The sequence below is a fragment of the Panicum virgatum genome, chromosome 8K (assembly GCF_016808335.1).
Source record: "Panicum virgatum strain AP13 chromosome 8K, P.virgatum_v5, whole genome shotgun sequence".
Taxonomy (NCBI): Eukaryota; Viridiplantae; Streptophyta; class Magnoliopsida; order Poales; family Poaceae; genus Panicum; species Panicum virgatum.
In genome coordinates, this window is record NC_053143.1 from 1,809,348 (window position 1) to 1,878,139 (window position 68,792).

The 68,792-nt window shown below is 46.0% G+C and overlaps 8 protein-coding genes, 2 non-coding genes and 2 pseudogenes across 14 annotated transcripts; 4 read left to right on the forward strand and 8 right to left on the reverse strand.

Moving 5' to 3' along the window:
- Positions 1–369: 369 nt before the first annotated feature.
- On the reverse strand, positions 370–5,460 carry LOC120646046. 3 transcript variants are annotated; one of them, XM_039922753.1, is made up of 4 exons: positions 4,757–5,460; positions 3,807–4,618; positions 1,641–3,303; positions 370–1,552 (listed from the first exon to the last, which is right to left on the reverse strand). In XM_039922753.1, exons 3-4 carry the CDS (start codon positions 3,259–3,261, stop codon positions 846–848), a joined length of 2,328 nt encoding a protein of 775 aa, XP_039778687.1. In that variant the 5' UTR covers positions 3,262–3,303; positions 3,807–4,618; positions 4,757–5,460; the 3' UTR covers positions 370–845. The 3 variants fall into 3 exon arrangements, with proteins under 3 accessions (XP_039778687.1, XP_039778686.1, XP_039778688.1); XM_039922752.1 differs by having other exon boundaries at positions 372–1,552; positions 4,708–5,392; XM_039922754.1 differs by having other exon boundaries at positions 372–1,552; positions 3,807–3,862; positions 4,005–5,392.
- Positions 5,167–8,552, forward strand: LOC120646048 (annotated as a pseudogene).
- Positions 8,553–8,709: 157 nt separating this feature from the next.
- LOC120646047 (UV radiation resistance-associated protein-like) lies at positions 8,710–14,135 on the reverse strand. The gene is made up of 6 exons (XM_039922755.1): positions 13,684–14,135; positions 13,130–13,336; positions 12,667–12,847; positions 10,187–10,341; positions 9,731–9,961; positions 8,710–9,093 (listed from the first exon to the last, which is right to left on the reverse strand). Exons 1-6 carry the CDS (start codon positions 13,924–13,926, stop codon positions 8,974–8,976), a joined length of 1,137 nt encoding a protein of 378 aa, XP_039778689.1. The 5' UTR covers positions 13,927–14,135; the 3' UTR covers positions 8,710–8,973.
- A 2,250-nt stretch (positions 14,136–16,385) lies between these two features.
- On the forward strand, positions 16,386–17,416 carry LOC120646049 (calmodulin-binding protein 25-like). The gene has a single exon (XM_039922756.1). It carries the CDS (start codon positions 16,509–16,511, stop codon positions 17,157–17,159), a length of 651 nt encoding a protein of 216 aa, XP_039778690.1. The 5' UTR covers positions 16,386–16,508; the 3' UTR covers positions 17,160–17,416.
- A 580-nt stretch (positions 17,417–17,996) lies between these two features.
- Positions 17,997–18,135, forward strand: LOC120646568. Its single transcript, XR_005664472.1, has one exon. It is a non-coding gene; the product is annotated as a small nucleolar RNA Z247 (small nucleolar RNA).
- Positions 18,136–23,573: 5,438 nt separating this feature from the next.
- LOC120646470 (putative wall-associated receptor kinase-like 16) lies at positions 23,574–25,850 on the reverse strand. The gene is made up of 3 exons (XM_039923030.1): positions 25,145–25,850; positions 24,904–25,053; positions 23,574–24,705 (listed from the first exon to the last, which is right to left on the reverse strand). The coding sequence occupies exons 1-3, from the start codon at positions 25,848–25,850 to the stop codon at positions 23,576–23,578; spliced, it is 1,986 nt and encodes a 661-aa protein (XP_039778964.1). The 3' UTR covers positions 23,574–23,575.
- Positions 25,851–30,789: 4,939 nt separating this feature from the next.
- Positions 30,790–33,471, reverse strand: LOC120646471 (annotated as a pseudogene).
- Positions 33,472–48,328: 14,857 nt separating this feature from the next.
- On the reverse strand, positions 48,329–50,966 carry LOC120646473 (wall-associated receptor kinase 5-like). Its single transcript, XM_039923031.1, has 3 exons — positions 50,663–50,966; positions 50,502–50,525; positions 48,329–49,518 (listed from the first exon to the last, which is right to left on the reverse strand). The coding sequence occupies exons 1-3, from the start codon at positions 50,964–50,966 to the stop codon at positions 48,329–48,331; spliced, it is 1,518 nt and encodes a 505-aa protein (XP_039778965.1).
- A 1,088-nt stretch (positions 50,967–52,054) lies between these two features.
- Positions 52,055–52,711, reverse strand: LOC120646474. Its single transcript, XM_039923032.1, has one exon. It carries the CDS (start codon positions 52,709–52,711, stop codon positions 52,055–52,057), a length of 657 nt encoding a protein of 218 aa, XP_039778966.1.
- Positions 52,712–52,918: 207 nt separating this feature from the next.
- Positions 52,919–52,992, forward strand: TRNAV-CAC. Its single transcript has one exon. It is a non-coding gene; the product is annotated as a tRNA-Val (tRNA).
- Positions 52,993–53,082: 90 nt separating this feature from the next.
- LOC120646050 (histone-lysine N-methyltransferase, H3 lysine-9 specific SUVH3-like) lies at positions 53,083–58,225 on the reverse strand. Of its 3 annotated transcripts, XM_039922758.1 has the most exons (3): positions 57,924–58,225; positions 55,462–57,223; positions 53,083–53,444 (listed from the first exon to the last, which is right to left on the reverse strand). In XM_039922758.1, the coding sequence occupies exons 2-3, from the start codon at positions 56,414–56,416 to the stop codon at positions 53,398–53,400; spliced, it is 1,002 nt and encodes a 333-aa protein (XP_039778692.1). In that variant the 5' UTR covers positions 56,417–57,223; positions 57,924–58,225; the 3' UTR covers positions 53,083–53,397. The 3 variants fall into 3 exon arrangements, 2 of the variants coding, with proteins under 2 accessions (XP_039778692.1, XP_039778691.1); XR_005664261.1 differs by lacking the exons at positions 55,462–57,223; positions 57,924–58,225 and adding an exon at positions 54,039–54,644; XM_039922757.1 differs by lacking the exon at positions 53,083–53,444 and having other exon boundaries at positions 55,091–57,223.
- Positions 58,226–58,360: 135 nt separating this feature from the next.
- Positions 58,361–60,296, reverse strand: LOC120646052 (mitochondrial import inner membrane translocase subunit TIM8-like). Its single transcript, XM_039922759.1, has 2 exons — positions 60,125–60,296; positions 58,361–58,766 (listed from the first exon to the last, which is right to left on the reverse strand). Exons 1-2 carry the CDS (start codon positions 60,170–60,172, stop codon positions 58,581–58,583), a joined length of 234 nt encoding a protein of 77 aa, XP_039778693.1. The 5' UTR covers positions 60,173–60,296; the 3' UTR covers positions 58,361–58,580.
- Positions 60,297–68,792: the final 8,496 nt, after the last annotated feature.

The window sequence follows — 68,792 nt, forward strand, 5'->3', positions numbered from 1 at the left end:
TTCCCTGTCAAAAGGACACCTGTTGGTTGGAACACACTGGTCCGAGTCCTTTCAGATATTCAGTTGTGTATTCAGTCTGAATGTAGAGGATTCGACAGGTATGCCAGCTTCAGGGCAGATTCGGCATGTGAAATGAAAGAAACAGCAACCATTTTGTTGCAATTCTGTCTGAGGCAGCCTACAACCGTGCGTACAATTCGACGATGTTCAGAAATCCGAAGATCAGAAACCCGACACATCAGAATTCAGAACACTAGGGCAGGTTTGACAAAGCTTGATGTGATGGAGGTAATGCAATTGCTACTTAATATACAGAAAGTTGAACTTTCTTGTCGTTGATGATTTCAATGGTGTTCCAGAGTCAACCGGTGTGGCAACAGTAACTCTTGGATTTTCATAACTAATTAATCCATCGGTAGGATATATGAAACAAACAAACAGCTTTCCATTACAAAATCTCGCACTTTGACAGATAAACTAGTGATTCATGCTACTAGACAACTGCAACTCCGAATATCACCATATTTTGTCAGAAAGGAAAAATAAAACAGTATGAACAGAGTAACCAAGAGAGGGAGGGAATATTATGGACATGTTCATCAATTGTTCTCCAAAGGCCAAAAATATTTCTGAGGAGATGATGTAGCTGCACGCTATGATCAAATATTTACTCCCACGTCTCTTTAGCTGGCTGCCCTTGAGTAACATAACAGAAGATTAAGCACTTTCAACTGATTCTTTGACCTCAATTGCTTTGGTGCTATTGGATACAGATGTTCCATCGCCATTCAGAACACTGGTCTCCATGGCATGAAGTCCTGAGTTTCGCACCACAGAATCCAGGATTACTTCACATCTCCAGGAATTTTATCATCATCGTTCCTTAAATGCACAAAAGCAGAACTAATATCTTCACTAGAATTTGCACCAGGAACTGGAACACCAGAATCAGTCTTCCCATTATGTTCACCAAAAATGAGCTCTGGGCTATGAGGCGTCTGTGCCAGCGCTTCATCTTGCAGTTGCCTGAACAGTGAGTTCATCTCTTCAACCGAGCTTGCTTCTAGAACAGGAAGCTCACCATCTTCGGTTAACAGCTCCTTTGATTTACATTCGACCTTCGCAGCCACCGGATTGTCAAGAGTCGAACATGAATGTACATCTTTAGTTGTTAGTTCTGGAGTATGCCCATTTTCCACAGGCAATGGTTCACTTGATTTGTCTTGGATCAGCTCATTATCATAACTGGAGTAAGAAGCAGCACATTCTAATGCTTCTCCATTGAGCTCTGCAAACTGTGAAGTCAAGTCTTCCACTGATCTTGCTTCAATTACAGGCATTGCAGATTCTGCAGATGAAGTATCATTCAATTCGTGTTCAAGTTTAACTGTCAAGGGTTGATCAATACCGGACTCTGAAACGGACTGCACTAGTACTTCATCCATGCGACACTTAAATAATGAGTTAACTTCGCTGATGGAGTCAGCTTCAATGAGAAGTTTCTCAGTATTATATTCTTCTGATAGAGAACACAATAGCAATTGCTCACAATCTGCACCATATCAGTCATGGTTGAGTAAATATTGTAAATACATTGTTTGAATAGCTCTTTGTAATAATATGAAAATGACCCATATTACCTGCAGAAACTGAACCATTCGCTTCTGACGTGCTGGATATAGATTTTCGGATATAAAATGAATCTGTGCCATTGATGCACGCGGTACTTTCAGTGCCTTCATTAATTCCATGATTTACTTCAAATACGCACACATCTGAAATCGCTGCACTTCGTATTTTAATCTCATCACCAACATGTGGTTCCAGTGAGCCAAATAACTTGCCATTGTTCAATGCTTGCTCAGAATTGCTGTCTGAGTGATTGTCACCTGCATCTTTTTCATTGAATTCAGGCTTCTCTAGCTTTATGCCGTTGTGATGTCGCACATAAGTAGACTGCCTTAAATACAAGTTCTCATGTTTCCTATGCTGTGTTGATGGAAAGCACGAGCGAGGAGTCCATGTTTCCTGCAAACGACTGTCACGGTCCACAATTTGGTCAAATGGAACATCAAATGATTTTCTCCAGGGAAGTAGAACAGATGGTGCTGAATCAGGAATTTGCGGTAACTCTACTATCTCCTCTGAAGGCCTTGGTGTAGAAATGGAGGGAACCTGAACACGGAAGCGTGATGCCTCCTCCATTTTCTGAATTGCATCAGCGGCTTGCATGTCCATTAACTTCCTGTCAAGTTCAAACTTCAGAATATTCTTTGCTTTTCGCCGCTCCATCAAACTCTCCATGTTCCCATTGTTTTCCATGGCTGAAGAGTTTGTATCCATAAAGTCCTTCCAGTTATTTCTGTCATCTTTCTTCTCTTCTTCCCTATCTTCATCTGAGCTAAGCTCACCATCCTCTAATTCATCTTCATCATCATCTGATGAGGAATTCAGGTTGTCTATGAAGGTAGAGGAAGGGTGATCAGTTCCGAAGTTTACAGAAGGGTTTAACTCATCAAGCATTGGAATAATGTCGGTTATTGATGCATCAGAAGAACTCTCGCTAAGATCAGATTCAGAATCAGAACAAGGTTCCTGCCTCATAATAGGTTGCCAACATGAGCTCATGAGTTCACCAAACTGGTACTGATTGTTCACTTCATAATGACACCTTTCAGTATTGGTGCTCTCAAAATGCTGGGGCTCAACTTTCTCACATATTTCCTTGACATGCTCTTTTTCTTCTCTTTTCACAATAACTTCGTTCTTGGTAAGTTCAGAAGTTTCTGCAGAAAGAACAGTATCGGTTGACGCAGATATCACATTCTCCTCATCACGGTGAGTATCATGCACGAAGATGCCAGAAGTTCTTTCCTCAATGCAAACAACTGCACTTTCAAAACTCTTTGCCGCACGGGTGACAGCAACATTCTGAAGCTCCTCAACTGAAGATTCAGTAACAGAGACTTTGACTACAGAGGGCGATTTTTTCAGGTTCTCCAATGTTTCGTCTCCAATCACCGGAGCACTTGATTCCCCATAACTCAATAGCACTCCAAGAAGAAGTGCAGTTAACAGGAACACTGGAGATGAAGACAGAAGGAAAGTAAACAGAGAAGGGCAAAGTTTGTGTAGGAACAGCAACAAAACTCCAATGCCGAGTACTACAGGATAGTCAGAAGCAGATTGATAGCCAAGTTTGACAGAAGGATAGACTATTCTCTTGATGTGCAACATAATATTGTTGGTATCAGATGACATTTTGTTCTCCTTGAATTCAGCCCTGAGGTACAAATATATAACCTGGAAATAGAAAGGCGGAAGCAGATCAGTATGGTAACAGTTGGAAAAATAAATAAAAATGTAGTCGTTTAAGCATCTAAACTTGTGAGGGAAAATCAACCGCATGATTAGATGTGGTGAAGTCAGCACAATTTTTTTGAAGGTCAATTTTTTTGAAGGGTAAGTCAGCACAATTAGAGTTACAGATCAAGAGAAATAGAAGTGGCAGCCGTCTGATCTTTCTAGCCCGAGAACATTTCATCTTTGCAGCTCTGCTGTCTAATAACGTTGAAACTAGGCTGCAAAATACTTGATCTCTACCAGTAAAAGAAGTGAAACTTGAGGAAATTTGCAGATCAAACAAACTCTATGAAAATTATGCGGAACGAAATAAAGAGGTATTAAGACATGAATCATGTGGCTTTTCACTGATGATGAATCCAGCATTGGCTCTCAAGAAAAAAGAGCAGTTTGTATGTACGGACAATAAACAAAATCCATCGCACAAGAAGTGGGAAACTCACCTGCCTCGACGAGACGACGGGCAGCGCCGTGAGCCAAGAATCCCTCACAGAGTTGCCTGGAATGAGAATGCAGCAACAGTTGACGAGGTGGCTGGATGGGGAAAGCAATGGAGGAATGGAGTGACAGGGAAAGGTGCCGTGAGGGAGGGAGGTGGGGAATAAAGCAACCAGAGGCCCTTTTGGTTTGGGATTCCTTGCCTGGAGGCAGGAGAATGGAGAAGCAGCAGCGGCCGCCACCTTAAGCGCTGCACCGGCAAGAATGCTTTGGCCGGCACGAAAAGGCGACCATGCCCCGACGGCAATGTCTGTCCTGCTGCGGGGGAAAGCGAAAGAGAAAGTGCAAGGCCATCATAGCAGCATGAACCCTTGGTCCATAGCTGTCGTGCTCACCTCACCTCATTTCTTCCAAACGAAACAGTATCCTCTGGGAAGAGTTAAGATTAGGACCATCCAACTAGTCTGACCTGGCTGTGGCTGATGCTCGTGCAGCTCTGCACACTTGCATTGCACGGGTAGTTAAGAGTTTGGACCATACCGTACAGCTCTTCACCCTTGTGCAGCATTGCTTGCTTAAATGGCATCAAGCCGGATCATTTCACCAAGAAAAGGAGCCAATCTTGTGCAGCATTGCTTGCTTAAATGGCATCAAGCCGGATCGTTTCACCAAGAAACGGAGCCAATCAACTGTGAGTAAAAGCTGCAGGAGCAAGGTAAGGACAGCTGCGAGTAAAATCTGGCAATTGTTGCGGTTTTTTTTCTTTTGAAAGAAACCGTTGTTGCAGCTTGATCTTGAGCGTTACCATCCACTCCAGCTGTGTGCATGTAGACGCAAAAAAAAAAAAACTTGTTAGTTTCTGTAATTACACACATATACAACTGACAAAAAAGAAGAAAATTTTACCCGACCAGCTCGCAAATGATACAATGATACCGCTGCTGCATGTGCTCACCTTTTTCTTGTGGGTTAGAGTGGTGGTGGGGTGTGCAGCAATCCACGCTTTTCTCAAATCTAAATGATAAACAGTGCCATACAGTGGTAAAGAGAAGAAAGGGAAAGGGGAAAAAACGCTTTTAACATGAGCCTGCTTCGGCTCCATTGCGCCTCTAGCCATTAGATCGAATTTCCTGCAAGAAGAGAAGCAATCCAAAATCGCGCGCTCACATCCAAAGTGGGAGATTTTCTTCTGTTACTATTGCGGTTTTGTTGTTCGGGAAGCCAAGCGGAGAGGCGGATTGGTGAAATTAATCTTCTGCGTCTGCGGCACGGCGGCGGAACCGGCTCGGAGTCGGATCTCTCTCCCAATTGATAAAAGCGGACGAGAGCCAAACCAGAGGAGAGGGAACCTTAACTAAACCTCACCGAGGTCTAACTGGAAAACGAGGGAACGGGATGGAGAGCGGCGACGACGCCGACCGCCGGCGGTCAGACGAGTCGTCGGACGACGATGGCGACGAGTCGGGTGTGCCAGCTTGGAGCTGGGACGGGATAAACTGCGGATTGCTTGACTGCAGCAAGCATGGTGACGGATCCATCTACAGGGGCACCCAATTTTGGCACAGATTCTATCACGTCGCCGATACCAGAGAGAGTACGCCTCCCATCCTCTGCCTCTCTTCCTCTCATACTATCCCGCATCTGTCTATCACCCCATGTACAAGTTTCATCATTTGTCAAATTTAACAATTTTATATCAATTCTTCAACTCTATCCGTAATACATTACCATATTGATACAGAATTCGACTTTTCATATATTATATATCAAGTTGTACTACTCCATGCTTATTACATTGTGATTTTGATATCAAATTCTATTCTTTGGTATCAAACCATTCTACTCTAGGGTAATTGGTCTGTGGGACATCCTCAAATGATGATTTTGTGCCACGCACACTCCATTCTTCGAATATGTGCACAACACACTGTGATTCTATATTTTTGTCTCCAATACACCGCAACACATAAAAAGACTTCTTTGCCCTTGAAAAACCGGGCCCACCCGTCAACTCTCCCCGGCTCGCCCCCGATGCCGCGCGCTCCGCCGCACCACCGCCGCCCAGCCCTGCTCGCCGCGACGCCGCGCCCGCGCCGGCCTTGCTCGCCACGCGCCGTGGCCCGGTGAGGTGAGGAGAGGCAGAGGGCGGCCGAGCCGCCGCGTGGAGGGAGGCCGCGGAGCTGCTCCACTGCCGCGCCGGCTCGATCCGCCGGCGGGCAGCTCCGCGCTGCTCCTCCGCAGACGCGCCGGATCGATCAGCCGGCGGGCACAGAGCTCCCTAGTGCGAGCTCGAAGCGCCACGGTGGGCCGGATCCGGCCGCCGCCGCCGGAGTCCGCGCGCTCAGGCCCAATCCATAGCGGAAAGGGGGGGCCGAGCGCCGTCGTTCGCGCTAGGGAGCTCTGTGCGCCCCGCTCGGGCCGGAGCTCAACCTCGCCGCCGGGGCCGCCGAGCTCGACCTCACCGCCGGTGGGGGTCGCTTCCTCCCACGCACTGCCGGGCCGGAGGGACCTCCGCCCCTCGACGACCTCGAGCTCGGCTCGCTCGCCCGCGCAGGCTCGCCGCACCCGCCGCGCCTGTCGTGCTCCGCCCTCCGCCGCGCGCTCGCCGCCGCCGGAGCTCGGGGTCGGGACACCGCGGAGCTCGGGGTCGAGGAGGCCGCCGCGCTCTCGCCGCTGCTGTAGGGAAGGGAGGAGGGGGCTCGCTCCGCCGCGCCGTCGTGGACGCCGCGAGGAGGGGGCGGAGGCGGCCCTCGCCCGCACGCGTGGGGCGGCGCTTGCCCGCCCGCGCGGGGAAGACGAGGGAGCGCGGCCGTCGGGGAAGACGAGGGGGAGAGATGGAGGATGGAGGAGGGGCGCGCGCCGGCCGGCTCGGCTCGTCCCGCGGCCCCCGCTTGCGGCGGCGCAGCACCCCCGCGGCGGCGCAGCTCGTCGGCGGGGGAGGGAGGCGCCACTGCTGCCCGAGGGCGCAACGCCGGAGGCCGCCTGCCGCGCCGCGACGGAGGGATGGCGCCCCTGCTCCTCTTCCCCCCTCCCGCACATGTACCGCCGCTGTTCCGGCCCGCAAGGACGAGGAAGGCCGGCACGGGGAGGGCTGCCGGTGCGTGCGCGGCGGAGGCAGGCAAAGGGAGGACAGGGAGAGAGAGGCACGGGGAGGGAAAGGAGGAAGGAGAGGGAGAGAGCTGACGGGTGGGCCCGGTTTTTCAAGGGCAAAGAAGTCTTTTTATGTGCTGCGGTGTGTTGGAGACAAAAATATAGAATCACAGTGTGCTGTGCACAAATTCGAAGTATGGAGTGTGCGCGGCACAAAATCACCATTTGAGGATGTCCCACAGACCAATTACCCTCTACTCTATATATGCTTAGTATGGTATGGAACTGATAGCATCTTCATTGTTTTAGAAAAATGCCGGGAATTCATTAATGAAAACACTTTCAAAAGTATAAAATGAGTAGATTTTTTTTGGCCATGGCAGTGCATTGTGTGCTAATTCAAACCATGCTTCTATCTATAATCTACTCTCTTGGATTTTCTTTTATTTCCTTTTGATTCAAAGTTGGGGCTGAAATTTTAATTTTTTTTTCATATCCTTATGCATGATTCTCTATTGCTGCTCAGCCCTTCTGGAGCCAATGATGCTGTCGACTCCAACCGATTGCCGGCCAAACATGTGAGCTTGCAAAGCTCACAGCGGGTGCGCCATGATGCAGATCTTCTCTCTCAAGTTGGCTCATACTAGTGCTGCCATTGATGGCCCAGTTCAGATTTATGGTTTCTTGGCTGTCCGCGATCGCTTGAACCCATTGCGTAACTACATCTTCAACCGCACCAGGGAGGATCCTTTCATTGTGGGGCGACAGGGCGGTGATTCCGATTCGTTTATACAAATGGCTGGCCCCAAGAGAGGCATCGAGATGAGAGCTTCTGTGCTCATTGAGTATGACATGAAGATCAAGAGAGGAGGGAGACAGGAAGACGATTTGCAGCTCATCGACGGAGCTGCGTGTTTCAGCGAATTGGCCTCACTAGACCGTAGAGTTTATACACAACGGATTGAGGGTGATGTTGGCGCGGTGGAGGCAACTATACAAGTTGGGATATCACAAATGCATCATAACAGTGGCTTAGACCTCTCCCTGAGTTGCCATGTTAGTCTAATGCCCCCCAAAATTGAGCTCTTTCAAGGCGTTATTGCTGAGCCATGTGACCTAAACAAGTATGTGGTTGCTGTGGTGAGGGGTTCTGCACTGGTTGTTTACCTCACAGTTGGCCAGATAGGTGGTTCGGATCGTGCCCGTCCGTGCTATGCATTCAGAGCTAAAGCGCACGGACATGACGTGCAAGAGTTCCAACTTGATTTTGCCAATATACTGGTGAAGGTGTCATGGTCAACTTTGGTCCCATTTAGAATAGCCCATGGCCTTTTGTGATCAACTACTCTACCCAGAAAATAGTGATAGATCCCAAGGGCTTTTGTAGCAGGGAGTGGAGGACCACGCCGTTCATCAGCTCCCAAAGCCAAAGGCAGTGCTGTGCTCAACTGGCATCAGGTCCGTCAGACCACTCAACTTGAGCAACAAAACAGAGTCAGTCAGTCACTCAAATGTACTACCATCTTGCCTCATACTCTCAAAGCTATCAGACCGAGCTTAAAACTTCAAAACAATCACACCACCCATTCGAGCTATTCGCATGAAGAGGCGGAAAGCATGCTGATTCCTATAACTTCAACTATACGTACAGTGATCGATCATTTTGTGAGGGTTATGCTTTCCTACGTCAACCACCAGTCGAACCACACTGAATGATACAGGGAGTTCGAGAGAAAATAACATCGCAGCTCCTCACGTTTTTTTTATAAAAAAAATGCTATTGACATGCAGTGCACAACCGCGACGTACAAAACAGGCTAAAACATGAAAAGACACCTCAATTGCACCCCCAGTTATTTCGTTTATATCCACATCTTTTCATGTACACCTGGAAGTTACAACGTTTTCACCAATATGTTGATCTACTCATCTACAATGAACGTATCAGCACAGAAACATTGACAGACTCTTCCGTGTCGAAACTCAAAAGGGGGTTAATATAACAAAGGTGCTTGTTAAAAGTAGCACCAATTTTACCTAGACTAAACTCACTCAGAACTCCAAAACTGTATCTGGGTCAAACTAATCAACACAAATGTATTGTTGCGACTGGATGATCGTTGTCAGCTGCTTCAGGTTAGCTAATACATGTCTCGGCCCAAGGCTTTCAGCACCAATGTAATTCACAAGTTGTTCAACATCCTGCCAGGAGGAAGCATGCAGGAGGTTATTAATGTCCAAAATAAAACAATGCCAAGAACACGTGTATTAGTCCTGATAATCATAAATTACAGGTGGCTACAATAATTATATGAAAATTTTGCCTTCAAAATGTTGAGCAACTCTAGAGTCTAGAGAAATGACAACCAGTTGATCACAATTTCATGAATCACACATCACTAGATTCTTTGTTCGATAATTTTGTTCTTCACAGTTTCATATGTTGTCCAGAAATATGCCAACATCTTCATCAGTTGACACTGTTTCTGTCAAATTCAGTTAAGATTTATATTTTATCCTAAACCGAGCAACTTCTAATCATTCGCCCACTCCAGTACCAAAACACAATTAAACTCTGAAGCTCAATCAGGATTAAAGGGGATAAGCAAACAGACATAGGCAGGCCTTTCTTTCAAAGCATCTTTGATTGCGCTAAAATATTTTCTACCTACCTTTTAGTTACATGGGTTTCCAGATTTGGCAAACAAAGAAAGAAGAGAAAACATGTATATTCTTCCACAGTTCGTTTTACATCATCCTGATTCTATTATCAGCAACAGTGCTAAAAAGTAAGACTCATTGACATTAACTATGCACTTTGAATGAAATAGAGACAAACCTTGTTCAATAAGAATATTGCATAAGCTGATCTTGTTGTCTCCTGACCATCGAAAAATAGAGGGAATTCCATTGTTCTCATGCTTGTGCTCAACAGGACAGAACTCACAACTGAGGTCATAGATGATGGTTCAACTGAGGGCGAAGGATCAAGAATATACGACTGCGAACCTCCAAAGCGCAAAGGATATCGAAGAGGAACATTGAGATATGATGCAATGAGGGAGACTGCCTATGATTCATAACAAACAAACAGTCAGGTTTGTAAAATAGTACCATCTGGAGAGCATTGTTAGTTATATGTCCACCCAATCTGAATATCTTCTTTCTTCTAGAACAGAATGAAGTCATAAACTGATAGTATTTCAAAATGCTCTGGCAAAGAAATTAGAATTGACAAAAGAATGGTGAATTTAATTTCCAGTTTATAATAATTAATCAGACTAGATATACTTACATGTGCAGCATATCCCAGAACAGTAGAAGATTTATGAAAATCAGTCTTGTCACTGAAATAGCCAGTCTTTTTGGCATTTGGCTTCGATAGCTGTAGACCCAATATGGCCAGAGGTCTTCTCTGAGAGCCATTTGGCAACATTGATTCAGCAGCGCCTGAAAAAAATTCGTAGCATTTAAGTTTTGGAAAGACACAATTTCAGAATAAAGAGTCTTACGGCAGAGAACTAGTTCTCTATCCAATAAGTTTGACAAAAGTATTAATGTTTCATATTTAGTATACCTCTTCTTAGAAAATTTCAAGCAACCCAGTGAAATAAAACAATAGTTCTGTCCACAAAAAATAAAATCAATTCATGCAACTAGGAGATCGCTGCCAGACACAAAGGTACACTTCGTACAACACTGTGAATGATCATACTTTTTACAATAAACACTTCATGACTTTCTTTGTTAGCAACTGTAAATCATGTGATGATGCGAAAGGTCCTCTAGCCTAGCGGCTAGAGCTTCCAAGTAGCACCCAGCAGGCCCGGATTTGAATCCTAGTCGGAGCGAATTTACGGGGCTGGTGTTAAAAAAAAAAATCCCCTTGCCGGCAAAAACTGGGGTTTCGGGGATTTTCTTGATCTGTGATCAAGGTTGTTTTCTACCTTAATTACAATGCCTTCGGGGGTTCCCCCAGCGGATCAAGTTTTTTTTGTAAATCATGTGATGATAAGCCCATAACTACAATTTTTTTTTGGGAAAATTCCCTGGAAGGCCCTGGAACAAATCACACTCCCTTCTATGGCCCTGAAGAGTTGAAACTTCCCTCTTTGACCTGGTTTTTATGTTGCATCCCTTGTATGGCCTTGCCGTGACCTCCGTGACTGCTCCGTTAGGCGGCACGCCAACGCCGTCCTTCCAGCGCGGCCACAGGGCTCTCGGCGCCCAACTGACAGGTGGGGCCCGCCCCTTTCCTAACTTCCCGCCAGGGGAGCCCCGGCCCCGTGCCGTGCGCCGGCCCCGGCGAGCTCGCTCCGCTTGGCTCGCGCGCGCCCGGCGGAGCGGCCACGGCGGCGGTGAGCAGCGGACCGAGCGCGCCGCGAGCTGTGGCGGCGGGCGGGCCGAGCGGCCCTGGCACTCGACGACGCGCGGGCCGGCGACGGTGGCGGGCGACCGCGCGCAGGGGAGCCTTGCCGGCGGCGACTCGGCGGGGCAGAGCGGGTACCGCCAGCTCCCCTCCCCTATCTCTCTCCCTTCTTCCCCACGGCCGGCGCTCCTCCTCCCTCCCCCTCCCTCTCCCTCGCCGGCGGTGGAAGATGCGCGGGGCGGCCCCCGGATCCGGCCTGCGCGGCCATGGCGGCGCTTAGATCCAGTGCGGGAGGCCTCCCTCCCCGGCGCTCCGGCACGCGCGAGCGCCGGCGCCGTCCCTCTGCACTCCGTCGGAGGACGGGCTCGAGCTCGAGCACCGCCGCTGCCCCTGCACCCCGGCGTCGGCGCCTCACCGGTGGATCTCGCGGCGGCGCCCTCCGCACCTACTCTCCCTCCTCCCACGGCGGGGCCGCCTCACCTCAGTGGCGCTTCCTCCCTCCACGGCGGTTCGCTTGAGGGGGGGGGGGGGGGTGGCCGGGGGGGGGGGGGGGCTTGGGGGGGGGGGGGGGGGGGGGGGTTGGGGGGGGGGTGGGGGGGGGGGGGGTGGCGTTGTTTGGGGGCTGATGGTCCGGGGCGGGTGCGGGGCCTTCGCTGGCCGGCGCCGTGCCGGGAGGCCGTGCGCGGCGGGGGGCCGGGCTGCTCGGCTATGCTCGAGCGCTCTGCTCTCTCCGGCGCGCCTCCTCGCCGGCTCCGGCGGCGGAGCCTGCGCAGGCCGCCGTCCCTTCTCCTCGTCTTCCTCGACCGGCGCGAGCTCCCTTCCTTCGGCTGTCCGCGGCGGCCACGGTGGAGCAGAGGCCTCGGCTTCCGACGGTAGGTGGTGGAAGCGGTGGAGCCCGGGGCGGCGGCGGCGGACCCGTCCTCTGGCGTGGGCGCGCGCGAGCAAAGCTGGAGCGAGCTCGCCGGGGCCGGCGAGCGGCACGGGGCCGAGGCTCCCCTGGAGGGGAGGTTGGGGAAGGGGCGGGCCCCACCTGTCAGTTGGGCGCCGAGAGCCCTATGGCCGCGCTAGAAGGACGGCGTTAGCATGCCGCCTAACGGAGCAGTCACGGAGGTCACAGCAAGGCCATACAAGGGATGCAACATAAAAACCAGGTCAAAGAGGGAAGTTTCAACTCTTCAGGACCATAGAAGGGAGTGTGATTTGTTCCAGGGCCTTCCAGGGAATTTTCCCTTTTTTTTTGTCTATCACCATTCACCAGGCCATCCCTTATTTTTCAATAAAGGTCTGCCACAGAACACCAGTAATACGGTACAATTTTTTTTTGAAAAAAGAAAAATTATCCCTAAAATTGTGTAGTTTGAACACAGAACTGAAAACCCACGAAAGATGCACAGAAAAAGACATACTTGTTTTGGTGATGCTAGTGGTAATTCCAGGCTTGTGATCTGGAGATTGTTCATCCAAAGGCCTCACAGGATATATTTGGGCAACTTGAGTTACCATATATTGTTGTCTTTTCCGTAACTTCTGTTCCATATTTTTAAGGCGCCCATGACCATTTTCGCCTGACAGCAATTTATTAGCTTCCTATAACCATCAAATAAAATATCCAGTTAAGATTTGTGGAAAGGAACATACTTGTTAAATGCAACAAACAATACATGTAAGGGGCGAATGCATAATACACAAGTTTAGACAAATAATTTATCAAAATGATTATTACTTACACAGTCACTTTTTGTTTGCACTCAAAAGTTTCTCAAGGAAACTACTTGCTACAGTAGACATCCTGTTTCTGTAGCATTTTGGTATTGGCACTGGCAGTGCTCTTCGAGCTCAAGAGGGAAAAGAAATGGAAACATGGAATACCTCGAGCTTATTGCGTGCAGTGCCAAGAGTTTTGTTTGCCACAGACAATGTTCTAATTTTGACGCAAAGCTGTTCCCTTTTACCCTCAACATCATCTGACGATTTCTTTGTGCGCACTTTCAAATCCCCCAGATGATGAGTATGCTCTTGCAGTCTGTGTCTCATTTCAGCCATCTCATTATCCTGCTGGAGAAACGCCCGTCTAGCCTGCCCACAAGCACAATGATGTTACAAATCTGTGTTTTCTTGGGTTCCAAAACCAAACACGGGAATTACAATTACTCCATGGATGTTATTCAATTAGTTTCAGCTTTTCAGGATACGCTGCCCAGTCAAGAACTGGGAATGTGTGTTCCCCTCCTTTTGACACTCGAAGCACAACCGAAGGTATGGAGACGAATCCAACCTTTCCCAGGAATAATTCCGGGCTGAAAAGGAAAGCACCAAGATCCGAGCACCCACCCATTGGTAGAGCGCACAGGATCCGACAGTTCCACTAGGGATCGAGCAAGGAGGGGCGCCAATCGAGTCCCAACCTCAGTGATTATTATTACCTCTAATGCGGACTCGAGTCGCGCGGCGAGCTGCGCCTTGCGGTCCCTGCCGGATTGGAGCGCGGCGGAGAGGCTCCAGAGGCGGGCGAGCTCCTGCTGCAGGTCCTCCCAGTGGATGACCTTGGGATCGTCGATGCCCTCGACCTCTCTGGGCGGCAGGAGCACCCAGCCGTCCCCCTCCTCCGGCGGGGGCGAGGTCGGGGAAGGCTCAGGGGCGGCGGACGACGGGCCCGGATCCTCCATCGCGGGGGGTCATGTCCGCGGGTGGGGGTTCGGGCGGAGGAGCGAGCACGGCATGGGCGGGCGGTGGGGGCTCGTGGTGTTGTGGTAGGGGCTGGTGGGAGGCGTCGGCCGTCGTCGTCGGGTGGGGGGAGCCGGAGATGCTTCGCCGGCGCGCTCCTCCTCCGGCGACTGCTTTGTTGTTTCTGGGAGGAAAAAAAATGTCGTCGATGGTGACGGGAGGATTTGGGTTGCAAATCTCTCATATAGGAAGAAGGCCCACGGCCCATTATCTAGTTTGGGCCGGATTGTTTGCTTACTAGGTTGGGTTGGACAAACAACGTACTAGTATTGAAGAACTAAGCCGGATCACAATTTATATTTTCTACTTATATACTACTGTAAGAGCTCCGGTAGCACTTGAGGTTCTGAGTTCGACTTCTCATGGAAGTGAATATTTTGGAATTTAATGGCGTTATGCATACAGTGGTAGGCGACATTCCCGTCGACAGCGAGACGCATGTGGTGACTCGTCAATCTCGAGGATTTGCCGGCTCAGTCTTCAAAGATGCTCATAAGGGTAGGATTTGTGTACGTATGTTCATAGGGGTACGAGTATGCGTGCGTTGTGAGTGTCTGAGTTTGTACTGTGTAATCTAAAAAGAAAAAAACTTATATACTACTACGAGTCCTATATATGGACTAACGTCAAGTAGTAACTCCTCCCTTCAAAAGATATGATCATCTAACCGGAGCACAGCTAATCAAGAATATATACAACTTTTGAAACAGAAAATGTCCCTGTTGAAAATAAAGAAAAAGCAACACTCAAAAAGCAAGCATGCTTAGTCAATGAAAATTTAAAAAAAAGAGAGAGAAAGGGAAAGGGAAAGAACAAAGCAAGGTGCATTTAAGTCCAAAAAGATTTGATGATGAGTGATCACTGATCAAGCCCCACTTTATTTGTGCTTGCCGATGGCAGATAGTATTAGTAACGACTACTAGTAATAGTCAATGGACAAGTCAACTGCGCCCCAGTGCGTACGTACTCTCTCTGACCCGGTCAATCAGTGAGCCGCAAAAGCTATTGACCCCGGCCTAGAGTGTCAGTTCGGACGAAACCAGTTTCACACACACACTGCAAAGTAATAAGGGGAAACATGCATAAAGCTCAAAGCAAAGGGCGGGATCAATGAATGTACTACTAGTATGTAGCTGACGTTTCAATTTGACCATGATAAAAGTACCATTACATTTCAGACATCTCATGAGCATACTGCAATCAATGTACTACAGAGGCTGGAAACAATTTTCTTTTGTTTTATAAAAAACACCATTACATTTGTTGTGTTCAAGTACTTTTTCACACTAGAGTGATTTGATATTATTTGTTATCACATCGATTTGATGAAGATATATAGTGCAGCTGATTTACGAATAGAGGGGGAGTAGAACACGCGCACTCCGTGCAGATCAATAAAAACTGATCTGCAGGGAGTTCACTTTAGCATTGACAAATTGGTGATGGTTCTTTGTTTGATTTTGTAGAATCAGTGAAAGCGGCGGTTGCATTCTTATACACTATAGGTAGCTGGTATGGGCGCGTGAACTTTGACGGTTATTAGTTTGACTCATGTCAAAGGCTAGGGGCACAAATAAGAAGTATACATATTTTGAAGAAAATATAATGATGCGGTAGATGCGGTGCGGTGGGATCGATATGATGACTAGTATTTCTAATGGCTGAATAGTATATACTCGTATATATGCTTGGATTTCCTATATGTAGTGTACATAATTAACTAAGTGAAGAGGGCTGGTACGGTGAATGGTCTTTGGATCAACTTGGCACACGCAAATACGAAAAATCCTTCACAAGCAGCAAGATCTTATTGTGGCCGACGTCACTTTTCAAAAAAAAAAATGTGGCCGTCGTCAGAATGAATGCATGCATGCGTTCAACCCCGTATACACATGCATGTGACCTATATAATTGGCCTAATGAATCGAATCCAAGGCTCAATTGGCAAGCAGGCATGCTAAAACAAGCAAGCGGTTAGTGGCACGACGCAGCACATAATCCATCTCTTCTTTTGTCAAGTGTGGCCAGCATGGTCGGTGCTGCCCGCAATTATTAACAAAGCACACGCATGCATCCATCACTCCTCATCTCAAGCATGCATCCGCCGCTTGAATTTCTCATTGATCTTTTGGGTCCGGTGGTCAAAATAAAAACAAGCAAATACAGCATTTCTTTTATATGTTTGTATACATTCTCTGTTTTTAAAATTGCCAGCTAGTATTTCGTTTCAAGTTTACTACTAGTAGCTAGTTAGGAGCATCATCCAGCACTCCAAGCGGAAGCCCGAGATATCCTGCCTCACTGTCAGCGTGGGACCAGCAGCGCGCTGAGCTGACGTGGCTGGCGTTTGCAGCCGTGTCGTGCCTTGACTTTTTCAACCCACCACCTGCCCCTCATATAAACCACGGCGCAGCGCGCCCCGGTTGCCATCCCGCTCGCCTCCCTCTCCTGCTCTGCTCTGCTCATCTCCCTCCGCTCGCCAAATCCTGCAGCCACCACCACCAGAGCAGACCCGACCACCAGGATGCTCATGACCGCAGCCGCCGTCCACATGGACTCGGCCCACTGTCGCGGGCTGCCACCCTCCTCCTCCACCTCGCCGGCGCCGCCATGGCTCCCCGTCCTTGCCGATGACAACCACCATCACCAGCTCCTCCGCGACTTCACGGCCTCCTCGGCTCCATCCCACTCGACGCCCTCCACCGCGGCGCCGCCGAGCCACCACCACCACCTCCGCACCGCGGCTACCGCAACCCGTCGCAGCGCCACGAAACGCCGCCCGCGCCCGTCGCGGAAGCTGCCCACCACCTACATCACCGCCGACCCCACCAGCTTCCGCCGCATGGTGCACCAGGTCACCGGCGCCGACGACCTTCTGCCTGCGCATCCTCCGGAAGCCGCTCTCTGCCGCCCGGCGCCCTACCGCGTTGGTGCCGCCGGCCCGGGCGGCGCGCTGACGACGCTGCCCACGCTCGACACGTCGGCGTTTCTGCTCGGCGCGGCCGGATCCGGAGTGGCCGCGCCGTGCGCGGGCTCGGCCGGGTTTTCCACGGCGGCGCCAGCGGTGGATCGGGCGGAGGCCGGTGGACCGCCTGGAGGGGCTTGCAACTACAGCAGCGGTAGCAGCTGTGGTGGCTTCCCGACCTTGGATTCCTGGGATGCTCATCTCTTCTAGCTCCCGTTTGGTTGCCTGCTGCCATCCTCAGTATTAGCTTTGTGAAACAAACCGTGTAGTGTAACAAGAATATCTTGGAGGCTCGATAGATGTAGTTGCCATATTGTTGTAACTTGTTGTAATCTAGAGTTAGTTTTTAGGATGGTAACAAATTCTATCCAGCCGCCAAACTTGATGTCCGCGCCACGGCAATGGCTGTTATTGCCCTATATAAACATGGACCCGTCGACCCAGGAAGGGTATCGACGTTTGCCCCATATCCACGCATCCAGAGCTCCTCTGATTATTCACATGGTAATCAGAGCCTAAGTCAACTACATCTGTAGATTGCATCCACCCAAAACACTTCCCATGGCGAGTTCGTCTTCAGCCGCCGCCATCGTCAACCCGCTCATTAGCAACGTCATCACCGAGAAGCTGAACAAGACGAACTATGCGCTATGGAAGGCGCAGGTTCTTGCTGTAGTGCGAGGGGCTCGCCTTGAGGACCACCTCACCGGCGCGTCCAAGCCCCCGTCTGCAACAACAAAGGAGAAGCAAGGGGAGAAGGAGGTCGACGTCCCCAACCCCCTCTACGGCAACTGGATCGCCGTAGACCAGCAAGTGCTGGCTTTTCTGCTCTCCTCCGTCACAAAGGACATCTTGTCCCAGGTAGGTGGAAGTACCACTGCTGCCGGCGCATGGGAGATCATCCAAGCGATGTTCTCCTCCATGACAAGGGCGCGCTCCGTCAACACCAGGATCGCGCTCGCCAACACCAGGAAGGGAGACATGACCGTCACGGAGTACGTTGGTAAGATGCGTTCTCTTGCAGATGAGATGATGTTCTCCGGCAAACCACTCGATGATGAGGAACTGATCTCCTACATCCTCGCCGGCCTTGAGTACGACTACAACCCCATCGTGTCAGCGATCGTCTCAAGGACCGACGCAATCTCCATCGGCGAAGTCTTCTCCCAGCTGCTCAGCTTTGAGCAGCGCATGGAGCTCCTGCAGAACGACTCCGGGCACTCGGTCAACATGGCAAACCGAGGCCGTGGGGGTCAGCGAGGATGCGGTGGTGGAGGACGTGGCCGCGATGGTCGTGGCCGTGGACGTGGCAATCACATGCGCCAGAACCCCTCCCCCAACAGTAACCAGGGCGGCACCAATGGTGACAGCAGCACCAAGCCAAGGTGCCAGCTCTGCAAGAAGGTGGGCCATGAGGTAATTGACTGCTGGTACAGATTCGAAGAAGATTTTGTGCCATCAAACAACAAGAAGTATGCAGGGTCGGCCTCCACCTCCTATGGGGTCGACACAAACTGGTATACCGATTCTGGAGCCTCAGATCATGTGACGAGCAACCTGGAGAAGCTCTCTGTCCATGACAGATACAAAGGACAGGACCAGGTGCACACGGCCAGCGGTGCAGGTATGAGCATTAGTCGTGTTGGTCATTCAATTGTTAAAACCCCTAGTAGAGATCTACATCTAAAGAATGTTCTCTATGTTCCTAATGCAAGTAAAAATCTTGTTTCTGTTCATCGCCTTACCACTGATAATTCAGCCTTCTTAGAGTTTCATCCCAACTTCTTTTTGATCAAGGATCAGGTCACCAAGAAAACTCTACTTAAAGGGCGTTGTCATGGAGGGCTCTATCCTCTTCCTTCTGCACCACCCACAAAACAAGCTTTTGGCGTCACCACACCATCCTTTGAGAAGTGGCACAGTAGGCTAGGACACCCCTCATCTCCAATTGTGGAGAAAGTTATTAGTTCTTTTAATCTTCCTTGTTTAGTAGAATCAAATAAAGTCTCTGTCTGCGATGCTTGTCAACAGGCAAAGAGTCATCAATTGCCTTACTCTAGATCTAAGAGTGTGTCGCATTTTCCTTTGGAACTCATTTATTCAGATGTTTGGGGCCCATCGCCCAATTCTGTTAATGGCAATAAATATTATGTGAGCTTCATTGATGATTATAGCAAATTTACCTGGATTTATCTCCTCAAGTTTAAATCAGAAGTTTTTGCAAAGTTCCATGAGTTCCAAAATCTAGTTGAGCGACTCTTTAACAGAAAGATCATCACCATGCAAACAGATTGGGGAGGAGAATATGTGAAACTTAATTCCTTCTTCTCAAAAATAGGAATCACACACCATGTCTCATGCCCTCATGCTCATCAGCAGAATGGATCTGCAGAGCGAAAACATCGTCACATAGTGGAAGTTGGCCTGTCTCTTCTAGCTCATGCGTCCATGCCACTTAAATTTTGGGATGAGGCTTTTTCCTCATCTGTTTATCTGGTTAATCGCACGCCAAGTAGACTTCTTGAATATGCTACTCCCCTAGAACGTCTCTTTGATCAAAAACCAGATTACAACTCCTTGCGCATCTTTGGATGTGCATGTTGGCCGAACCTCCGTCCATACAATTCTCACAAGCTCCAATTCCGGTCAAAGCAGTGCACGTTCTTGGGATATAGTCCTCTCCACAAAGGGTTCAAATGCCTTGATCCCTCCACCGGGCATGTGTATATTTCAAGGGATGTCACGTTTGACGAAAATGTTTTTCCCTTTAAGCATCTTCACTCCAATGCCGGGCAAAGATTGCGCCGTGAGATCTCCCTCCTTCCTTCTGATCTTCTTAATCTTGGGGATTTACAATTGGTTGATCACATGGCTAATGATTCTAATATTTCTGCTAACCCGGCTGTTGAAGTTCTTGTTGAAAATTAGGAAGAAACTCAGGAGGAAATCTTACCAGAAAATGCTGCACCTAAAGATCCCACGGTTGGCGCTGAATCTCAGGTGCCTGCAGCTGGTCGTCAACATTCTTCGACTGGAGCCGCGAGCGCCAAACCCGGGGCACCCACGTGTCCCTCTATCTCCTCCGCTGCTACACCGGTAGAGGCTGCTGCACCTGTGCCAACAGAGGCTGCCGCATCTGCGCACATCCGATCCGCCTCGGATCTCCCAGCGTCGGGATCTTCTGTGGCCGAGGGGGATCAAGCAACACTGCCGGCAGGTCGACCCAAGACTCGCCTACAGAGCGGCATCCGCAAAGAAAAAAAGTACACGGATGGCACTATAAAGTATGGTTTCCTTACTTCTTCTGGTGAACCTAGAGATCTTAATGATGCTTTAGGTGATAAGAACTGGAAAGATGCTATGAATCTTGAGTACAAGGCATTAATGCAAAATAAAACGTGGCACTTGGTTCCTCCTCAAAAAGGAAGCAACATCATAGATTGCAAGTGGGTCTATAAAATCAAAAGGAAACAAGATGGAAGTCTAGATAGATACAAGGCACGTCTAGTAGCAAAAGGATTTAAACAGAGATATGGAATAGACTATGAGGACACCTTTAGTCCGGTTGTTAAAGCTGCTACCATTTGAGTTGTTCTTTCTATTGCTGTCTCTAGAGGATGGTTCTTGAGACAACTTGATGTTCAGAATGCCTTCTTGCATGGAGTTCTTGAGGAGGAGGTTTATATGAGGCAGCCGCCCGGGTATGAGGATAAATCCTGTCCAAACTATGTTTGTAAGTTGGATAAGGCCTTGTATGGGTTGAAACAAGCTCCTCAAGCGTGGTTTGCACGGTTGAGTAAGAAATTGTGTGAACTTGGTTTTAAAGGATCAAAGGCAGATACATCTCTTTTTCTTTATAACAAAGGCAGTACTACTATGTTCCTCCTTATTTATGTAGATGATATAATTGTGGTCAGCTCAAGTCAAGAAGCTGTTGCAGCATTGTTGCAGGATCTACAAAAAGAATTTGCCTTAAAGGACTTAGGAGATCTGCATTATTTTCTTGGCATCGAGGTAAATAAAACATCAGAAGGTATTATCCTCTCTCAAGATAAGTATGCTTGTGATCTGTTGAAGCGAGTCGGAATGGCAGATTGTAAGCCTGTGAATGCACCAATGTCTATAAGTGAGAAGTTATCTGTTCATGAAGGAACACCACTTGGCGCGGCAGATGCAACTCATTACAGAAGTGTGGTTGGAGGTCTGCAGTACTTGACTCTGACAAGGCCAGATATCTCCTTCTCAGTAAACAAAGTATGTCAATTTTTACATGCTCCAACCACAACTCATTGGGCAGCAGTAAAGAGGATATTAAGATATCTCAAGCAATGCACACGGATTGGACTCAAGATATGTAAGTCCAACTCTATGTTAGTGAGTGCTTATTCAGATGCCGATTGGGCAGGGTCTCTGGATGACAGAAGGTCAATAGGAGGCTTTGCTGTATTCTTGGGGAATAATTTAGTTTCTTGGAGTGCTCGCAAGCAAGCCACGGTATCCAGGTCAAGTACTGAATCTGAATACAAGGCTCTAGCAAATGCAACTGCAGAAATTATGTGGGTTCAGTCATTGCTTCAAGAACTATGTGTTTCAAGTCCTCCTACTGCTGTGTTATGGTGTGATAACCTAGGTGCTAAATATCTTTCATCTAATCCAGTCTTTCATGCAAGAACTAAACATATTGAAGTTGATTATCACTTTGTTCGAGAAAGAGTTTCTAAGAACTTGCTGAAGGTTGATTTTGTGCCGACTGGAGACCAAGTAGCAGATGGCTTCACAAAGGCTCTTACGGTTCGGCAGCTGGAAAATTTCAAGCACAATCTCAACTTAGGAAAGTTGTGATTGAGGGGGGCTGTGAAACAAACCGTGTAACAAGAATATCTTGGAGGCTGGATAGATGTAGTTGCCATATTGTTGTAATTTGTTGTAATCTAGAGTTAGTTTTTAGGATGGTAACAAATTCTATCCAGCCGCCAAACTTGATGTACACGCCACGGCAATGGCTGTTATTGCCCTATATAAACATGGACCCGTCGACCCAGGAAGGGTATCGACGTTTGCCCCATATCCACGCATCCAAAGCTTCTCTGATTATTCACAAGCTTGCTGCTGCTTTAATTTTCCTTGGAACCAATGACCAGCAACAGAGAGCAAGAGATCGTCGTCATGTCTCATTTTCTGTCGTTATTAGGAGGATTGTGTGAGGTGGCTCGATCAGCAGTGTACCAAAATAAAGCAAAGCCTAAAGCGTGATTTGTTGTTATTAATTAATACAGTAGCACTGAAAGGATGCTTAGACCGCACGATACGTTGAGGTGAAGCCAGCCAAACTGATGGAATTGGACAGCGACAGAGCAGGAGTCAGCTCGTCCGATCCTTGAGAACTAATTAAATATGGGATTGATCCTTGGCTTGCCTGACTGCCAGCCATCAGTATCAAACGAAATGAAAAAAAAACAATGGGTTGACGTTGACGATCCTCCCAAACAGAAAAGGCAAGCGATCGATCAATGGAGAAGAAAGTCCAAATTCAAAACAAAGCCGGCCGGACTAATCAACCAGGACACTGATAGGTAGCGGTGTGGTGATGGTAAAACCTGACGCTTCTACCACCAGCAGTCTACTATACTGACAGAGAAGACCAAGGAAAAGAGCTGCAGAGCTGAAGTCAAAAGTAGCGGCCCGCGGCAGAGGATCGGAGCGAGCTCGGCGAGGCTGTCCAGAGTCTCGGTCGGAGTTCGTACCGACAGCCAGAATCCCCATGAATTGAACGGTACGCAACGCCATCGATGTGCAGTACTGCAGTGGCCTTCTCCTGGAGCGCACAAGTCAAGAAATCTCGTATGTATAAAGTATTAAATGAAATCTATTTATAATTTTTTTAGAAATGGATATAACTTTTCGCGACGAATTTAATGATGATAATTAATCGATTATTAGCTACAGTGATGCTACAGTAACCACCCTCTAATAACGCGGTCAAATACCTCATTAGATTCTTTATAATTTCTAGTGCAGGAGTTCTGAAATTAATTTTGTAACCTGATTTTATTTAACACCGTAATTAATAGTTAAAATTTTCTAGCACTCCCTATCACAGAGAACCAATTGCCAATTGGGTCAGTATGCCGGCGGGCCTCCGTTGACGGCGGCCCCGTCCTTGGGACTGCCTGCTCGATCGTCAGACAAAAATCCAGGGTCCACCCACCCCTCTACAGTCCAGTCCACCGTCCACGTGCTTGGCTTCCTCGCGGCCAACCTGCCTGCCGCCTCATCACTCTTCAATGGGTACCGCCGCCCACATGTACACGCCAATACGCCATCATCTCGCCATGCTCATGTCATCATCATCTCCTTGATTGTCAAGTCGCGCCTTTTCTTTTCTTTTTTCTTTTTGAAATTAGAAATTAATATATAGTTCATGTATCAGTGCAACTGCAGGCAACTACTTAAACAACAAATATCTATCGGTGTGAGCTCAATAGCAGCTTAACTGGATCGGATGGCTGCAACTGCCTCAAGGGATATATTAATTATATACCAAATTATATATAAAAAATTATTACGGTATTACCCTTCTTCAAATCCTAGATACGCTACTGGCTTATAGCATCCACACTTTACCTTCAACCGGATAGGTCGTCATTCCTTGGACTGTAATTTTCCTCCGATTCATCCGTCATATCGTCGCTCGAGGCATATTCCTTTGCTGCATGAATGCTTTCGAGCATGATTTCCACTTGTCTCATCGTTGGCCGGTCCTTGCTTATGGCATTCACGCACATCTTTGCTAACAAAGCAATGTCGACAATTTCTCCACCTCCCTCCTTGGACACTTGTGGATCCAATATGCAAGCTAAGTTGCCTTCGGACAGTAGAGTCACGAAATGGTATACAAGACTATGTCCCTGAGGGGATCTGTATGAAACGGGCTTCTTTCTGGTAAGCAACTCTATCAGGATCACACCAAAACTATAGACGTCACTTTTCTCGGTAAGATACCCCGTGCTATAGTACATAGGGTCCAAGTATCCGAATGTTCCTTGGACTGTAGTATCCATCCCGGTCTGATCAATTGGAAGATACCTTGAAGCTCCAAAGTCAGATAACTTTACCGTCAAATTATCATCAAGAAGTATATTAGGAGACTTCACATCTCTATGAATTATTGGCGTTGAAGCGAGTGAATGAAGATATGACAGAGCCTTGGCAATTTCAACTGCAATCCTCAGTCTATCTTTCCATGATAGTGATACCGAAGCTTCCATGTGAAGATGATTATGAAGAGTGCCGTTGGAAATAAACTCATAAACGAGTAAAGGAACTTCTGTCTCAAGGCAACATCCAAGAAGCTTCACAATATTTCTATGGTTTATTTGAGAAAGAATAGCAACCTCGTTGATGAATTCATCGATTTCTCTTTGTATCACTATCTTTGACTTCTTAATTGCCACCACATGTAGACTCGACAAAATTCCCTTGTATACTGTGCCATGCCCTCCACCGCCAAGCTCACGAGCTCTGTCAAAGTTGTTGGTGGCTTTCTCTAGCTCTTCTAGAGGAAGGATCATTCTTTCTGCTATGTCTGCCATGTGGCACATTAGTTGTTGCAGCAGTTGCCCTCGGTTCCGTATGAATAACAGCAGTCTCATCCTTTTCTTCCTTTGTCTCTGGATTATACGAATTATAAATGTGCTGCCTATAACTAGAACCATAAGGATCCCACCACTTCCAGCTCCTAGGCCAATGATTAGCCCTGAGAGAAGCACACCGAATTATTGAATTTTGAATTATAAAAGGTCCATATAGAGTATAGATTTTGGAAGGGATTCGGAGCAAATTTTTTTTTCTCTTATGTGTGTTTTTGACAAACCTACAAAAAAAAGGTTTGTATTAACCCTGCATCTGGTTGGTTGTGTGGGTTAAGTCTGAAAGCTGTAGCGTGAATTGTTACCTGTATCAGGATCATGTGGCGGTAGGCAGCCATTTGGCTTGGAGGGGTCGCCGGCAGTTCCCTTTGGGCACTCGCACAAAAATTTGCCAGGTAGATTTATGCAGTTACCAAAGCATTTATATTTATGGCGAAGCTTGCACTCGTTGATATCTAAAACAAGCATGCATGAAAAACAAATTAATTTCCATCCTTCTCCCCACAAAAAAAAAATCATCCTTGAACTGCATGCACATTTGATTACCTTGACATCCGTTGGGGAGGTAAGGGTTGCCTCGGTAGCCTTTATCGCACTTGCAGAAGTAGCCGGTGGTGTGATTGAGGCCGTTCCTCCAGAGCTTGTACGGACCGATGGTGGCCGTGCAGGTGCTGTGGCTGCTGTGGCACGCCGTGCGGCTGTCAAGATCCCGAGGGCACGTGGCGTCCCCGGGGCGCGTCTGGTTAGGACGCAGCTCCCTCAGGGCGTCGGACCCCACCTCCCAATCCATGACCAGCTCCTTGTTGAAGAGGTGGCAGCCCGGGCGGTCGGTGGTCTCATTGTGCACCACCTTCTCCTCCGGCTCCGGCCGCAGGGACGGCTCCTTGATTTCGTGCCGCGGCCAGAAGCGCATGGTGTTGACAGAGATTTTGGTGATGACGTAGTGGTCGCCGGCGATCCAGAAGAGCAGCCGCGGATGGCTGTAGGTGTGGTTGTTGCAGCAGGTGAGGTTGAACCCGGGCAGCTGGCAGCCGGGCTCGATGCCGAAGGGGTAGGGCACTCTCACGCCGCCGCAGCTGGTGGTGCAGTACGGCATCAGCCCGATCGGCTGGCCATCATCATATTCATCATCATCATGGCCGCCACCGGCTGCTGCTGCTGCGTCAGCCAGCACCAGGAGGAGCAGCAGGACTGTCACTACTATACCTGCAGCTGCTTGCTGTTGGTAGTGGTAGGCTGGTCGGCGGCGCATGGCCCTGATCGTCCGCTCCTTTAATTTTTTCCGATCCGGCTGTGGTGGCTAGCTTAGCTTTGTGATCGATAGATAGATGGTGCTGGATCGACGATGCACATGTATATATAGTTGCAATGTTTCAGGAGCTAGCTAAATAGCTAGCTAGCTTGGGGCGGCGTGTAAATTACACGGTGTAATAACGCATGTCCGAACAATTGAAGTGACGACGTATGTACGGCCTAAACAATGCAGCGTACTAGTTAGGATGGCAGGTAGGCTGCAGGCATCATCCATCCATAGGTCATAGGTGCCGCCGAAGGACCCAACATTCCTTTTCTAAAATCCAAACTAGTGGCGAGCACCACGAGCGCAGCTCATCTAGTAAAAGATGTTACCAGCTGCGCGGCTATCTATCATCTCTGACGATCCAGCTAGCTACCCAATGAGTGTCTCTCCTCTGAACGACAGGCAGATAGATCGGAGGAATACAAAGCTAAATAAATTAAATATAGTGAAACCTAAGCTACTAAGTTAGTAACAAGGAGGAGGATCGGAGGAGATGAGTACTGGACGATCAAGTAATTAACAAGCACGTAATAACTGATGGAATACAAAGTGAGTTACTAATAACTGAAAGTTTTGAGTACTATGCAAGAAAATCAACTCATTATAATGCTCGCACAATGCATTTGTAGCGCTAGCAGCCATGCAGGAATAATGGAATATCAATAATTTGAGCAGATCCATCCCTGTGATTTTAAAGACCTTTCACAAGAGAACAATATAAAGGTTTCTTTCGCACCAGTCAGGGTCATGTTAAATTGCAAAAGATGGATGCTCACATGTCTGGCTTTTGAGGTAAAGTTACAGCCAGCAGTCACGAGGTCATCCACAGTGTTGTTTCATAGGGCAGACATGAGACATTAAGGGTAGAAATTTTGACCACACGCATTATATAGCGGACGCTTCTATCTAGATTCTAAGGTTAGAGCGAGACAAGATGCAAAAGAACAAACAAACATCTCTATCATAAATCAACATTATGTTCAATTAATGAAAAAGCCATAGGTAGCTATGATGGCCTAACTTTTAATTTGGCATGTCAAGTGACAATAACTAGCAAGGTGTCCCGCGCAAATAGCGCGGGTACCTAGTTCTTTTTTCCCAAATTAGAATTTTTTACTCCAAATTAAAATATGCAAATTATTTTGTGTAGACATGTTATTATAATTGTTTTGTCCTAAAACTACAACCACCGGTGCCGTTATATATTTTTAATTGTCATATTTATGGTGTATTTTTTTTTGACACAACTTAGGAGAGAAATGAGTACCTTATATAGAAACATATCTTCTTGAGTATTTACTAAATGTGACTAAATATTTATTTATGATATGAATAATTTTAATTTTTTACTTGTGGTATATCATTTGTTTCTCAAATATTTTAGTTACAATGGATGATAAATTATTCCTAGACTTTTAGAAGACGATTTAGGTGTGTTCTTCAATATATACTGCTAGAAGTAACAATATACTTTATTTTCATTGTCCATCAATCACCCATTAATATAGCCCTATATTTTTTGAAGCAAAATTAATATAGCCCTATACAAGCATGCTCCCATATTATCTTAGGTATAGCTATACCACGGTCCATCTAAGATGGACCCATGATGATGCATGTAGTTTAATTTCCTCTGATCGAACACTACCCATGGCTTGCTACGTACTGCATGCGTGTCAAACACCAATTTCTCTAGATGTTTTGTTCTTGATTGCATCAATACTATAGCATGACTGAATCATCTTTCTTTCTCTCCTAAATTTTTCATCTATCAGCCAAACTAATCACAATGCTTCTTATTGTCTCTAGTGGTGATTACCATGCTTTTGTAATAGCAATAATGCAGTCGTCCAACCGTACCTAGGGTAATAGTCAACCCGATGAATGGGTTGAGATCATATCATGGCTAACATGGCTGCACCTGCACCATTTTGCTACCATTGACATGTCCCTAATTTTCATATCCTTGTTATCGTTGCACTTTTAAAGTCTAGAGAATCTCATTGGCTCATTGATTTCTAGATTGAAATCACTTCTTAGCAATTCAACTCTTCTCTATATGCTGCTATTCAACTAATAAAGATTTTTATGGCTAACAAAACATTGTTTTTCTCTAGGGTAGTCATTATTATTCACCATCTTGGGATTTGACCCATTCTATCTTTTTCTCTATTTTCTTTTGATCATAGTTCCGCATTATAAGTTGTGCTTTTCTCTATGGCCGTACTAATGCAGTCATGCCTCCAAATGTTATTTCACAATACACATTGTCCAACTTGGCAAATGTTTTCCTCAATTGCACATCCATAATGCATGCGGACTACCTACGTAGACTCTAGTGTCAAAAATTAATTTAAAATTTTAATTCAAAGCTATCGCAATGTACAATTTTTAACCATGTTTAAGCTTCAATTCCAGAAATCATCTACTCTTGAGGTGTGCCTCCTAGGATAACGAAACATGTAATTAAGTCTTCCTTATCATAGGAAGCATATGTGCCATAAGCATTGGTTAAGATCACGATTCGAGCATATGAACCATCATTGCATCATGGTGATCTGCACTGATGCTATCCATCTAATTAGCTAGTTTGTAAGTTGTGCACTGGTAAGTACAACATATGTTTTCTTCCATAAGCGCTTCTAGTGATCAACATTTGCTCTAACAAAAATTTCTAAAATAGTCTGATTTTCTCTCGGAGACATGCTATCAGTCCATTTCGTCTAGCGGAAGAGTCTGGTTTTCTCTCGGCTAGTTGAAGCCTTGGTCAAGGCCTCAAGGGCAGCTTTGCAGATTAGTGTTGCTAGTCACATCCTACAATTACTTTCTGGTACCATGCTACTGCAATGCCTAATCGAACATGGAGCACTCACTACACCACAACCAAAAATTAATGTCGGAGCAACATTCAACAAATTATTATGGCAAGCCATTTGTTGCAATAATTCAGGTTCACTGAATTATTGACTCTAGGTGAAAATGTATAAATGTCGGGTTGTGGTGCAGTAACCTCTTGCTCGAGGAAGAGGCATAGCGGCAGCAATTTAATTCAGACCCTTCGTTCTTTGTACAAAAATCTAAGATTAATTATTTGACGGGGTTTGTTTATGCAATCAAATGCATCTGCCTTTTCTTTTGTCCGACTCTTCTTTCTCCTTGCAACGTTTGATCCATGCAGTCGATGCTCGTACTGCACATGCTTTCTTTTTTATTATTATTTTAGTGCACCAGCAAGGTGAGTCTCTTGTCTGACTCTTTTTTCTCCTTGCAACTTTCAATACATGCAGTCTACTGCACATGCCTTTTTTTATTATTTTATGCACCAGCAAGGTGAGACGACCGAATTAAACTTCTTCATCACGATGCTTGATCACAATGTTAAAAAAGGATTATAGATAGACGGGCATATTTTTGGTTAATGTGGGAACTTTGAAATCTAGGTCCAGCAAGCTAAGACACCTTTTAATTTAGGAAGGAAAAATAGTTTTTTATTTTTTTATGAATTTATATATGTATTTATTAGATGCTGCTTTCTTTATCTGTGTCGTCGCCGTCGGTGGAGTCCTCTTGATGGTCGGACTCATGGTTGTTTCTTCCGTGAGAGAAAAAAAACCCTGTACTTAAGAACCTGGGCCTTGTATAGGCAGCATGCAACAAAGATAAGGGTGTGGCCCTTGTGTTGAGCATAGCCATTCTGATGCAGCTGCAACCACCTCAAGCGAGAACCAAGAAGCCAGGGATCTCCATCTGTGCCCACACGAATTTTGGAAAACAAAAACTTAGACGCATGTCCCCTCTCGTATTAGTCCCATGCATGTACATACGATAAGATAGGTCATGCAGAATTTGTTTTCCTTTTTTGGTTCCTAGTCTATCTAGGATGAAATCATCCACGTTTCACCAACATCAGACTGGTTGGCGAGCCTGTACTTGATGGATCCATCGACTTGCTAGATTTTTTTTTTCTTTTTCCCCTTCTTGCTTCCTGATAGCTCATGGGTTCAGTTCACCGCGTGCAAACATTTTTAACAAAGAGATGGGATTTCTACTGAATTAACATAATATTCTATTTGTATAGTTCTTTCTTTTTCTTTCCAAAACTAATGGAGAACTAACAAAATATATTTAGGTTCGGATTTTGGTTCTGCACCTAATCTTCTTTACTTTTAAATTTCAAATATAATTATTTATTTATCATATTTGACATGACGTATTGGATGTGGACTCTTCAGGCTAGTCTAGACCGTTAGATCTTCATAAAAATCCAATGGCGTGTATCCTTCTCTTTTTCTGATTTTGAGATGACGTATTGGACATAGACTTTTCGGGCTAGTCTAGACCGTTAGATCTTCATAAAATCCAACGGTGTGTATCCTTCTCTTTTTCTGATTAATGTGAGAATTTTTAGACCCTCTCGGCGAATGTGGTGGCTTCTTTTAACACTATTGTATTAAGATAATAGATAACAACTTCAGAACAAGTCCACAATGTTGCTTTCGGGTGGCAGAAAAGATAAGCCCTGGAACAATAACCATTGGACTAGGGGATTAATTAATCATCTACGAACCTAGAAAAGGCAAACTCAATAGGATGCAGATGCCTCAGGGTAAATAGCAGTTGAACCATCACAGCTGATGACTTGATCATGCCTGAGACTTAAAATTGGATTTACAACTATAGTGTAAAGGCATACTCTCGTGGGAGTACAGTGTATAGATTTTTTTTATTTTTCGATAAGGGACATTTTATTAAATTCCAGGTGCTCACATTGAGAAGATACAAGACCTTGAAAATATTCATTGTCTCCTGCACATATACCACCATCGCTATTGGATGTACCGGTCATATACATATCAATTATTCTTACTCCAAGCTCTAGAAATAAATAATCCTAGTTTATAGCATCCACATTTGTCTCTCCAATAGACATGTCATTCACTTGAGCATAGTTCTCCTCAGATTCATTTGTCATATCACTCGAGGCATACTCCTTTGATGCATAAATGCTTTCAAGTGTCAATTCCACTTGTCTCATGGTCGGCCGGTCCTCACTTATGAACTTCACACATATTGCTGCTAATAGAGCCACATCTACAACTTCTCCACCTCCTTCTTTGACAATTTGTGGATCCAATATGTGAACTAAGTTACCTTCTGACAATAGAGCACCAAAATGATTTACAAGACTATAACCCTGAGGAGATCTATATGAAACAGGCTTTTTTCTAGTAAGCAACTCAATAAGGATCACACCAAAACTATAGACATCACTCTTCTCAGTAAGGTGCCCCATGCTTTAGTACATAGGATCCAAGTACCCGAATGTTCCTTGTACAGTTGTGTCCACTCCGGTTTGATCAATTGGAACATACCTTGAAGTGCCAAAATCTGACATCTTCACAGTCAAATTATTATCTAAAAGTATATTGGGAGACTTTACATCCCTATGGATTATTGGCATTGAAATGAGTGAGTGAAGATATGCTAGAGCCCTGGAAGTCTCAACTGCGATCCTCAATCTATCTATCCATGATAGTGATACTAACGTGAAGATGATTGTAAAGGGTGCCATTGGAAATGAACTCATACACAAGTAAAGGAACCTCTGTCTCGAGGCAACACCCAAGGAGATTCACAATGTTGCGATAGTTTATCTGAGAAAGAATAGCAACCTCATTTATGAAATCATCGATTTCTCTTTGTATCACTATTTTTGACTTCTTGATTGCCACGACATGTAGACTCGATAAAATTCCCTTATATACTGTGCCATGTCCTCCACCACCAAGCTCACAACCTTTGTCAAAGTTGTTGGTGGCTTTCTCTAGTTCTTCCAATGTAACAATCATCCATTCAGCTATGTCTGCCCTTTGACATACCAGTTGTTGTAGCAACTGCCCATGGTTTTGCTTGAAGAACCTCTGTCTAATCTTTTTCTTCCTTCTTATCTTGATTTTACGGGTTATAGCTATGGTGCCTAGGACTAACAAGACAAGTAATGCACCACTTCCAACTCCTAGTCCAATGATTAGCCCTAAGAGTGACATGCAAAATTGTCAATTTTATTTGGAAACATAGAGGAGCACAATACAATCTCATGATTTAGATGATGTGGCTGAAAATTTTTCTTATGTAACAAACATGTTTGTGTCAGCAGGATCTATTCATCTAGCTAGGATGCATTATTCTGATCTTTCTAAGAAACATTTGTTGTCAACAGGGTAACAAATATACAATAAGATTTTAGACTTGTCACAAAGGTTATTGAAAGGTCATGGAAACCTAGTATGAGCTAGTTTGTGGAAGGACCCACGTGGTCCTTAGCTATTCCCAGTGCATAGCTAGTATAATGATGTTAAAACCCATTAAAAAGAGGACTTCAGTGCTTGAGTTTCTAAAACTACAAAAAGACTACACTTTGACAATATCATGTTTTTTTAATCCAAATAGGGCTTCTTATCTTCACAGGTTTCTTACTTTGCCCAGAATAATGGTGCCGGCGGGCTTCCCAAACCAAACAACTAAACTCGCTGAGCAATAGAGTTTGGTTTTATTTACGGCCGGCAAGAAGATGTAACCGTTACCTAGATTTTGATCATGTGGCCTCAGTGGTGGATGCAGGATGGGAGACAAGGGGGGCTGAAACAATGGAGATATTGATTTGTGTGAAGATTTAATGATAATTTGAGACTCTTGCTATAATAATTTAAGTGTAATTAACTGCTCTTGGGGGGCTGGAGCCCCCCAGCCCCCCCCCCTAGATCCGCCGCTGTGTGGCCTTATGCAGCCATCTGGAATGTATGGGTTGCCATGCTTTCCTCGTGGACATTGGCATATGTAGTTGCCAGGCAAATTTGTACAGTTCCCAAAGCATTTATCCAGAAGTGAGCATTCGTCGATATCTGGTATATACGTAATAAGCAAGGGTAAAATGGAAGTTAAAATCCATATATACTATAGTAGGTACATATCATGTGCAAACTAACATTCCGTGCAAACTATGCAAACTTTAATCTGAGCCGTTGGATTAACATCCAAGGGAAGGGGCGCAGGGGGTGGGAGGGGGAATTTGCAAAAGTGTGATTACCCAATTCAAGGGCAGACGGTTAATTGTAAAAATATACAATCTCTCATGCCCCTTGGATGTTGATCCGGTGGTCCAGATTGAAATTTATACAATTTGTATGGAGAGATTGGTTTGCACCTGATATATATGTATGTCTTTTTATTTATTATGTGATATATATATATATGTGGATAATAAATAAAAAAGCATACTTACATACATACCCTGGCATCCGTGGCTGAGGTAAGGGTCGCCTTGGTAACCATCAAGGCATCGCAGGAGACGTTGAACCCCAGCAGGTGGCACCCAGGCCCCATACCGAAAGGGTACGGCACGCTCACGTTCCCGCACATTCGCACAAGGTGGCGCAGTTGGGCAGCCCGATCGCCGGCGGCTGCCCCGCGCCGGCCACATCATGACGATGAGCTGTTGCAGCCACACAATAATAATCAGCGGCACCGCCATTACTGCTGCTGATGCCTGCTGTGATGAGCTCAGCTCGCCCATGACGACGCTGCCTTCAAGCAACAACTAACCTTGCTCACTACTACAGTTGCCCATGGTCTCTCTCTCTCTCTCTCTCTCTCAAGTCTCAACCCTGCTGCATGTAGCTAGCTATACGTACCGGCAATCTCTCTATATAGCTAGCTATATCACAAAGGTTATCATTAGCTATATATAGCTAGCGTCTGAACTATTGGTACGTAGGTGCTTGCGATGATCTAGCACATACCATATTCCAAAATCCAATTTACTAGCGAGCATCACGAGCTCAAATCTACTCGGTATCATCGCTATCAAAATATAAACAAAATAAACGTTCAGAACTAGCTACACTAGCCTATCAACCGGTGCTCCCGTATGGACTAATTATAATTAATATAAAGAATAAAGCTTATAGCTAATAATTATAATTATCTATCTCACACCCTCTTACATCTATTAAATATTCTAACACATGCTCTAAAATACATATTTCTCAGTATCTAGTATTGCTTCATTTTGCATCACATATATGTTTGTTATATATTTAGTTGAATCATGTGTTTGTGAATTGATATTCTTATCTCTTCCATCATACATGAATATATGGTGACAATACCATGGGTAGTATTTTAGCTTAGGTACAAATTCGCCAGCTACTTTCTTCACACCATCTAGTATATAAATAATATCATATATAATATATTAACAATGATAGAATAATAATTTATATTTTTATATTGGTGCACTTTAATATTTTATTATAACTATATAATTTAGATCATATTTTGGCGTAACTTTAACTTTTAATAATGACATAATTGAATAATTTGTATGCAAATTTAGGGGCTTATTTGCAACGGGGGTAATTTACACGAAGATTAGGGGGTTACTTTAGATTTTTCATAATGGCAGAGGTGGATAATTTATTAGAAAAGATGACAGATCTCATGGCTATTATAGTTAGAGTTGTCGGATTGATGGTTGTATGTTTCTGATTTTTGTGAAAAATTCTAGGATTTCTCTATGTTTATAGAGTGTTGTTGACGCTCCTTAGAGCGCCAATTTACGTACCGCAAGCACACGGATCGTGTAGCTTTTCCCTTAGAGTATTCCCCCAAGGTTTATCAATCCACGGAATAAGTGTTCTACTATGCTTAACTAAGCACTAATGATGTTGGTAAAAGATCTATATTGAGTGATTGAGTGTGAAATAGATCTAATCTAACCAATCTAATCTAATCTAGACTAGTGAGCAATGATAGGTGTGTGCACAAGATATGAAGAGCATTTGTCCATAGGGTCTAGGATCACTAGAGATGTAATCGCCGAGCAATGGAGAATGGATCTAATCTACCAAAGGTGTGTTCCAAGATCAAAATCTTTCCCTCCCGCATACTGTCACTACACGAGAATAATCGGTAACGAACAACAAGAATACGATAGTTGATGTAATCTAAGTAAACCATGCGAGAGCAAAGCAAACCCAAAGCCAAGTCACGACCTATTAAGCATCAAAGCATTATCAGCAAGAATCGTGATAGATCAATCTCATAAAGGATTCGGCAATTACAACTCAAGATCTCCTTACAACCCCATGAACAAATGAGGACTTTACCCCATGAAGCTAGGCGAAACGCAGTCGATCATGGTGACGAAATCTCCGGCAAAGGATGGATCCCTTGCTGTCCTCCAACTTGCAGCGGCGCCGAGGGACGATGAGGCCTCTGGTGTCGCCTTTCTCTTGTGTCTAACTCGAATGGATCTCTGGAAATCGTCTCTGGATGCTCTCCCCTGGAATGCTCTCCTTCTTGACGGCGGTTTCAGGGTATTTATAGGTGGATATGGTCGGTGGTTTTGGTAAAACACAGACTAGGGTTGACGAATACTTTGCACTGAAGAAAATTGAGGCCGATTGGGCCCCGGAACGGGCTAGGCCGGCCGGCCTAAAGGTCTTCAAACAAAGGTCAGAGGAACAGCGAGGGTAATCATATCATGGGCGTTTAAAAACTCATCCAATATTACTCCACGACTCTTACCTTTAGCCGGCAACTTGAATATTGACAACACTTACTTTTCTTGCCATCCTCGGAGGTGTTTTTATTTTTTTTAGTTTTTAGAAGCAAAATACCCTGCAACAAAGGTTAGACCAAAAATTCTTGCACAAGTCCTTTCATGTCTCTCGATATAAGTGGCTATCCTACTATTATTTGCAAACTCTCATCTCCCGAAAGTTTCTCAAGTATAAAGTGGGGCTATAGGTGAGGCTAGCAAAGTATATACATATATTGTCAAATTAAGAAAACCTTCTAATGATTGCTTACCTTTCGAGCCAATGATCATGAGAGTTTCTCCATAATGTAAGGGGTTCAAGGGTAAGAAGATTTAGAATGGTAGACATGTGCAAAGGCATACAAAAAGATTGACTTCAAGGCACAAGCGTCGTCTTCGTTGTCGGATTGCACATGGTTGGAATTGAGGATATTGTTCTCAAACAATAAGGTGATATCTCTTTGCACTTCTCTGACCATAGAATCTCTTCATTTATTCTTTTCTTCTCATACATTTTTTTTCTTTCTCCTAAATTTTCTTTCTCTTTTCCGAACCTTTTCATAGGACACTTTCTATAAAACATAGATATGCAAATCTCCGAAGTGGCTCCCTAAATTTTTGGAGCCCGAGCCGAGGCCAGAGGGGCCTAGGCTGGCCGGCTCAAGGGGTGTAGGCCGGCCGGCCTGGGGCTTTCCCAGCTCGGCTTCGGTCCGTCTTTCTAGTACTCCTTCCTTTCTTCATCCCAAAATTATTTTTTATACAAATCATGCGCAGGAACAGAACGTATCCTCATAATTGGGTTGTGGTTAATGAAAAGGATAATAAACAAGATAATCTCGGGTTCGGGTTTTGGAATCCGGTAGATCTCATGAGTTGTTCCAATGAGAAATTCTCATTACCGAATATTGACGGGGCTAGCAATTCAGAGATGAAAAATACGGACACGATCATTGCTCGAAATTAAAACTCCCAAGAGAAAGAAATCCTAATTCAACTCAATGCACATCCAATGCTTATGGTGGAACGAATATAGCTTGTGGATGATAGGATTTTTACTCTCGACTTGTCAAGAACTTGATCAACCTTATGTTTGTAGGGGTTTTATTATTTTTATGAAATTAAAGTCCTCCAAATCATGCCTTACTCGCAAGCGTAATCAAAACCAAGCGCTAGATCAAAGCTCAAGTGTGGGTATTAACATGGACAAATAATTTACTAAGCTCCACAAATAAGAATTAATTTTCATGACAACGCTCGTGAACAATTGCTTTAAAAAAATAAAGTAAAACTGAATATATAAATAAAATTGCACGATCCAACAATTTAACAAAAAAACAAAGACTCTTTTTATTTCGTTTTCATGACTCAACACTAATTTAAGACTCACTCTCACACATGCGAAAAATAAAGCACACGACGCTAGACTATGACTCTCACACAAACGAAATTAAAGACACGCACGCGACGAACTTTCGACTAAACAAAGACTAACAAAATTCAATCTACGAGCCATCACACCTCTCCCCCATGCTTAGATTATGCGGCGCCCTCGTCGCAATGATATAAAAGATGTGTGTGACACTCGTCGGTGTTCTCAACGGCACCTAGGGCAATTGCATCTAGGGCGCCCTCCTCCTCCTTGCTTTTGTAGATCTCCGACCATCCCGAATAACTTCCTTATGTTGCGGAGAAGGAAATTGTAATCTCTTTCGACCAAGCGCTCGATGTCGTCCATCCTTCGATCCATTGCCACGATTTGATCGTGACACCTATCGATGGTGGCGTGGAGATCCGCGATTTCATTGCGGCACTTGAAACAGCACCCGAAGTGATGGCCGCCGCGGTTGGGGCCATCGTCCTCGGGCTCGTCGTCGTCCTTCTTCTCTTTGCCGCTGTCACCTCCGGAGGGGTCTTCATCCTCCCTTCTCTCCTCTTCGGCCCACCTCGGCCAATCATCATCGTAGTCATGACCGGTGGCGCCCCATGAACCGGGGCTCATGTAGCTTTCTGAATTGCTCTCCCCCGCGTAGTCCTTCGGCTCCGGGGTGTGCTCGATGTAGTTTTTCCTTTTAACTCCGAGAAGGCGCAAGGAATGCCTAGGTGCGGGCGGCTCTTTGTCTTGTCGCTTCTCACCCTCGTCTTCGTCGCTGATGACGACGACCACCCTTTGGGCTTGAGCTAGCTTCTCCTTGTACCACAGATGGTCCTTCCCTCCGACGCTCATCCGTGCTTGGGTATTGAATTTCTTCGGAGGGGCCTTCGCTTCACATCGCTTTGCTTCGACAAGGAGGGGCAGCGCACCAGTTGCCAAGATGGAGCTAGGCATCCGCTGGTTTGGCGTGGGGGTGTTGGGCACCATGCCCCCTCCTTGATCTCCATCGCTGCAATCATGGCTTTTGCGCTCACTGGAATGGCCATTGTCGACGTCTCTCACGAGGTGGTGGTGTAGATTGAAAAGTATAAGAGAATAGATCTAAACCGCGCTTCTATTTAAGTCCTGAAAAGGCTTGGGCGAGAAGTCCAATATCTCTGCGTTTTTGGCATGCGAAATCTATAAGGCACGGGTTTAAAATTTCCTTATCTCGTACCTACCAAAAATCGAGACCGAGACGAGTATGAGGGGGCTCAGGCCGACCGGCCTAGGGGTGTTGGGCCGGCCAGCCCAGGGGGTTTTTCAGCTCCCTGGACTCCAACTTTTTCCTAGGTGCCCACCAACAAATTATGAGCCTATGTTTTACTCAAAGTTCGTCCAGAATAAAAATAAAATCTAAAAGAGAATATTTACAACTTACCTTGCTTAACGTCATTAGGCTTGACGTTCCAGTTCCTCATTCATGGTGTATATGTCGATATAATGAAGGGGCACAACGTCGGGCTCCAAGAATACCTTTAGTCGCTGTCCGTTCACCACATATTGGTCGCCTTTCACATCCATGATTATCACTGTTCCCGTAGGTGAAACCGAGTGTACGACGTATGGTCCATCCCATTTGCTTTGTAATTTTCCTTGGCCAAAAAGTTTGAATCTTGAATTGTAGAGTAGGACCTTGTCTCCTTCTTTGAATTCCTTGTTTTGTAATCGCTTGTCGTACCATTTCTTCATCCTTTCTTTGTAAATTGTTGCACTATTGTACGCTTTCAATCTTAACTCCTCCAATTCGCTTATTTGGATTCTCCTTTTAATTCCAGCGGCTTCCACATCAAAGTTCATCTCCTTTATTGCCCAATATGCCTTATGTTCTAGCTCAACCGGCAAGTGGCATATTTTTCCATAAACAAATTGATAAGGAGTCATACCAATCGGGGTTTTGTGTGCCGTACGATATGCCCATAGTGCATCATCTAGTCTCTTCGACCAATCTTTTGCTCCTTTTATCACGGTCTTCTTTAAAATATCCTTCAATTGCTTGTTCGAAGTTTTCGCTTGTCCGTTTGTTTGGGGGTGATAAGCCGTGGACACTCTATGTTCAATTCCCAATTTCTTCAAGCATTTACCAAAGTCTTTACCCGTGAAGTGTGTTCCTCCATCGCTTATCAAGATTCTCGGGACGCCATATCGAGGGAAGATTACCGATTTAATCATGTGTGAGGACTCCTCAGTTGATGCCTTCCGACATGGCATAGTTTCAACCCACTTTGAAACACAGTCCATCATCACCAATATATGCTCAAACCCATGTGAGTTCATGAATGGTCCCATGAAATCGATTCCCCAAACATCAAATAAATCTATTTGCAAGTTGTAGTTCAACGACATGGCATTCCTTTGCGAGATATTCCCCGTCCTTTGGCATTCCGGACAAGTCGAAACAAATCTTTTCGCATCTTCATGCATCTCGGTCCAATAGAATCCACTAGCACATACCTTAGCTTGAGTTCTAAAGTGCCCATAATGTCCTCCATATCCCGACGAGTGACACTTTCTTAGAACTTCTTCACGTTCCTCCCTCGGTATGCATCTTCTTAGGACTCCATCTTCTCCATATCTATATAAGTATGGTGGATCCCAATAGTATTTTCTTCTTTCCGTGATCACTCTTTTCTTTGCATTCTTTTCCAAGTGATCTAAGGGCATCCCTTTTATTGCCCTTATTATATCATTCATCCAACCATCTTGGTCGAGAATTCTATATAGGTGATCATCTCTCATTTGGTCCTTGATAGGTTCCTTTCCATCATCTCCATGGTTCATCCTTGATAGGTGGTCGGCCACAACATTCCCCGCCCCTTTCTTGTCCCTTATCTTCACATCGAATTCTTGTAGCAATAGGATCCATCGAATCAAGTGTGGTTTAGCATCTTTCTTGGACAAAAAGATACTTGACTGCCGCGTGGTAGGTATAAACTATCACCTTTGAATTTACTATGTATGATCTAAATTTTTCGAAGGCGAATACCACAGCAAGCAATTCTTTCTCCGTTGTTGCATAATTAACTTGGGCTTCATTGAGAGTCTTGCTTGCGTAGTAGATAGCATTTACCTTCCCCTCTTTTCTTTGTCCAAGAACTGCTCCTACGGAGAAGTCACTTGCATCACACATGATTTCAAAAGGTAGATTCCAATCCGGAGGTTGCATGATAGGATCACTTATGAGAGATTGCTTGAGTGTTCGAAAGGCATGAAGACAATTACTATCGAAGGTGTATTCCACATCTTTTTAGAGAAGTTGTGTCAATGGCTTGGTGATCTTTGAAAAATCCTTTATAAACCTCCTATAGAATCTGGCATGACCGTGGAAGCTCCTCAAAGATTTGATATCCGTAGGTGGTGGCAATTTCTCCACGATTTCTATCTTTGCTTTGTCCACCTCTATCCCTCTCTCGGAGATGACATGACCGAGGACAATTCCTTCTTTCACCATGAAATGACACTTCTCCCAATTAAGCACAAGATCAACCTCTCCACATCTTTTAAGAACTTTCTCCAAATTTGCCAAGCAATTTTCAAAGCTAGTACCATGCACCGAGAAATCATCCATGAATACCTCCATAATCTCTTCTATGAAATCTGAAAATATAGCCATCATGCACCTTTGAAAAGAAGCGGGCGCATTGCACAATCCAAAAGGCATCCTCCGATATGCAAAAGTTCCATACGGGCAAGTAAATGTGGTTTTATGTTGATCATCCGGATGAATAGGTATTTGGAAGAATCCCGAGTATCCATCAAGGTAACAAAAGTGTGAATGCTTTGCCAACCTTTCTAGAATCTCGTCAATGAATGGTAGTGAAAAATGATCCTTCCTCGTTGCCTTGTTCAATTTTCTATAATTGATGCACATCCTCCATCCCGTGATGGTTCTTTGCGGTATCAATTGCTCCTTCTCATTTTTCACAACCGTGAGTCCTCCTTTCTTCGGAACGCAATGCACGGGGCTTACCCATTCACTATGTGGCACGGGGTATATTATTCCGGCATTCAACAATTTGATAACCTCCTTCTTCACCACATCACGCATAGCATGGCTCAACCTTCTTTGATGCTCTACGACCGGCTTGTATTGCTCCTCGAGTTGTATACGATGTGTGCAAAAAGCGGGGTTAATACCTTTCAAGTCATTAATCAAGTAGCCATCACCTTTTTGTGCCTCTTCAATAAATTCAGCAACTTCTCCGTCTCTTCCGGGCTCAATTCATCGCTAACAATCACCGGGAAAGTCTTGCCATCTCCTAAGAATTCATATTTCAATCCCTTGGGGAGAGGCTTCATCTCAACATCGGGCGCACCATCCTCTTCTTAATCTAACTCTCCAATGTCTTCAAATTTTTCTTCCTCCAAATTCCCGTGTTGCGGCTTCAACTCTTCCATTGTTTCCACTAGTTCTCCATCTTGATCATCTTAAGCGTCCCCATTCTCCAAAGCGCGTTGGAGAGGATCCCTGAAAGAATCAATGAAACGAATGCTCTCTACCCCTTCGTCATCAAGAGGTAGAGGTATAGCACGAGACGGTTTTGAATGGAATTCGAAAGTGTGCTTCTCTCAATCTAGATCAAAAGTGACAATCTCTTTTCCAACATCTAGAATAGCATTTACTAATTTGAGAAAGGATTTTCCAAGGATTATGCTTTCATGTTCATCATCACTAGTATTAATCACAAAAAAGTCGGTAGGAATTTCTTTACCCGCTATAGCAACATTTAGATTTCTAAGCACTCCTAGTGGTTTGATTAATCTACCATCTCTCATGATCAATTTAATGATTGCAGCATCTAGTTTTGGTGTTTCGTTAAAAAGCCCAACATAAACCTTGGAACTCATCACACTAACATGAGCGCCAACGTCACATAGAACATTGCAATATTTTATTCCGTCTATCATGCAATCAACACGAGGTGTGGGTGGTGGATTACCTTCACCTTGATTGCTTCCAATCGCATATACTTGGGCTATGTGCGCGTAGGGTGATGATTCCGATTTCACTCTCATGATCCTTTTGGCCTCCGGCACTTCATCCAAGTCAATCTCTTCCTCTTTTTCTTTAAAAAGTTTCCGAATAATATCACCGGCCGATTCCTTGCCAAATGTATATCCCGTGTGATTATCCGGTGGAAAGTCTTCCACTATGAAGCGTCCCCTCATAAGAGAAGACTTAAATGTGATACAAAACACCAGTCTCAGGAGGCTGATGCCACATTTATTACATCAGATGGTTCATAACCGTACAAATCTTGGAGGACACTCGATACAGATAATGATAACAATTAACCAAGCTACGACATAACACCAAACCGCAACCCACATGGGGTCTAACTCGGGCTCAGAGTACTGCGTCAGCGAAAGCATCTCAAATAGGGTCGGTTCCACAGGCAAGGTTGGGTACAGAACAATAACCCTACTCAGCGAAGTCTGGTACGAAGTCCGGTTCTTCTTCTGTAAAAATAGTAAGAGTGGGGTGAGTACAAACGTACTCAGCAAGTCCAACCACACCCACGGATGGGGTTATATCAGAATAACATGCACAGGTAATTCAAGGACAGGGTTACAGTTTAATTTGCAGAAAACTCAATTTTATGCAGGGGTTGATTTAGCAGAAAACATTTCAGAAACCAGTTTTTGTATTGAGTAACTCAGAGTTCAAGTTTTAAACTGCTACTGGACTCTCCATCCGTCGTAGCACACGGCACAACTGCCGGACACAATTCCAAAACAACTCACGCTAGCCCATCCCAAAGAAACACTAGTTATGTGACCACACCGTAACTCGCCCAATACCGTGGGCACGGCTATTCGAATAGATTTTAACTCTGCAGAGGTGTGCAACTTTACCCACAAGTAGGATACCACAACTCGAACACCGTCGTGTCGGTGTAGATCCCAACATAGCCATTACCCACCTTAGCTAGATCTGATTCACCATCACGGGATGCACCAAGGGGTCATCGACCGTTCACTTAGGTATAACCGGGTATAAGTCACTCGGGGCTTATCCCTTCTCCTTAGTCACCCGTTGCTCTCAGCTCTCCTGATGGCTATCAAATTAACTAGTGGGATTTATGCTACGCCGTTGCCCATTCAACGGTCGAGTGGTTTGCACGATAGTGGAGTTAGGTGAGATGACACACCAACTCGGTCCTTAGTTGTGACAAGATGGATATCTCCCTTCCTTGCCCTGCCACACAGGCACGAGCACGCCAACGGCAAATCACATAGAAATGCCATCCATCCCGTCTAAACACACTTTTCAAAAACACCACTTTTATCCCTTCCCACACACACACGTTTTCTTTATAAAACAAATTGTATGGTATAAAAGATCCTAAGCGTACTAGCGGCGATTAACGTCCAAGCAAAATCAGATATTAATCTAGGTAGTCAAGGAATGGTCATAACAAATCAAGGGGTGGCTATCCAATCGTGTTTTCATGCAAGAAAACATATGCAATTTTATAAAACAGGCCATTGGGTTGTGTTTATAAAAACTAGGACAGAAACATGCATCAAAGGATGGGATTGAACTTGCCGTCTTCGTAGCCTTCGGGGAGGTCCTGTCCTTCGGGCTCGGGGTCGCGGAACTGGTCCTCGTTCCCTTGCTCGCAGTACTGCTCGTTCACGGAATCTCCCTCGTTCACACCGTGGTCTACGACGCATACAAACAAGCATACAATCAATAAAAAGAAATAAAAGTTTTATCATTGAGCTCGAGTCGGAAATAATTAAGATACGGAGTTCGGAGCAATATCTTTGGGTGGTTTCCTAATGGCATGGTCCAAACTATGTTATGAGAGGTGTGGTAAAGTTTTGGGTAGATCCGAGGTTGTTAGGCGCATGAAATGATAGGTCAAAGGAGTGTTTAGGGCCTAAACAGGGGTCCAGGGACCTGTTTGTAATTAAACTTGAGAAGGCAGGGCTTGGTTTGTATTTTAGAAACTAATTGGGTTATTTAAAAAGGGTCAGGGGTTTATTTATAAATGTGTTTATATGGAGGGGGGTTTGATTGCAAAATAGGAAAACAGGAAGGGTTTTTTGGTTAAAATGGTGGGGGTTCTTTACTGAATAGAGAAAAGGGGAGGGGGCTCAAGGCAAAACTGCCTTTCCTCTTCCTCCCCTCAACGCAGAACAGGGGAGGGGTGGTGGCGCGTCGGCGGCGGCCCGATTCGGGCGCCTAGGGCGAAGGCGGTGGCCGGGAGGAGGGGGAAAAAGGGAGGAGGTGGGGGAGGTTCGATTGCTCTACCTATCTCAAGCTGGGGTGGAGCAGAGAGGCGGGGCGACGGGAGCAAGCGGCGGCGAGCAGAGGCGGCTGCGGCGGTGATGCTGCAAGGCCGAGGAGGGGGCGCGTGGAGGCTGTGCGGGTTCGTGGAGGGCTGGGGTGCGTGGAGTGCCTATTTATAGGCGTGGAATGGCGGTGGCGAGGGGAGGACGCCGGTGGCCGGGCTCGGCGGCCATTAATGGCGCCCCGGCATTGTGGAGTGGCGTGGCATGTGATTCGTGGCGTCGACGCGATGTTTCGGGCAGCGGCACGGCGGGCAAGATGGAGGCGAGCACATGGAGGTGGCAGCGGTGGCGTGGGCTTGGTGGGCAGGGGGTGCTGTTGCTAAGCGACGGCGGCGCGGAGGATGCACGTGGAGCAGTGCGTGGGCGGGTCCAGAGCGGGGTGAGAGGGACCGGGCGGCCGGCTAGTGGCGCGCGTGCGCATGCGCGCCCGCGCGTCGAGGCGGCGAGCGGCACGGTGGCTCGGCGGGGCGTGCGGCGTGTCGTGGCGCGCGTGGAGCGGCGTGCCGGGTGCGGCGAGCTCGTGCGCGCGCTGCGGCACGGGTAGCGGGCGGCAGCAGCGGTGCGGCCGCGTGTGGGGTCGGCCAGGGCGGGGCGCGCGCGCGGCTGGGCAGGCGGGGTCGGGCGGTGCGCGGCCGAGCGACGCCGCGGCGCGGCGTGCCGAGCGCCGTGCGCGCGTGTGCGTGCGCACGGGCAGCCGGGGGTGGTGCGCGCGCTGGAGGCGAGCGTGGTCGGGGCAGCGTGTGTGCACAGGGCGGGGAGCGTGGCCGGGCGGAGCATGGGGGCGAGCGGCGTTCGGGGCGTGCGCGCGGGAGTGGAGTAGGGGAGGTCGGGCCGGGGCAGGCCGGGCCGAGCGGCCAAGGAGCAGAGAAGGAAGGAGGGAGAAGGGGGAAGGGAGAAAATAAAAAGGAAAAAGAGGAAAAGAAAATGGAGAAAAGAAAAGAAAAAGGAAAGAGGAAAAAGGGAAGAGAGAGAGAAAAGAGAGAAGGAAAATAGAAAGGGGAGAAGAAATGGAGAAAAGAGAAGAAAAATAGGAAAAAGTGGAAAAAAGGAAAATAAAAAGGGAAGGGGGAGAGGGGAGTGAGTGCGCGCCGGCGGCGATGGCGGGGTGTGCGGGCCAGGCGTGCGCGGCCGGGTGCGTGGGCCAAGGGAGGTATGCGCGGCCGGGTGCGCGGGCCAGGGATGAGGGGATGGAAAGGGAGAGAGAAAAAGGGAAGAGAGATTCACGGCGACGATCGCGACAGGCGGTGAGGAAAAAGAGAGAAGTACGGTCAGCGGAAAAAGGGTGGAACGATGAAGTCGGATGTCAGGACGGCGGAAAAATTCATGGAGGGGTTTAGGGTTTAGAATTAAATGAGCTCAACGATGAAACAGAGTTTTGAAAAAATTTAGCGTGTGATTTATTTTGGTGAATTTTTCGTGTCGTTACACACTATCACCTTTGCCATTCCTCGTTGATTTGGATGCGGTCTTGCTTTGTTGAACAATCTTTCGAAGTCAATTAGTATCCAATCCATTTGCTCGAATTCCCTTAGCGATTTGGCGGTGCCCATGGTTCTTCCTTTCTTTTCCGGGTCGTCTTTCGTTGCACTCCGGATCGATGCTTCTTCATCGTGGTTTGTCTCTATGACTTTCCCATGTTTCGGTTGTTCTTCCCTCACTTCCGATGTCTCTTTTCTAAAAATTCCAGCAAGCACCCGCACTTGAGATTCTTCCTTGGAGCTTGCCGAACATCGTTTTTCCCAATCTCTTCGCATGGCCGCAACCTTGCTTATTTTTTGTAGGAGTTGGGTGGCTTCCATGAATGTTTTATCCATGAGATCTCCTCCTGCACACATTTGAACAAATTGCATGCACTCGGGGGTTAGGGAAAAATAAAAGGTATGCAAGAATACATCATCGGAAAATCCGAGCTTCGGTCCTTGTTCAATCAACCCATTGAATCTATCCCATGCTTGATCTATCCCTTCTTTTTCTCCTTGCGCGAAGTTGATCACTTGCTTCCGAATATGTTGAACCTTGCTTAACGGAAAGAACCGCTCGCAAAATTTCTTCATCAAGTCATCCCAATTTCCTTTTACCTCGAAGGATGCAAGTGCAAACCATCTTCTCGCTTCTGCCGCAAGTGAGTATGGGAAAAGATTCCATCTAAACCAAGCTAGCGGAACTCCGTCTTGTTGTACCGTGTTGCATAGCATTGTGAACCACTTGATATGTCTATATGGGTTGTCCGTCTCATCTCCTCTAAAGGGGTTTGCCGCCGCCATCTTGATGATTTGAGGCTTGATCTCATACTCGGTGGCTCACAACACCGAATCTGATTTTTGCATGTCGAAGTCCTCCGATCGCGGGCTTGCATAATCCCTTAATGATTTTTCTCCTTCCTCCATGTGTTGAATGAGAAGGGCCATCTAGACAATCAAAACAAAAACAAAAACAAAAAATTTCTATGAAAAAGGTTAGGTGTTAGTAACCAACAAAATTAATACAAAGTTAAACGTAGTAAAATCGCTTGTTCCCCGGCAACGGCGCCAGAAAAGCTTGTTGACGCTCCTTAGAGCGCCAATTTATGTACCGCAAGCGCACGGATCGTGTAGCTTTTCCCCTAGAGTATTTCCCCAAAGTTTATCAATACATGGAACAAGTGTTCTACTATGCTTAACTAAGCACTAATGATGTTGGTAAAAGATCTATATTGAGTGATTAAGTGTGAAATAGATCTAATCTAACCAATCTAATCTAATCTAGACTAGTGACCAATGATAGGTGTGTGCACAAGATCTAAAGAGCATTTGTCCATAGGGTCTAGGATCACTAGAGATGTAATCGCCGAGCAACGAAGAACAGATCTAATCTACCAAAGGTGTGTTTCAAGATCAAAACCTTTCCCTCCCGCATACTGTCACTACACGAGGATAATCGGTAATGAACAACAAGAACATGATAGTTGATGTAATCTAAGTAAACCATGCAAGAGCAAAGCAAACCCAAAGCCAAGTCGCGACCTATTAAGCATCAAAGCATCATCAACAAGAATCGTGATAGATCAATCTCATAGGATTCGGCAATTACAACTCAAGATCTCCTTACAACCCCATGAACAAACGAGGACTTTACCCCATGAAGCTAGGCGAAGCGTAGTCGATCATGGTGACGAAATCTCCGGCAAGGGATGGATCCCTTGCTGTTCTCCAACTTGCAGCGGCGCCGAGGGACGATGAGGCCTCCGGTGTCGCCTTTCTCTTGTGTCTAACTCGAATGGATCTCTGGAAATCGTCTCTGGATGCTCTCCCCTGGAATGCTTTCCTTCTTGACGGTGGCTTCGGGGTATTTATAGGTGGATATGGTCGGTGGTTTTGGTAAAACACAGGGTAGGGTTGACGAATACTTCGCGCTGAAGAAAATTGAGGCCGATTGGGCCCCGGATTGGGCTAGGCCGGCCGGCCTAAAGGGCTCCAGGCCGGCCGGCCTGGGCTCTTTCTGGCCCCTTTTGGCTCCATCTTTCGCGTGCGGGCTCTTCTCCTTATTCCTCAATTTAGCCCAGTTGTGACCCTGCGTCAAAACATCTCCGAAAATGTCCAATTTCCTGCCAAAGTACAACATGCTCCAAAATCCAAGACAAAATCGAAAACGGTCAAGTTCGGGTGCCAAGTGGCGGGTTAGCACATGAATCATCCCGAAGAATTTACCAAAACCTCTCCTAATTGTATAATAAAATGGGTACTTAAGGAGCGCCAACAAATGTCCACCTAAGATTCTAGGTGGCTTCACATGGACGCTTGAAAGGAGCCTCAAGATATATAATATAGTAATTCAAAAGAAGGATGTTTTTTGACAAAGGTTTTAGAATGTTTTTTGACAGAGGTTTTAGAGGCCCTGGCCCCTTATTGCAAAGGATCGGAAAAACAAAAAGTATAGCATTGGCATCATCAATCAGGATCACATGTGAAAATTGCAAAAGGTGGAACGAAGTCCGCCGGTCTGACTTATTTTTCCAGAAAAGTTAACTATCAGCTGCAATAATGCAAAACTAATATAACATTGATCTGTGTCGATTCACTCAACTGATCGAAAGACGCGACTTGATCATTCAGCCCCGAGACCCGAGCTTCCTCCAAGCTAGCTCACTCTAGTGATGTAATCAATATCGGCTTGCAGAGTGTCCTTGTTCGTCCCCCCAATAATAGACATGTCATTCACTCGGACGTAGTTCTCCTCCTCAGACTCCTCTGTTACATCACTGGAAGCATACTCTTTTGCTGCATGAATACCTTCAAGCGTCATTTCCAGCTGTCTCATGGTTGGCCTCTCCTTGCTTACTGATTTCACACACATTGCTGCCAACAGTGCGATATCAATGACTTCCCCACCCGCTTCCTTGACAACTTGTGGATCCAATATACCAACTAAGTTATCTTCTGAAAGTAGAGAGGCAAAATGATTTACAAGACCATGACCCTCTGGGGATCTATAATACACTGGCTTCTTTCTGGTGAGCAACTCTATAAGAATCACACCAAAGCTATAGACGTCACTTTTATCAGTAAGGTGCCCCGTGCTATGGTACGTAGGGTCCAAGTATCCAAATGTTCCTTGCACAACTGTATCCAACCCGGTTTGGTCAACCGGAATGTACCTAGAAGCTCCAAAGTCTGACAACTTCATAGTTAAGTTATCATCAAGAAGTATGTTAGGAGACTTGATGTCCCTATGAATTATTGGCATCGAAACAAGCGAGTGGAGATATGCGAGAGCCCTAGCAGTTTCAACAGCAATCCTCACTCTATCTTTCCATGGCAATGATAATAAAGCTTCCACGTGAAGATGATTGTATAAGGTGCCATTGGAAATGAACTCGTAAACAAGTAGAGGAACTTCTGCCTCAATGCAACACCCATGAAGCTTCACAACATTCCTATGGTTTATCTGAGAGAGGATAACAACCTCATTTATAAACTCATCAATTTCTCTCTGTATAATTATCTTTGACTTCTTAATTGCCACGACGTGTAGATTTGATAAAATTCCCTTATACACTGTGCCATGCCCTCCACCGCCTAACTCACGGGCTTTGTCAAAGTTGTTGGTGGCCTTCTCTAACTCATCTAAAGTAAGAATCATTCTCTCACTTATGTCTGCCCTTTGGCATACTAATTGTTGTAGCAATTGACCATGGTTTTGCTTGAAGAACCTTTGTCTCATCCTTTTCTTTCGTGTCATGATTCTATGGATCATAAATGTGATGCTTAGGACTAGAAAGAGAAGCACTGCCCCACTTCCAACTCCTAGGCCGATGGTTAGCCCTGAGACTGACACAATGGTTAACTTCAGAAATATAAATAAAAGAGCACAATAAAACAATCTTTTATTTAGGGTTTGTCACTCAGAATATTTGTCTTAGTAGGTGCAAACAATTTTGTTCCGATTATCCCTATCCATCTACAGTTTGAAGGACGCCTTTTTAGAATTTCTCTGTGTAATACACATATTTATCACCAAGATATTTGTACTGCACTACTTCTATATTCGTAAAGTACTAATATTTATCATAAAAGGTTGTTATTAAAAGTTTGGCACGGAGGCTGGAAATTAAACCTTTCTTCATGGGAACCCTGCATGATAATCTACAACAATAGAAGACCTCTAATAAAAAAGAACCTCCAATTTAGTTTTAAGTGGGGCCTTACTCCAAGCTCTATGTGTACGTTCAAAATTGTTGCTTGTGCTTTATTTGTTCTGTTGTGCCTTTCGTAACACATTCGGTGCTAGAAAAGGGACATTCCTAGGCCCCACTCAGATCGAGTGTGCTCTTTAATTTGTGCTTAAAAAGAAACAATCGACTTCTTTTTACTTTTTCTCGATGTTCAAGATGCTACTTTGACCACTATTCTCCAGTACATATATAAGATGTTTATAAACTAAATCTAACAAGATTGAGAGACTGTGGATTACTTACAAGACAAATATAAACTTGAATATAATTTTAGCGTTCCCGAACTAAGAGAATACTAAAAAAATATATATCATCAGACAAGGTTTTCAGAATTTTATGAGAAAATCTTGTAAAAAAGCTCAAGTATTTATGCATAATAAGAGTTTGAAGGACTTTGAACAACCATTTAATTTGCTATATATATATGGGTTGACTAGTTAATTTAGGAACACGAATTACCTTTATTTGGATCATGCGGTTTGACGCAGCCATCTCGAGTGTATGGGTCGCCGATGGTTCCCTCGGGACATAGGCACCAATACCCACCAGGTAAATTTGTGCAATTTGAAAAGCATTTACCTGGGACCGAGCACTCGTCGATATCTAATAACCAAGGGTAAAATATCATTCTTGGGCATAAAAAAACACAGTAAGTATAATAGAGTCATGCGTACGTGCTACTATATATATATACATGTAATAAATAGCTAGATATATAGATAACTAATTAATAAATTTACCTTGGCATCCGTCAGTGAGGTAAGGGTTGCCTTGGTAACCCTGGTCGCACCTGCATATGTAGCCGCCGATGTCGAGGCCCTTGCAGGTGCCGTGACGGCTATGGCATGCGGTGGTGCCCAAATCATATGGGCATGTGGCATTCCCAGGACGTGTCTCATTTGGCCCTGGCACCGCGCTGGCAGACGACAGGGACCATTCCTGCAGCAGGTACCCAAAGCTGAGGCCAAGGATGGGCGCCGATGTGTTGCGGAGCACCATCACCTCCACCAGGCGCATGGTGGAGTCATCGAGGGAGATGCTCATGATCTGCAACGAGTCTCGAAGGAGCAGCACTGACGGGCTTGTTGTGTCGCAGGTGAGGCGGAACGACTCCCCAAGATGACAGCCGGGCTCGATGCCGAAGGGGTACGTAGGGCACGCTCACGCCGCCGCAGCTGGTGCTGCAGTTGGGACGACGAAACCCCATCGGCAGCTGGGGCTGGGCTGCGTCGGCGGCCACCACCACCAACAAGAGGAGCGGCCACCACCAACAGGGCATGGCCTCAAACATGCATGCGCCGGCCTGCTATATAGTACTAGTGCTACATACCTTCTAGGCAACACACTGGCGGGCAAACCCAATCGCGTACGGCATACATACAAGCCGGCGGACATTCATATGCACGTCCTAGTGCTCACAATTAGCTTAATTAGTAACCCAACCAACCAAAACAATGGCCATCGATAGCAAATTGTCTCCATACGGTGTTGGTTGCATAACCAAGTCTCAAGGAGGCAACCACTGCCAACGCGATGAGCTTCATCAACCCATCACAGCACAAATAACGCATATGTTTTGGGTGACAACTGATGAAACGCATGGAAGTATAAACCACCATGGTTGCAGAGATTGAAGCCAGATTAGGTGAACACATACAGTCACCACCCGAGAACCGAAGCCATGCCATAGCTAACCTGCTATCGCATCTTGTTCTGATGTAGATGATTTTTTTTTCCTCGAATACGCGCACAGCGTATCATTGTATTAAGACGAAGAAGAAATTGGTATAGTGTTCGGTTACAACCCAAATGGAACGGACTCCAGATGGACACAAGCCGGCAAGCCAGCTGAACACAATCCGAAAGATAAACTCTCACATGAACTACTCACATTCCGCATAACCTAAAAGACGGGCTTTAAGCGTAGTCTTCAGTCAATACTCCATCCCACAGAGGGAGAGCTCTTGCTCTTGTTCTTCAACATCGAAAACATCTGATGTAGACGATGATTTGGGTCACATAAAACTATACATATCATGCTCATGTTATTCCAATTCCCAGGTGTGTCTCTGGAAGTAACGCGTCAGCCAATAGTCTAACAGAAAAGAAAAGGTACAATATCGATACAATTTTTAATCATCAGCATGTTGGAGCAAAGCTGATGCAAGCTTGGCCAGCTTGAACGCGCAGCCGTCCTCTACCGTCAGCGGCGACGCCACATGCCTCCTGACGAACTCGGCCTCGCACTGCTCCGCCTCCCTCGCGGCTTGGTCCAGGCAAGATTTCGCCTCGCCGTACCGGAACTCCTTGACTAGATCCGAGCACCTAGGCTGCATTTGCAGTATGCTACCGTACAACGCCTGGCACGCCTGCAGGCACCACCTCATGGGACCTTCTATGTTGTCTTGTTTCTTGAGCAGATTACCGATCTGTGCTGATGTGCTGGTGGCGTTGGCGGTTAGGAGGTCGACGGCGATGATGGCGAGCTTCTGATAGTCATCGGCGTACTGGCTCTCGTTGTCGGAGTTGAGAGCCGCCAGGCAGAAGTTGATGTCGAAGTATGGATTGCCTGCGCCGATGACGGTCTTGCATATAGGAAACAACGGCAGGTCGACGGGCGCTGCTGCTGCAGTAACCTCAGCGCGAGTGGCCGAGACTGTTAGGAGCGCGCCGCCGCCAAGAGGAGGAAGACGAAGATGCTGACAGTACTGCTGAAGGAGTAAGGGGAAGAGGCCATGTCCACTTTTGTTCTTGGATGGATGAGTAGTTGAGATGTTTTTGTGGAACATGGTGCGCATGTGTATTTATACTGAGTTCATCAACATGGCAACAAATAATTGATGAGACGAATCCAAGATTAGACAAAGCGAATCCAATTGTGGGATATGGCATTGATTGTGGGATACTGAGTTCATCATCATGGATCATTGTGCTACGCTATCTTATTATATGAGAATTTGGATCTAATAACGGACGATCAGTGGGTTAATCGAAATGTCTGGGTGGTGTAGTTGGTTATCACGTTAGTCTCACACACTAAAGGTCCCCAGTTGGAACCTGGGCTCAGACAAGATATTTTTTGTTCCTTCATTTCCCACTGTTTTTTTTTTCTCCCGTGTCTATCCATGCTGGAAGATATAGCAGAAGCGTATTAACAACATTACTCTGGCAACTATGCAGCTTTGCTCACATTTTATCACAACATTATCATGCTTGTGAGCCATCTAGTGACCCTTTCGTTATATTACAGTACTTAAAACAGTCCGTAGCGCAGATGTACATGACACCACATACTGCCATTCCAGAGTATGGGCCCTAGGGTAACACATTTTTCCTAAACTTGAGCATTCCAGCCAGACATGCTTACACAAAATACCCACTGCCACAACAGCTAAGCGCCTCACTGACTACTAACGCGCATTTCAACCTACTACCTGTCTGCCCCGTTGCCAGTAGCAGTAGAAACCAAAATCCCTTACAAGACACGTCCCTGCTTACACAAGCCCAAAGGAACACTGCAACCTGAAAAGACAAGATAGAAGCATTAAGTAACCATGGCCAAATTGAGCTTACCAAAATCTACCGTACAATTTTACCACATTTCACACATTGACAAATGCATGAGCAATGAAATGCATTGTTACTCTAGTTGTCAGCGACTTTTTCCCAGATTTTAGCAAAACATACAATGCTCAACTGCCTTATCTTTATGTGTGGAATGACCTGCAGTCCTGATAAAAAGTTGTCCTTTTTGTGCTTTTTCTTGGGGGTAGAAAGAAAAGATGTTGGGGTTGAGATGGACATGCATTGTCCAAATGTTGGCCAAGAACAGAACTGAATTATTAAACAATCTTGAAAGTGCCATCAAGAATAACAGCTACTCAATATGTAAACAAGACTGTGATCTACTAAACAGCAACCACTGAGCACCGGAGCAAGATATATTCAAATTTAGAAGGATTATATTGATGATTGATAGATTCGATAAAAAGAAAATAATCATCATAAAAATATACAGAATAGTAAAGAGTTCAGCAGAATGGATCAATACTGATACATAGTAAGTTGTAAGAATAATTTGTAGCGCAGCGATCAGAAATGATAAAATTTCTTTACCTGCTTTAGTATATAAGTTCATGCATTCCCAGCACGTCTTTCAGTTTTATCAGAAAGAACCTCGGCAATTGGTAGAGCCACAAAAGCATGGCTTGAGTTTGGGAGCATTTGGAAACTTTCCCTTGATGCCAGGAGGAGTTCCTCTTGTTCCATAATCATAAGTCAATTCAGTCATGGGAGGAATATGTTTCATTGCAAAAAACATGATATGTGGGTAACTGTTGACTTCTCCAGCCGGGTGGCGGATTGCACCCGCCTAATCCTAAGTGTAGGATGAGCTTGGGGGCTGACAAGGGATGCTCGATCTAGAGGCGTAAGAACACGGAAAGCACACAAGGATTTAGAGTGGTTCGGGCCGCCGGAGCGTAATACCCTACGTCCACTGTGTGATGTATTGCCTGAGCTTGTGTGCAAGCTGGGGGAGGAGCTGAACTCGTGAAAAGTTGTCCTTTCTACCGTGCGTGCTCTCCCTTTTATATGTCCAAGGGGAGCACATACACTAAGCGGGGCTCCGACAGGTGGACCCGGCAATGTATTATAAACTACACTTTGGCCTTCAACGCCTCAGATCCGGAGATCTTGTCGTCGGCTTCCATGCATAGCTTCTAACCAGGGATGGTCTTGAGCTGTCTTGTCGGTGTAGAGTCTAGCCTCTGCAGCCGCGCGTCGAGGTCATGATGAAGCGCCGAACTACTGACTCAGTCCACTGTAGCAGCATGCACTGTTGCTCCAGTCAGTAGCTGATCATCATGACTCGTCGCCCATGCGCGCGGCGCTGAGTCTTTAATGCTTGCCTTGGTAACTGACGAACCGTCTCGGTAACTCGCGATCCACAGTGTGGACTGACAAAAACTGCCCCGTGCCCAGCGGCAGCAGAGCACGCCTCAACCACTCGCACTTAATGCGGGTGGGAGAGGGAGCTTCCAGCGGAAGGCTTGCGCCTGCGCCCGCGTCTGCGTGACACGTGGCGGCTCCGGACCCCTCCCGAGCGGCTAGCTGAGCCGAGAGCTCACGGGGGTCCGGATAGGGACGTGGAGGTCCCGGAACCATCTGCGGGAGTCCGGATGGCACGTGGAGATCCCGGACCCATCTGCGGGAGTCCGGATGGCACGTGGAGGTCCCGGACCCACCTGCGGGTGTCCGGGTAAGCGGTCACAGGTGCTGAGTATTTCCACCTCTTGGACACGTGGTGACACCGGACCCGCTTCCCGAGCGGGAAGTGGGTCCGGGACTGTTGGTCCGGTGAGATGGAGTCGGACCCTAGGGGTCCGGTTGCTCAGCGCCTTAGGACGTAGTTACGGATAACTACGCGAGTCTTGGCACAGTAGGAGTGGGTACCCAGTTGCAGGGTCCTGACAATACTGTACAGGCTGCCAAAGGAGATTTGGAGAACAGCTATGGTTCAGAAAGCGAGCCACATTACCTGAACTTTTTGCACTTATGACAATAGGTAATTTCTTTAGTCTCTCAGTTCTGACATTAGCACTTGCGTCTTCAAGTAATTCTGCTCCTTGGTTCCATCTTAAAGTCTTATCAATGGGCCATGATGTGCAAAAGGCATATTCATCTTCCTCTCCATCCATGTTCATATTTGTTTCATCAATGATTTTACCAGCATACTCACAGATGAATGTGCCAGCACGAATGGGATCCCAAGACCAGACACCCCATCCACAATCCCCAGTCCAAAAGACCTCAAAGTTCAGATAAACACCCTTCTGTGTGACCCTGTTTCGACAATCCTGAGAACACTGGCATCTGGAAGAGCACTCATAAAGCATTGGAATATGCTTCACAAGCAATCCAGGGGAGGTGTAAGGAAGATCACCACCGTTCAGCTGTGAACATGAACAATTAGGATCACCAGGCAAGCACACACTAGGACACTTGCAGCTCTGTAATGCTTTTGTCTTGCTAAGTGGCCTCAAATACTCCACTCCAGTTACATAGTTGAAGTATCTTGGCCCTTTCTCATCATCAACATCATTGACAAGGCAAACAGGTGTGTTCTCCACTTTTGATGATAAATCCAGTAGTATAGCCTTGTCTCTTGTTGCAGGATTTGCTTTCCACTTCTCAGTCATCTTCCAAACTGAAATTCCATCAGGCTGTCCTGGCTCTCTTCTCAGCTTATACTTGAACACACTAAAGCCATTCTTTGCTTTGTCCATCCAGGAATCTTCGACCCGATAAAGTCCATCATAGATGTAAATTTTGCCCGAGTTTAAGAAAGGGTCTTGTTCACTGCGCACAACCCTGATCAGGTTTTTCTTTTTCATGCTGTTCATGAGAGCGAGGTTACCTCTTTCAAGCTTCTGATCGTGCTTCTCCTTGTACCGACTATTGCCTCCCTGGCCTGTGTACACCAAAATGTTCATGTCATTGTCATCATTCTCATAACCACCAGATGAGATGATGCTGACAGCCAGAGTATCATTGTTTCCAACATGCTAAGCGGAAATGTAATCAATGCCAGCCATTGCAGGTGCATGTAAGCCTACAATGCACATTTCAATCCTGAAGAAGAAAATGTCTCCAATTTCAACACCAGGTACAGGTCCTATGGTCTTCAGGTTATTGATCCTCAGGCCATTCCGCATCATGAGAGTACCAGCTTTCAAGTCAGACCTCCTGCCTGCGTTCTCTTTTTCATCGAGTTGCAGTATACGGCGCCGAAGTGAATCAAACATCATCATGATTTCTTCAACTGATTCATTTGGGTCACTTGACGAGGATGGACAGGAGGTGAGTTCTATGTTGAGGCTTCTCTTTGTTGACCTGCGCTTGATGTTAGCTGCATCAGAGTACCCAGCCTGCTGAGTCCTCTTGGTTGTCTTCCGTGATGTCGATGCTGGTTTTTTATGGTCAGAAAAGGGCTTGTAGTCTTCATCCGATGATTCATATTCATGTCGCGGAATGGGAAATGCTGCTGAGATTGGAGTAGCCTTCATAGGAATTGGTGACTTTGGTAACGGCTGACCAAATGATGCTGCAGATTGTTCTGGTGAGGCGCGCGGCCTGAACGGCGTGACAAAAACTAGCATTGGATCAGTCGACTGGGTTGTCACATCATATCCCAGAGGAGTTGGAAACATTGGTGCTAATGACCGCAAAGGCTTCATGTCCAATGGTTGCTCTTGATCATCATTTTCTGATTCATCTTGCGAGTTCTTCATGGTGAACTCCTGATAGTTGCACTGAACAATGGTCAATAAAGGTCACCGAACAGTCTGTATTTGTAATGGTAGCAGTGATAAAAATAACCAACAAATTGTGATTACCGTGTGTAAAATGTATGCAAAATTGTGTACTAAACAAGTGAGATGGATGTACAAGAAACAAGAAACAGAAATGACAGACACAAAATAAAATATAAGAGATAACACAAATGACGAGCAAAACAACGACAAATGACAATTTCTAAAAGAAAATAACAGGAGCATAATATCTTCTTAAGTCCAACAATAATCAAATCTAGAAGAAAATGAATATCCATTGATCATTGCGTGTTTTGCTGAGCATAAAGAAGTCACACTAGATATATGTATCTAGTATGCTTACAGATTCAAGTGGATGGATTCACACAAAGCACAAATGCTTCAGCGAGCTACTTCTTCCACCTTTAGATATTAATAAAATAAAATGCAGGTATAAATAAAGAGACGATAGGGGGGGGGATATGATATATTTGTGCAACATTGAGGAGATCGCCCAGGCAACCAGAAAAAAGAGGGCCATTTCTTTCAGTCAAATCTAAATCTTAGGTTATTCTAGGCAACCACTTGCACGCACCAAAAGAACACTAGCAAAATCAAGAGTTGGGCGTTGAGACTAAAACTTTCAGAGTAGCAGATTAGCTAGGGAAGATGAGATGAGAGCTGTAACCTTGGGGATGTCGCCGGAGCAAACAGTGCACGGAGTCTTCGGAGCTCACAAGGTCGGAAGAAAAAGGCGCCGGGTGCTGTGCTGGTACAGTGGTGGAGTTGCTCCTCGTTCAGGTCGCTTCTCTCAAGATATATACGAACACGTATACGAACACGGGACAGCAGGCAAGTCGTGTCACCGCTCATTAATCTCTGGCTGACTGGCTTTCACCAAACAAACAGTGAATCCACTCTCCACCGTTGGACTTGGTTAAACCTCGAGATACGGGCTCCTGGAATTTGCTGGAAACAACTAAAAAGAATGTAAAATAGTAGTTGCTAAACTGATGAATCAGCGGTTAGTCGACGTAGCCAGGATAGGGTGGTAAATTTGTAGGCCTTGTTGCACATCAGCTCATGATCATTTTAATCCAACATCACGTCACCTTAGAACGCATGTAGGAGCATTTTTTGGCCTCTGCTTCACTCCAGGTTAAAGCATAGAGAAGTACTAACAGAACATGACACATTGGGCATGCCTTTCTATCAATTTCACTAACAATAGTGCGCCAGCAAAAATATAGCAGAACTCGTGCTACAGCACAACACATGTACTCTGTTTGGATGGTCCAGAGGGTACAAGAATTTTAGCTGTAGAGAAACGCCGATGTGACTTCAGCTAGCGCTCGGTGAAGCGTTGCATGGTCATCATCTTCACTTCTGCGAAGCGTTTTGCGCAGTTGGACAAGCACGAAGCCTCACTCCTGCTGAAGCTGCTTCCGATGCTCCCAGTAACGCATTTGTCCCAGCAAACATGAGTCAGCTTTGCCACGAGCTCGTTTGTCAAGGCCTTCGTTCTCTCCTCCTGCAACACACGAAAAATTCTTCAGTAATTCTATTTCCGTCAGAGGAACCATCACTATGTCAGTTCAGTTGCACAGTTTTTTCCCCAAAGAGATACTGGAGGCACTAATTGTAAATGCTACAAAAGATTCGAAGGATACAGGGTGATACTAATTAACTCTCCAGTATGCAGATAAGAAAATCAAACTGAGACAGAAATCAGTTCCTTGAGTAGCAAAGGTACTTTAACAAAGGCCATGTTTCCGTGAAGCATAATAGAAGGAAAGAGTCATTGCCTCATGTAACTATTCGCTTCAAATTGGAAATTTGACATCACCAACCATCATTATTACCCCAGGTTCGACTACTTAACTACAAAATGCAGACTTTTGCGCTATTCAGACCTTGCAGATCACCACAGCACATCTGTAAGTGTAAACATGCTAATTTTTATGCTACTCACAACTACACAGCTCACAAATTTCACTACAGAACCATCACAGATGCTGTCTAAAAATAGTTAATCTCAATCATAGAAACAGTGCGCATCCTGGACAGACATTAGGTTCAGTTAAAAACACGGGAATGCAACATGCCAGCTCCTTGTATAAATCACACATAGACATGGGAATTCAAGAGAGTTTAAATTCAAGCAATTAGCTTATAAACTAAACTGTTTCTGTGTTACCATGAGGCCAAACTCTTTCTATGGGTCCACGAGATCACTTATTATTATATGGATCCCTGAAGTCACTTTTAACACCCATTCTGAACTAACACGGTCGTTAAGTACGGGTTACAAGAAAACCAGTCAGGAAGTCCTGTTAGTTTAGATCAGATAGAAACATTTTATATTTTTTTTAGAAAAAAAAATGTGTGAGCCCATTTAGGCTTTGCCAGAATTAGCAGAGTGATAGTTCGATAAATCAGTATACAGTCAGTGCTATGTATGGTTTACGAACAGAGAAAAATCTGGTACTACCTCCAGTTATAGAATGGATCTGAGAGCAGTTACATCTCTGTACGAACCCCTGCCACACCTGTAAACCCCGAATCCAGGGGCACTATCGCTCTCAGCATATTAAAGATTCGCTTAGCTCTATTATAATCCAGGAACTATATAGCAGAGCACACCGAAGAAGAATAATAAGTCTAAACAACGGAAAAGGGGAAGATACGAAATCCACGTGGGGGTTTAATGGTTCACACAGCAAGAAGAATCAGTACATTTTAGCCACGATTTACCAAGTTTTTGCATCATAGGTGCCTGCCTAGGTGTACATCGAGCAGCAGCGTCCACTAGATCAGAGAGCCCGAGAGGGGGGAATCGCTAATCACATCAGATGTTCTTTTTAGGTCTACTAGGTTGGAGTGGGATACCTCTATGAGCGCCTTGAGGCGCGGGTTGTTGAGGACCGAAGCATCCATGGCTTGGCTTGGCTGGCTGGCCTTCCTCTCTGGAGCTCGATCTCGGTGGTGCCGGGTGCCCTCGCCGATATTTCTTCTAGGCAAGAACGGGAATGGGAGGAGCGGAGGCCGGAGGGGAGAAGTGGAGATGTTGGTAGTTGGGCCTTGATTTGACGCGCTGGGCTTTTGGGCCTAGTAATCTTTTTGGGCCGGGCCTAGACCGGGGAACCACTTGAATTGTGCATATGCCAGGGAATTCCAACCAATTTACGTCAATTTTGAGGATTTGCCGGCTCATTCTTCGAAAATGCTCATAGGAGTAGGGTTTGCGTACGTGTGTTCATAAGGGTGTGAGTGTACGTGTGTTGTGAGTGTCTGAGTTGTACTGTGTAATCTAAAAAAACCAATTTTATATTTTTATTTATCAGGACAAGACAATTGTGCTAGCTAACTAGCGATGCACACGATCGTTTCGATGCGTAATCGTACGGTTACGTTTCGGAAAGATAATGATATAGTACATACTAGTATGTGACGTCATCAACCGTCATCTTTAATAATTGACATGGTGACAGATATGGATGGGTACACAGGTTTCTTGCATTGCTTCTCTTCATGCCTTGTGTGATGATGGATCGATGGATAGATAGAGTTTGTTCCGGTTTTGGCGGTTGCGTCCATTTTAATTCTATGCGCTACCGCCACGCAGCACTAGCCAAAGTGAGCACCATCTGTCTGTCTGTCTGTCACTGCTAGTGCGATCGATCCATGTTGCATTTGGAGCCAAGCAAAGCCATGGACTCACGCACAGGGTTAACCATTTCGTTTTCCGGTCAAATCCCGGTGTTTAGCGGAAACAGAATTCCGTTCCGAAATTTCGGTAAATTTCGGCGAATTTCGTTGAATTTCGATCGAAATTTGTTGAATTTTGAATTTGAAAACGAAATATACCGAAAAATACCGAAATTTCGGATCCCGGTAACTAGCGGAAACGAAAAATTTCGGCGAAATTTCGCCGAAATTGTTAACCCTGCTCACGCATCGCATTTGCATTGCACGCGCACGAGTAATACCAAGACAGCAAAACGACGTCATTTTTTTTTAATTTCAGTCATCCAGCAGAGCTATGCATAATGCTGGTCTCCTGAATCGTTCCAAGTGGGGTATTTGGATCCCAATAGCTAAAATTTAGTCATGTCATGTCCGATGTTTCGATGCCAATTAGAAGGAAGTAGCATGAGCTAATTATAAAGTCTAGGGCTAATTCGCGAGCGAATGCTGAATGCTAGTGTTTTTTTCTTAATTGCTCCATGCATCTCTAGCTTATATATTTACAGTCTCATCAGTTCTATTTAAAGGTGGGACCAGAAGGGGCATGGCCTTTGCTGTTGAGTGCTTCACTCTAATTAAGTTGCTGAGTGCTACCTGGCACCTACTAGCAGTTTGAACTTAATTTCAAGATACGGCCGGAATTAAACAAGACGACACTCTTTGCTGGTTGTTGAGTGCTTCATCAAGTAGGGTAATTTTGCTCCTAGACACCCTATAATGTTGACTTTTGCCACTGGACACTACTCAATCTTTCCTTTGCTGCTGGACACTATTTAAGTGTGCATCTTTGCTTCTGGATACCACAGTCACTATAATATTCATTTTGAGAAGAAAGGATGGAGAAAAGTTTTAAAATGACCAAATTACTCCTAGCTCATAACGCTAACCTGTTCAACCCAAGCAGCCCCACCCGTCGCTCCCCATACCCGCCCGACCCCAACAGCGCTGCCGCCGCCCTCGACGCCCATCGCCGCCGCCGCCTCCTCCCTCGAAGCCGCCCTACACAGTGGTGAGGCAATACCTTGGCATACCGACAATAAAGACGATGACGGCGAGGCCAACCACGCCTGCACCGGCAGCGAACCCCATGTCCCTGCCCTTGAATTGCTGGATATACACGAACACCATGACGATGATCGATGGCGCCACCGGTGCAGAGGCTAAGCAGCAGCCAGTTGAGCCCACTGTGTTGAGCTCAAGGTCGTAGATGTCGAACTCGAGGAGGTTGGCGATGGCCGCAATGAGGTGGTCTTGCCGGTGCCCGGCAGGCCGCAGAGCAGGTACCCGAGCTTCCACACAGCCGGCGCACGAAGCGGAGCGGGTCGGCGTGGCTGCCATCGCGGAATGCTAGGAATCGAGCATTGGGCACTACTGCTGCCATCCGGCGTCGCCTCCCGGGGCCCCAAACCCGTCGCACGGGCCGGGGAACGGCGCGTAGTGCGCGGTGTCGCCGCCGCCGCCGCCTGGTGCCTCCGCGCTTCGCAACGTCCAGCGCACGCGGACATCCCGGAACGTGTGTCGCGCGTGGCGTTATCGTCCAGGAGCGATGCAGGGCTACATCGGCATCCCGACGTACCCGATGGGCGGCTCGTCTAGCGCCGACGAGCAATCGGCGAGACGACGATGTCGTCCGGCGCGAAGCGCCCCCGTGACTCCGGCCCTGCGTCGCACAACGTGCAGCAGCAGCCGCCGCCGCCGCAGCTCAATCTGCCTGGCGGCGCGGCAACCTGTCGCAGGTGGGGAACAACAGTCACGGGGGTGGCTGGCGGTGGGTGGGGACAGATGGAACAGGAGGGAGGGGTCGGATGGATAGGATAAGATCTCATAGGTAGTTTGGTCTTTCTTTTAATTCTACTATTTATTTAATTAGAAAATGAATACTATAATGCATATAGTGTCTTGTAGCAAATATGCAAATTTGAAAGGTGTCCACTGGCAAATACATAATTTAGTAATATTCGTCAACAAATATCAATATTAAAGAGTGTCCCATAGCAAATTTACCCCATCAAGTAAGTGTGATGACGCGCGCCACGTCAAAACATTGATTTGCTAGGCGGTAGAAATTTTCTTGCACAAATGGAGTAGAAACTAGTTAGTTTCAACTTTGAAGGCACGAAACAAAAGGAAAACCATGAACCGGCTAATTAGTAGCCTTTGACAGTGTGAGTAATTAGCTAGCTAGGGTGGAAGCACACAAAAGGTACACCAAAGATGCGGCCACAGCCAGATCAAGGCTCCAAAGTCGTTCCATGACGAGGCCCTTCACTCGCTCCGTGATTAAAGGGAGCGTAGCTTAGTGGTTACAAGGACTTTATTTGAGATTTCGAGTTCGATTCTCCGTTAGAGTGAATTTTCTATGATTTAACAGTGCTTGTGCTTTCAGTGGTAGACGACGTTTCCATCGACAGCGAAGCGCTCGTAGTGACTTCGTCAATCTCAAAAATTTGTCGCCTCAGCCTTTCGGAGGTGCTCATAGGGGTTTGATTGCGTGCTTGTATTCATAGGGATGAATGTGCGTATGTGTTTGCGAATATTTGCGTCCGTACAGTGTTTCTCGAAAAAAGTCAGAAATGCTTGATAATAATTAAGAAAAGAATAAAAAAATCCAAATGAGCGGATAAGGCGACAGTGCTGCCCATCGGGCCCACATGACGGCAGCCGCGCGCAGCCAACCGCCGCCGAACGAAGCCGCGCTCCGGCAAGCAACTGGCCGTGGCGCGCCCCCTGACGTCCGCCGTCGTCCGGCACAGGATGGGCGTCTAGACCGCGGAGGGCTCCACCACACTCCTTGCGTGGCTTCCGTAGTTTTTGCATTTTAGCCACGATTTACCAAGTTTTTGCATCATAGGTGCCTCTGCCTAGGTGTATATCGTGCAGTAGCAGTAGCGTCCATGGCTTGGCTGGCCTTCCTCTGTCGAGCTTGAGGTTGGTGGTGGTCGGTGCCCTCGCCGCCTCCTGCTTCTGCACACGATTTTTTTGTTTTTTCATGTTTTTTTTGTTTTTTATACGTGTCATTATAATTTTCTAACTTCTAAAATAAGCCATTATAATTTATCTATTTTAAAATTTGCCATTACAATTATTCACTTCTTTGAACCGTGCTATTTTATACGTCTTCAATGTTTTTGGACCCACTCGCAGACCCACATATTTTCGTATAATCCAAAATATACATGCTGTTTCTTTCCCTTCAACTCACCGACGACGTGTGGGGCCTACAAATCAACTCCTCCAACCTCCGGCCTCCTCTTCACCACGCGTTGCACACCTCCGCCCTCACCCCTCCCCGCGGCCTGCTCCCCACCGCCAGCCTGCTCTCCCCGGGCAAGCCCCTACTTGGCCTCGCGCGGGCAGGCCACCGCCACGCCCTCGCGCGAGCACGCTGATGCTGCCGCGGCGCCCTGGGCGGGCACGTTGTCGCCGCCGCCGCCGCGCCCTGGCGCGGGCAAGCCGCTGCTGCACCAGCTCGCGAGACACGCGCAGCGCGGCAGCACCAGTGCGGCCAGCAAGGGCAAGCAGCAGACGGGAGCACTCGGCCCCGACCAGCAAAGGCTTGTGCACGTGGCCCAAAGTAATACTTGTTTAGGAAAATTTAAATCTGTACCATTAAAAGATCACAAAGTTAGATATATACCATCGTTATCTCACTGACATGTGGGGCTCACATGAGTCAATGACATGTGGATCACGATGATATATATCTAACTTTTGGATCTTTTAATGGTATATATTCAATTTTTCCTACTTTTGTTAATGTGTTGCATGCTTAGTTAAATCAGGTTCTGCCCGCAGGAGGGCCCGACGGTGGCGGCATCGGCGTGCCCACCCGAGGGCGCGGCAGTGGCTTGCCCGCGCGAGGCCAAGCGGAGCTTGCTCGGGGAGACCGGGCCGGTGGCGGGGAGCAAGCCGCCGGGGGGTGGGGGCGGAGGTGTGCAGTGCATGGTGGAGAGAGGGTTGGAGTAAGCTGGAGGTTGGAGAAAAAGCTGACGTGTGGGCCCCACATAGGGGTGGAATCGAGCCGAGCCTCGACTTTTTTCGAGCTTTCTTTGAAATCAATATATTCGTATTTATTATAGTCTCCCGCGTTGTTTGATATGCAACTTCAAATCGAGCATAACGAGCCGAACTGAGTCTGCCAAAATTGACTTTTGTTCCAAATCAACTAATCTTTATTTTAAAAAAAGAACGAACGTAATCGGAGCAATTTTGAAACGAGCCACCGAGCCAGCTTAACGAGCTTTTTTTTCTAGGGTCAGTTGGATCCATGCCACTACAACTTCTTGAAATTGGATTTCATGTTGAAATCCATGCCATTGAGTGGCATGATTTTGAACATGAAACCCAATTTCACGGAGTTGTGGTGGCATAAATCGAATTTTCCCTTTTTTCTAGCCCTAGCCCCACATGTCAGTGAGTTGGAGGGAGAGAAGCAGAAGAGGTATTTTGGGCCATATGAAAATACGCAGTTCTGCGAGTGGGTCCAAGAGCATCGAAGACGTATAAAATGGCACGGTTCAAAGAATTGAAGAATTGTAATGACAAATTTTAAAATAGTTGAATTGTAATGATATATCTCAAAAGTTGAAAAATTGTAATGGCACATATAAAAAAAATCTTTTTTTCTTCTCGGCAAGAAAGAAAGGGTTGCCGGGAGGGAACATGGAAGGAGAGGTAGTTGGGCCTGAGAACATATCCAATTTGACGCGCTGGATCTGGCCTACTTACCTAAGGCTAATTGGGTTCCGTCCCTAGGCCTGGTATTGTTCAAGTAAGCAAACCTTTTTGGGTTGGACCTGGATCGGATCGGATTGCTGGGCCATTACTACGTGCAGGCTTTGCTTATTGCCTTTTCATTTTTCAGAAAAGAAAAACTTAGTACGTGCAGGCGTATAGTATAGCACGCACGCAAGAGCAAGCGAATCGAAGCGACGGATAGGATAGTTGGGAGACAGAGTACTTTTTTTTTGAAAGATATATTCTATTAGTTAAAGGCACAGTAATATGGAGCAAAACATGCCCCCAATTAAAATTTTGGAGTGCACTTTGCACAGTACATTAAATAGAATCTACATCAGGTTGATTAAAACCTGCTCCTGTTTGCTCGCACGTCCGCGTTCCATGCCAAAAAGTGGACGCATGGCGTTGGCTCTGGATGCTTTGCAAAAAAGCCCTCCTCTTTTATTAAAATCCCAACCCAATCCAATATGCTCAACCCGCATAGTATCCATGTGCACATGTTTTACAAATAGACCCTCATTCTAAACTTTATTTCCACATGAAGAAGAGAAAAATCGATGGTTTTGTATTTTTTACAGAAACCACCCCGGGGCGGTTTTCCAAACACCCCCTCCCACCACCCAACCGGCCAACCCGGCAACCCCCTCCTCCCAGCCCGAACCATAACCCTCCTCCTCCCCGCCTCCATCTCTCTCCCTCCCTGCCGCCACCTCCCATCCCCTTGTTGCGGGCTGAGGCGACGACGGGCCAGGAGACGGCCGATCCCGGTGGCAAGTGTGACAACCCAGGTAATTAAAATTCTAAGCAAGAGAAATTAAATATAGCGTTATGCCTAATTAACCAAGAAAAGTTGAAATAAATGCATGTGTATGTGTGTATGTGCATGTACCTTTAGGTAAAATACATCTTTTATAGGTTTAAATATATTTGTTCACCATCGCCATGAAATGACAAATAGAATGCAATGATATACACCCTAGGTGATGTTTAAAATTTTTGCAAGAGTAATCAAATTCAAATTTTAAAGTGGTCACATGAAATGATGAAATAATTCAAATCTTTACCAACATGCTTTGAAAATAATTTTCAAACCATAGCTCAAATAAACTTTTGCCCAAAACCAAAGTTGTATAGTTTTAAATGTTGAAAAACTTTCGTGTTCAAGGATTTTCAAGTTTATACACAAAAATTGAAGAAAAAATTGAATTTGTAGTTGAATAGGGCAATAATTCATATTCATCGAACATTCAAATTTAACTCTTCATATAAACTTCAAATGAGTTTTTGTGCCTGAAATGAAAGTTGTGAAGTTAGAAATTTTCTACAACTTTCGTGTCGAAAGTTTTTCACATTTCCATTAGAAATTTTGAGAAAAATTCAGTCAAACTCGTTGACTCTTTCTCCCTCTTCTCTCTGTTCCCTTCCCTGGTTCTTGAATAGAGCCGAGCAGGGCATCATTGCCCCTGCCGCACGCACGCCTCCTCGCCGCCTATCGCAGCTCGCTGCGCCATCGCTGCGGCCACTGCTGGCCATGAGTACCTACCCCCGCTGACCTTTCCTCCCGTCCTGTCACCGCTGCAGCACGCCCCCTTCCTCGCTGAGCCCCTGCCGGCCTTCAATGCCGCTCCACGACGAGGGCATGGCGACGCCGGGCCATCACTGCTCGCATCGCGCCCCGGCCCTTCCCAACCCTTCCTCCCTCGCCCTGCCACCTATAAAAGCCAAGCCGAGCCCCTGATCGCGCACCCAGGGAGCCGCCGCCCCACCATTGCCACCGCCGCCCGAGCTCCACCGTGGAGCCCTACTCTTCGCCCTTCCTCGGTCCCAACTGAACCCCGGAACGGGTCCTCCTCGCCACGGTGAAGCTCTGCGGCCAGACCTCGCCCTCCCTCCCACGCCGGAGCGGCGCCGCCGCTGTCCGCCACCGCCACCTCCGCTACTGCACGCCGGCGAGCCCGTTCCGGCTTCCCCCAGCCCCAATCGAGCCCACCTAGAGGTAGAGCGTGGCCTCCTCGTGCTGTTTCCCCTCTCCTCTCTCGCCGCCGGCGGCCGGACTCGCCGGGATTCGGCCGGGCGCCGCCTCCTTTGTTCCTGGCTCCGGCCAGGGGCATATTTGCAAGCCTCCAAATCATTCCAGGGGCCTAGATGCAAGATTTCGTTTTCTTTTTCTTTTGTTTTCAAAAATAGCGAACTTGTAAAATCGATATAAATTCATAGAAAAATCAGAAAAATACAAACTTAAATGTTATGGCATCCTTGTGACTAGATCTACAACTTTTGTTACATGAACTTTTTAATTTTCTCAATAATTTTTTCTCTATTTAAAATACAAAAGTAAGTAGCTTTTATTTGTATCTCAAGTTTCATGCATGATCTAAGGACCATTTTTGGTCAGTGTGTTGCATGCTATAAGCTTAGTATTGTGTCAAATTACCATGGCCAGTGCACATCTATAGCTATAGGTTTTAATAGATTTTGATTTATGCCTAGGTTAAATAGTTTTATTTCTTCAAGTTGTTCTGATATGTTTCTTAGGCTCAAACTTTTAATATATCTATACTTTTGTTCCTAGTTGCATTAGAAAAAAGTTTGACAGTTTTTAGTCATGTCTAACTGGTCTGTGTAAATTAATATTGATCTATGCCACTATATATTGCTTTATTTTTCATGCCTTGTATGTTTCTCTTTTAATGCTGAAAAATTTATAGTAGGTTCATCATCAGATCCTCAACACTTAGTTAAAGTTTCGTTACTAGTACTCGCATGGTTTTGCGTGTACAATTTAATCTTGATTCAAGTAGTAGCAGCTTACGCTATTTTTTTAGTGATTAATCTGCTTGACGAAAATGTCTGAAATTTTTGACAGTAGGTTTGTGTTTCAGCAAAGTACTCTGTATAAAAATCTCAGCACTAGAAACTATCTTTAACAACAGTTAGGAATAATTCGTGTTTGTTCATGAAAATAGCTTTTATAAAAAGGCAAAACCCTCACTTAATGTGAAATAGTTAATCTAGATAATACTCTATAAACGATTGCCCAAGTTGATGTAAATGAAATATTTTACAACTT

Bases quoted from the DNA above. Each gene is read 5' to 3' on its own strand.
- LOC120646046 (XM_039922753.1), bottom strand. From the start codon at position 3,261: ATGTCATCTGATACCAACAATATTATGTTGCACATCAAGAGAATAGTC. The intron at 1,553-1,640 runs GTAATATGGGTC...GATATGGTGCAG, and splicing joins GAATGGTTCAGTTTCTGCAG to ATTGTGAGCAATTGCTATTG.
- LOC120646047 (XM_039922755.1), bottom strand. From the start codon at position 13,926: ATGGAGGATCCGGGCCCGTCGTCCGCCGCCCCTGAGCCTTCCCCGACC. The intron at 13,337-13,683 runs GTAATAATAATC...GCTTGTGGGCAG, and splicing joins GACTCGAGTCCGCATTAGAG to GCTAGACGGGCGTTTCTCCA. The intron at 12,848-13,129 runs GTATTCCATGTT...TGATGGTTATAG, and splicing joins CTGCACGCAATAAGCTCGAG to GAAGCTAATAAATTGCTGTC.
- LOC120646049 (XM_039922756.1), top strand. From the start codon at position 16,509: ATGCTCATGACCGCAGCCGCCGTCCACATGGACTCGGCCCACTGTCGC.
- LOC120646470 (XM_039923030.1), bottom strand. From the start codon at position 25,850: ATGCGCCGCCGACCAGCCTACCACTACCAACAGCAAGCAGCTGCAGGT. The intron at 25,054-25,144 runs GTAATCAAATGT...TGCTTGTTTTAG, and splicing joins CCTCCCCAACGGATGTCAAG to ATATCAACGAGTGCAAGCTT. The intron at 24,706-24,903 runs GTAACAATTCAC...TGCTTCTCTCAG, and splicing joins GCCACATGATCCTGATACAG to GGCTAATCATTGGCCTAGGA.
- LOC120646473 (XM_039923031.1), bottom strand. From the start codon at position 50,966: ATGAGCATCTCCCTCGATGACTCCACCATGCGCCTGGTGGAGGTGATG. The intron at 50,526-50,662 runs GTAAATTTATTA...CTTGGTTATTAG, and splicing joins CCTCACTGACGGATGCCAAG to ATATCGACGAGTGCTCGGTC. The intron at 49,519-50,501 runs GTAAATGCTTTT...CCATTGTGTCAG, and splicing joins CGACGAGTGCTCGGTCCCAG to TCTCAGGGCTAACCATCGGC.
- LOC120646474 (XM_039923032.1), bottom strand. From the start codon at position 52,711: ATGTTCCACAAAAACATCTCAACTACTCATCCATCCAAGAACAAAAGT.
- LOC120646050 (XM_039922757.1), bottom strand. From the start codon at position 56,416: ATGAACATTTTGGTGTACACAGGCCAGGGAGGCAATAGTCGGTACAAG.
- LOC120646052 (XM_039922759.1), bottom strand. From the start codon at position 60,172: ATGGATGCTTCGGTCCTCAACAACCCGCGCCTCAAGGCGCTCATAGAG. The intron at 58,767-60,124 runs GTATCCCACTCC...CGTGTGTTGCAG, and splicing joins GCCTCAAGGCGCTCATAGAG to GAGGAGAGAACGAAGGCCTT.